Consider the following 71,610-nt stretch of genomic DNA (forward strand, 5'->3'; position numbering starts at 1 on the left):
ATATATGGCACTAAATTGGGAAAAATAAACTGTGGGAGGAGATGCGCGTCAAAGTATTGTTTATCTAGAAATAAAGTATCCCTAGAACTATAGTCTTAGGGCAACCACACTAATTATCCACTTGAGACTATTTTAAATTAGTGAAAATAGCTACTATTTTATTATATATATATGTTTTTTCCAGAAAGTTTCTGGAAAATATTAGATTTTTTTGGGGGGGAAACGAATAGCGAAAATAGCCAATCTACAAGCCCACAATGTGTCACATTGTACATCGACCATTTTCGCTAGTTTTTAAAACATTTCCAATACATTTTGCCCATACTAGTGATGCCAGGGTTAATGTGGTTAAAATTCAGATGGAGCATGGCAGTAACTGAGGCTGTGTACAGGCCACATCATGGCAACATGCAGTTTGATTCAGGCTGGAGAGACCTGTGTCACATATTTACCCCTCTCGGCCGTTTCTTGTCTCTTTCCTTTCTCAATAAATGAACGTCGTTTTTTTTTAAATACCCCAAAACAATTCAGATGATAAAACCACTTTGTTTTAATCAAAAACTATTTAAATATCATATATAGATATCTATAACATGCAAAACATCAGCAGGTATACTTGCCTTTGTGGCTTTGAAACCCTCTTTACATAGAGTAGAAAAGTCACTGTGAGCTAGAGTGTCAGTGAGGAGGATAAGATTGATAAATATGTATTTGTAAAACTGCTGGCTGGTGGTAATAGATATGCCCATGGTCAAATTGAGAACTGAAGGTGGGTTCCATCTCAAACGCCGACTGCAATGAGCCAAACAAGAAGACTTTACAATGGCCTTATTCTACGACATTAACCACTTGAACCCCATCCCACAGGGGTCTACACTTGGTCCCCTCCTTTTGTTCCTCTACACCAAATCTCTTCGCCAAAAAGAGATTTGGTGGTGAGCTTGTAGGTCAGCAGTTTTCGGTCAAAGTTGGTCTATTTTCGCTGAATGTATGCCCATTATAGCATGTCCACAATAGGAATGCTTTTTATCATTACTATTGTCATTGTGGGGTACTTTGTGGAACTCACAAAATTGCCTTTAGCTTCTTGTACTGTATGAGTAGCTAGTGGGTGACAAAAAAAACCTTGATTCTAGGGTTCATGTGGTTAACCTCATTGAACTATGGTGTGTATGGCTAGAGCAAGGCAACAACTTTGTGGTTTAACTTACTTGGGCAATTATGTGAATGTGCGCCAGGCTTGTGGTAGCAGACTTCAAACGAGGGACTCTGGATATTAGTCATTATAAGTCAAGACAAGTAACCTACGGTAAATAAGAGTAAGACCGTTAGTTATGTAAATTCAGCCAGTTTTCAAATAACAATCACACAATAAAGCTCTAATCTGGGATTTCAGCACATTTGAAACACAGCAAAAATGGCAGAGTATCTGTTGTAGTGTTGTGCTTCCATTCATCTACCCAGAAGAGTGAAAACGCCACCGATGGACCAGCTAACCGTAAAGTGCATATATCATTTACTTAAGTGATTAAATTACAATTGGACAAAAAATTTGTATCCAATGATGTAAACACTGCAATATGACTGTAGGCTTACAGTAACTGCTATGTGCACTGCTGGCGCTCCAGCGAAGGTGTGCTTGTCCAACCACAGCAAATGTGCTGGTCCATATGCCAAATTAATCCCAGATGGAGCTTAAAATAATTATTTATTTTGTATTGACTCAGCCCTGTAGCTAATTTTGTAACAAAGCCATTGTGAAGTGTTCCTGGACTGTACTATAATAGTTCAATCTGCAGGACTATGGTAGGTTCTAAGAGGTTGTTTTTTAAACTTACTGAACTACATTCACTTGCTTCTGTGGAGTCATATGGTGCCTAAACTCATGACGATGTTCTATAGCTTACTTGATGCTCTGATAAAGACCCAATATTAAGTGAACTACAAAACCTCTGGGTTCTATTAACATCCTTCTTTTGTATTAAGAGTGTGCATGTCCTAAAGCAGTCTGTAACAGGACAAGCATATTGCTTTTCCTGGTCTTATGTCCAAAAATACGCATTTCAAATGACTGCTTGAACTACAAACTGTCTTGCACCAACTTATTAGCTTTTAAAAGGTATTAATGTTTCCTCTTGGGGATGTGATCTAGTGGACACATATTCCATGTTAGTTAAATACAGCTCAGGAAAATGAGAACGCAGCACACTCTAGAGCCGTAGTGAGGCACCCTCACAGGGTTTGAAAAAAAAAAAGTATACTTGAAAAAAAAAAAAAACAAGCTTCAAAGACCGACTTGTGATCCAGCTGTAGCCCAAATGGACTTGAGGTGTTGCCATACTTAATTTTGTATTTCCATTCATCGGTACATTCACATGCAAATTCTTTATATTCTTCTCATCTGCAGAGCTTACACAGTATGTGCTTTATCACCATAGGCATCTGAGATTTATAGAGCTAATTTGACCAACACAATCACATTTGGCCAAATTGTCTTCTTCAAAGATATCCATTTAGAATATGACCATGGATGTATCAGAACCAAATTCTGTCCAGCCATTTCATGCCACATGCTACATTGTCTATGTACCTACAATAATTTACACTGTCTAAGGTCTGAATCCAGATTTTAATGGAAATGAACAGCAGCAATCTCTGGAGACCATTTCGGCTAATCTGACTCTGGTGACAGTAGTTTAGCTATTCAAACACTACATGAACAAAAAGAGGACCAAAGCTGGAGCTTTACATTACAAGTTTCACGTTTATGATAAAAATCCAAATGGAAACATTATCCGACTCATACAAAGTAGCAAGTCAGCCGATAACCAATCAAAGCTCTAAAAACATTGATAATCAAAAAACCCTTTCAACTTCGGATTAAATAAAAAGGTACAAAGAATGCATTCGTTGACACGTCGCCAAGGAAATGGTTGTTTTTTCTTTCTACAACAAATTGTGGGAAAAACACAAATCACGCAGGTACGACTTGTCAGTCATTTTGTTCCACAAAAAAAAATACACAATAAAAAATAATAATAAGAAAACAAAACACAAAATCCGTTTCTTCAAACTATCACCTTGGCTGAGTAGAAGGGGGAGGGGTGGGAAGGGAGGGTGAAAAGGGCAGGTAGAAAAAGTTCAAGTCCAGACTTTGAAGCAGAATTTGGATTCATACAAAGTGTGTGCGTTTGTGTGCGTGTGTGGGGGGCTTCCTGAATAAATGTATGTGTAAAGACAGAAGCAAGGAAAGTAAGAAGTAAAAAGTGGACGAGTTTAAAATGTGGGAGATGAGTGTGAAAGGGGAGCCCTCAGAACAGCGAGGGTGGTGATGAGCTGCAGTTCAACGAGCATGTTCTCTTGAGTGTCTCTCAGTAGATCCGTCCTCGACTCCTGCCGCCCCTGCCGCCGAAACCTCGACCCCGGCCTCCTCTGAATCCCCCGCGCTGTTCTAGAATCACATCACATCACACACACGTCAACATGGCACACAAACCAGTATAATCATATTTTTTAACCAATGAACCCATGTGCCTTTTCTGCAGCAAACATGCAAACATTCGGTTAAAATAACACGTCACAACGCAAGGGAAAAAAGGTGGGGCTAGTATAGACTCCTGTCGGACTCTGTTCAACTATATAGGGTTTAAGTGGTTAAACAGCATCGTTCTATATAAAGTTTACTAATACTCCTGTAAATGAATAATGATTAAGAAATGTCGATTTTCTGACAGCTTTGTTCTTGTCACACAATAACAATTGCCACGACCCTCTCTCACCGTCTTGGCATTCCTTCACATATAGGATTCGATCTTTAATTGTATACTGCGTGTTGTGACAGTAGTTTTGAGACCAAATTAACATTCATTCAACAGCTTCAGCCAAGAGAACTCCCCGGGTCTCCCCCCTCTCTCACCATAGGTTCCGATGGTGGCGCTGTATTTCCCGCTGGGAGGGTTGTAGATCTGTCGGGCGTCTCTCCTGGGCAGAGGAGAGATTTGCTTCTTCCCTGTTGCACCTGTCCCCATCTCCTCTGCCGACTGCCTCTTAGCTCTGAGCATAGAAGAGTCAAGGATCGAAAGGTCAACCTCAACTAACTAACTAACCAATTGACAAAAGCACATTTTTTTACTGTGTGAGTAGTGTAGAGGATATGAGATGCTTTGTGAGTGGAGGTGAAGCAGACTTACGCCACAGGCTCTGCCTTTTGCACTGGTTTCCATGACAGAGTCACTGTGCTCTTGTATGATGGAGGGTTGTGGAACAAGTCCTGGAAGGAAAATAAGTCATTATAAGGTTGTGTTTAGAGCTGATGGGAATCAATCATCAAGCATTTATAAAGGCAAGTGGTTAACAAGGTTGTCAAAGTTCCATCAAACAGAGGACTACCCACAGGATAAGTCATACAAATACTGTACATGTATACAGTATAATATATCTGAGGTAACATTAAATCAGAATATTTTGCTAATACTAACAAGAATTACAAAAAGTAAAGGAAGGAAAAGTGATAAACATGCTAAAATAATGTATGTAAAAAAAGACATGCATACTGTATATAAAAACTACACTAAATGAAAGACGTGTTTGAATTAAACCTTGGAGGGGGACCTCCAAGGTTTAATTCTACCAAGGTTTAATACAAACAAACAGAAAACCAAACTTATTGAAAACAAAATAAAAAATAAAAGACAGTACCTTGATGAGAATGTTGATGTTATTGGTGATCTTCAGTGCCACCACTTTCATCTTATTCTGAACACAAATAAAGGAGAAGTTAGCCATGATCAGATGGACAACAGAGTACAACATGGAACACTCCCTTGGGTGTCTCCATATCGATTAGAGCCCGACCAATGCCAGGTTTTGGGTCTGACACAATCCTGTTTTTGGAGAGTCCTAGAGACCACTGATTACCAATGTTTTGACTGATGTTTTTTTACCAAAAAGAAAAAGTGCAAAATCTTGAAATAAATTTGAAAAAGTTGGTTTTGATTAAAGTTTCTATTTGAACGCTTAAATTTAATTACACAATAAAACTAGTAAATACAAAATGCACACATACACCAAACTGTATTTAATTTAATTACTCAATAATAGTATGTTTTTTTAAAATACAAATGTACAGCCCACAGCGACAGATGGTTGAATTGGACATTTAGCGAAAGGTTCACAATATGTAAATTCAGTGAACATGGGCATTTGTTCCAGAAATAATAGGGTAACATGTAGAAGTCCCATCACCCAGTTCTAGTCCTACCTCATCAGTCTTGAGTGCGTCTCCAGTCTTGCCCTGCAGGGCCACTCGGAGCTGTCTGATGTAAACCTGCAGACCTCTGGCAAAGTACTGCAACCTGTTGGAGCACAGAACTGCATTAACCACTTAAGCCCTGTATAAGTCGTTGTATGATGAATAGCTAAAATAGCCAATCTACAAGTTCGCAACACATGAACTTTTATTGAGTTTGTAGAGTCACGATTTTTAAGATTTACATTTTTGAACATGTTTGGCTACAGTGACATGCCCAAAACAGGTTAAATCATAAAATGCTGTCAAATTTTAACTACTTTACAAAAAAAACAGGTAATAGAATCATAGTTTATTAAGAGAAATAATGATCATTAGTAAAATACAGACGGTCAGTGGCCTAAAGGTAACTCCGCACCAAACAGACTCGTCCAGACTATTGCAGACTACTCCAGACTGCAACAGACTGGTATTCGGTTGGCAAAAGTTGGCATTTAAGTCTGTCAGCCGACTGGCCATTCATGTGCTAATTTGACTTTTAGCCTGCCAGCGTTGCCAGGTCTGCTTATTATAAGCGACTTTGGGCTTGTTTCCCTGCAAAGCCACTTAGGGATGTTCCCAGCGTTTTTTCTTCACTGACGTGCAGTGGTGTAAGTAACTAGTACATTTACTCAAGTACTGTACTTAAGTACAATTTTGAGGTACTTTTACTTTACTGGAGTATTTCCAATTGTCTATACTTGTACTCCACAACAATTATTTGAAATGTTTAGTTACTAGTTACTTTGCAGATATAAATCATTATGAAACATACATTAACCACTTTAGCCCTATTTTATACCTATAAGCTATTTGAAAATAGCAGATCTACAAGCTCACAACGTGTTGCGATGCACGCGTTCTGAGCTTGTAGATCTGCTATTTTCAAACATTTTTGTACTTTTACTTTTGGTACTTTAAGTACATTTTTATACCAATACTTTAGTACTTTTACTCAAGTAAATGTTGAATTCTGGACTTTTACTTGTAACAGACTCAGAGTACATCTATTGCATTCAAGCCTGGAATTTCGTCATTTTAGGGGCAAGGCCACTTGGCCTTTGGTGTTGTAATTTTTTGGAGGGCACAAAGGCCCTGCCCGGTCTTCCTGCCAGGGCAGGAAGGCCATCCAAAAAAATAATAATGATTTTTAAGTCCAAAAATGATTTTTAAGTCCACGGAAATAATGCATTTAACTTGAAGGTTAAGGATCATTGTATTTTAATATATTATAAGAATAGTATAACTATCTGTGAAATATAACCCATTTATTTCACAAAATAATGTGTTGGCAAATGACCAATATTTAGTTATATAGGTCTCAATATGTCACATTCAGCCCTGGACTTCACTGACTGAAGTAGGGGTCACATTAATCACATTAGATTCACAGAATGTATTTTACCCACAAGTTATTTTCATTCAAATGAAATGTGAATGAACTTGCACTAATAATGACTTTAGTTGATTTTTCACTCTTTAAAATATAGTATTTCTTAATTATTAATAATTACAGCTTGTAGATTGGCTATTTTCACGATTTTAAATTGTTTTTAAATAATAATAAAAAAGGAACATACAAGATTTCCACCCGACAGCCATAATATAATAGCCAATATATGGTTCTGTATCAGTATATGAGTCCGTTTTTGCGGATTTCATTCTAATTGGCTACTATGCCTGCATATGAATTTCATGAGCCTGGGTAGGTCACCCTGGCTTGGAGATATGCCCTGTAGCGCACACTCCGCCAGTGGTGTAAAGTAACTAAGTACATTTACTCAAGTACTGTACTTAAGTACACTTTTGAGGATTTTTTACTTTACTGGAGTATTTCTAATTTTCAGTACTTTTACTTCTACTCCATACATCTCTGAGGAAAATATTCTACTTTTACTCCACTACAATTATTTGAAAACTTTAGTTATTAGTTACTTTGCAGATATAAATTATTACATTATAAAACATACAGTAACCACTTTAGCTCTATTTTATACCTAGGCTATTTGAAAATAGCCGATCTACAAGCTCACAACGCGTCGCGAAGCGACGCGTTGTGAGCTTGTAGATCTGCTATTTTCAAACATTTGAGTACTTTTACTTTTGGTACTTTAAGTACATTTTGATACCAATACTTTTGTACTTTCACTCAAGTACATTTTTAATTCGGGACTTTTACTTGTAACGGAGTACTTCTACATTGCAGTATTGATACTTTTACTTAAGTAAAACATTTGAGTACTTTTTCCACCACTGCGCTCCACACAGCAGCAGCAGGTGAAAGCAATTCACTTAAACGAGGGTTGTGTTGCGCACCAAAACTGCGCAAAACTAGGTCAAATCAATCAATCTCTCTCTCTCTCTCTGGGAGCAACAACGAGAAACAGTGAATGTAGGTTTTCATAGACATGGTCGCTTGTTTCTCTCACATAATCTGGCAACACCGACAGCCCTTTGTTGTCACTGCCACTGCTCTGCCAGTCGGCTAAAAAGCTGAACATGTTCGGTCGGCTCTGGGTCGGCCGAAAAGGTCCCGACGGACCCCTAACCGACTGGCCGACGGACCCCTAACCGACTGGCCGACGCTTCCCGAAGCCAAATCGGCCCAAAGTCGGGCCGATTTGGATTGGTCTGGAGCCAGCTTAATATGCATCAATTTGGAGTCCTTGTTGACATGACAATGATGTACACAGCCCTCACCTGATCTTGAAGTCTTTGAGGCCCTCGGCGTCCACCTTGTCTAGGAGGAAGTCGGGCAGTTTCTTGCCCAGCTGGTGGAAGCTAAACAGGAGACATTCTACATAACTGAACTGAAGCTTTGGCTCCTCGTCCTTGTTCTCACCGTTCTCCCCTTCTTCAGGAGGCAGAGGCATGAATTCCTATAAAGACAAATAAAGATAACGAGACAAGATGAAAATAAAGGAGGTGGAAAAAAGCTCAACGCTGGAGCCACTCAGTGGTGAATAGTTTAATTAGGAAATGCGTCACAATATGGTCGCAAAATTTTGATTTAATTTAGACTTCAAGAGTGTTGAGTGGTTATTTTGCTGAAAATGCATCCATGATCAACAAATACACATATCAGTTGTACATGGCATGCGTGCATGACGCAAACTGTGCGTGTTCCTACCAGCAATGTCTTAAACATCTGCTGCAGATTGGGTTCCAGCTTCTCCATATCTCCACAGAAGGGACTCATCTCTGCCAACAGCTTCAGCACCTGCACACATACCAACACACACACATACTGTAAGTGGTTTGATTTGTAAAAACAAACAAACACAGGAAACAAGCCCTCAGTGCTTTTTGTGTTATCCTTTTAGCATTATTGTATAACTGTACCTTTCGCAAACTGTCAATAAAGTATTAAATTAATCAAAAAACTTAGGCATAGGTTAATTGGTCAGCTACTACCGTATCAGCCCCTTATTGCTCTTATCACACCCCTCAACTTGGGCAAATAAATGCTGGTTATGTGACAATGTCTTCTATTCCTTGCTAAAAACAGAATTGTCCACTTGGGACAAAGAATAAAGCACTGACCTCCAGCTGAATGTCGAGCTCAGCTACAGGGCTGGTCAGAGAGCTGAGGTTGGGTAGGACTTGCTCACAGAAGTAAGTCAGAAATCGTGTGGAATGAACATTTTTCTGGAGAGTGGGAGAAAGAGGAAAAGAAATGCAACAAATTGTAAATGTACAAGGACATGCACGTGACAAAATTCATTTACAGTCTAAGAATTTGGCATGACGTACACACATTAAAAGTACATAATACTATAGATTAGGTACATATTATTCAAGGTGTTGGGAAATCCGCTGCTGTTTGTAAGAAAAAAGGTCAAAACAGTGACCCCAAATGTTAATTACAACATATATAGTAGGCCCCTCAGCAGTAGCAATCAGCCACAGCTGGTTCAGTAGCAGCTCCATAATGAAGGGCCATCAGTCATAGCTGCTTAACAGAAGCCGTGCTGGCCTTTCTATTTGTAGTTCACTAGGTGAACAAGCTAGCTTCCAATGCAGTGATGTGCTTTGGTTTATCAAAACTCAAAAGAAGTACATCAATGCTTTTCTATTGTGGCAGAATGTGGAAAAGTTTATACAGACGGGATCTGATTGACAGACGCAACTAAAAAGAAAAATCAACCATGATGGGAATTAAAGCTGCACTATGTAACTTTTTTTTAATTAATACAATGTAATTTTGTTCAAACTGTATGGTAGAGTATGTTAATACAATATAACTTATACGTATGGGGTTGTTGAATTATATCTCCCTGCTCTTCTATTGAGACATTTAGATCTTTTTTTATCTGAACAAAATTGACCTGATGGTCAAGATTCCATTTATCCCCTGGGCAAGCAGGCACGCTCCATTAGTTCAATGGTAAACATTTCAGCACTTGCGGGGGAAATCGGTTCAAATCCAGGGTAGAAGAGGAAAGTTACATAGTGCAGCTCTGTAATCCAAACCTTAAGGTAGGGTAAGTGATATTTTTTGGTTAAAACAAAAAAAGTTGTTAAAAAGGTTAAAGCACTATATTTTGATAGTAATCATTGCTATAGTGTGTTTGTTCAGTAACAGGAGTCGCCCTGTCTCTCCAGCTCTTTAATAAACAGAAAATACATTTTCTGGTAGGTGACAAAGTCTCAGCCAATCAGGAGAAAGTACCCATGTATCAGCTTCATTTTTATAGTGTTCCAGTTCCAATTGTGTCTGCTCATTTCTTAGTGTCATCACTTCCAATTTCACTTGTTTAATCTATATCCTGACTGAGTTCTCTATCCTGATTGGATAAAATTGGAAATGAAACTGAAACTGAACTGAAAATGCATTTTCTGTTTAATAAAGAGGTGGAGAGACAAGGAGACTCCTGTTACTGAACAAACACTCTATAGCAATGAGTACTATCAGAATATAGAGCTATTTAACGCTTATTTTAACCAAAGAAAATCACTTACCCTACCTTTAAATATTGAATGACAAAAAGTTGTTTCCACACTGTTCACCAGCTGATAGGCTTTCAGTAGACAAGCACTTCAGCTTCATGCTGATGTACCACCCACGTCACTATTTCCTACTTCTCTCCAAAATGTGCACCACATTAAAAATTGCATACGGGCAAGCAATTTATTTTTATTGTATTGAACTCCCACGTCAACTTTTTTTATGTATACATCCGATTTAGGCAGAGAAGCGTCTATAATATCTTTGGAGCTCTGTTGTGTGTCTACACTGCATTTATACACGAGGACCCAGAAGAATATTTTGACAAAATCTGTGCAGCTAAACATATTGAAACAATAGTATGTTGTACAATCAAACAATAGTTATGAGTTCTCCTCACTATTCTAATGCTTCGTCATATTACAACGTATCAGAATCAGGCTTAAAACAGTTTAGTCCAATTGCAAATCTATGCTCTGAACTAGACAATTACATGTAGTACAAATATAATACAACATGTCACTCACAGAGAACAGTGGCAGGGCCTGGCGCGTACACTGTAACAGTCTGTCCACCGTGTCGGGGTCTGCAGGGTTTAGTGCCGTCTCCAGGAAGGCCTGCTCCACTACCAGCTCTACCAGCTGCTGTCGACCGGCGACGGACTGCAGCGCTCGCAGACTACATACCACTCGCATCAACAGCACAAACTCCTCCCCGGTCACATCGTCCAGGACCTGGGGGACACACACGCACAAAGGGACACACAGATTTGTATTTTTGTAAATGAGGATCATCAATGTTTTCAAAGACGGCTGATCTAAAAGCTCAACCCATTGCTATACGTCGTACGACAAATTACATAGGTCTTAAGTCGTTGCTGTTAAATACATTTACCTACCCTCAACACTCCTAACTTTAGCCCTATCCAGAAAGTCCTACCCCTTTTTCACTCATTGTTGTGCAGGAAGGTACGAGACAAATATTAGACATTTCTCAAACTCGCCAGAGACACGAATACTCTTGAAGGATATCAACTGTACTTAACCAGGTCAGGGAGAGCAGATAGCTCAAATCCTGAGCAGTTATTCAAACCTTTGAAATACATACTGTAGATGCAATAGCACTTGTCATGAATTCTTCTTTCCCATCTGTCAAAAATAAGTGGGATTTTTGGATACTATTTGCCAAACTAACGTAAAGTAAACTAATCCAGGTATAATACTGTTTTTTTTTCTTTTCATGTGACATGTGTAATTATGGAACTATGAGCAAACAGTCAATTAGTTAGTTTTGAATTTATACACATACAATATGTATATTTCCATTGGGCTGAAACAAGGTTGCAATATTATCTCACATTTGAGTAACACAGTGATGCCACACATTAGTGGCCCAGTTGCACAGGTGAGGCTTCACCTTTTTTGTCTCAGCAAAGACAAAGTCCTCCACCTCCTTGGTCATGACTTCCTCTGGCAGGGTCTTCAGTTTGAGAGAGAGGAACTTGATGGCTCTCTCCCTGACAATGTCCTCACCCTGCAGGATCTGAGAGAACATACCTTCCAGAGTACCTAGAAAAACAACCAACATAGTGAGCCAATAAATAAAAACTATACTAATAACACTGATAACAGTCAGTCTTTTCTCTTTTGTCTGACTACACCCCATGACAATACAATCAAAGCAATTAGCACCCTTGTCATGGGGAGACGGAGGGATCGATGGAGAGATTGAATCAAATGAATACATTCTGCTCCATATCTACTAAACTGGCTAAATTGCATAGAGGTCGCAGGCTTCATACTTTTTATTATTAATGTAGACTGAAACCTAACTTTACACTAGACGGGATGAAGAGTCTGGACTAGCAGAGAACATTTCAGTTTGGTTCCACTGCATGAGAACGTTTTGGAAACTCTCACCTTTGGCGTCAACCTTGAAGATAGAGAGGAGTGCCGTGTTGACTTGGTTGAACTCTGGAACGTCATCTGGAAGCACAACGAAAACGGAAAGACAGTTGTCAGTTTAATATATAAATATAAAGCAAACCAGGAGGAGCCAAAGTAAAAAGATGGTTCCGTCTTTCAAGCACCTAAAGAGCAAGTTCTCAGAACACAACAGGAAGTGATATGGGAGACGCGTTAGTAGATATTGGTTGGTTCTTTAAAAGTTGGTCCATCAGCAGAATGTTTAGTGCAGTTTGTACTCTCTTTATCAGGGTCTCTGCCTGAAAGGTTAACAATGTAAAGCGTTCTCAGGTGTACTGTGCAGCAGTCCAAACAACAAACAAGCTGAACAGAAAACTTCCAATACCTGTCTGTAGGAGCTGGGTGAGGATGTCCGCCACCCTGAGAATGTTCTCGCCTGTTGCAAATCGAGGCAGCTCCTTGATTGCCTGTCGTCTAATCTGGATACAGATTAACAGGAAAGAGTTTTTAAAAAGGTTAAATACCCAGTATTTATTCCTGCATACATTTAACTACAAGCCAAACAAGGGCACACTGCATGGAAAAACTCAAATTTAAGACACTCCTGCACCTTGATGATTATAAATGACCCCAACAATAAGTCCTGCAGAGACACAGCTGTGTTAATTAAATGTGTATGTTTAAGATCATTCTAAAGATTATTATAAGTAATGACAACAACATGCTGTATGTATGTATGTAGCCGTAGAATACGACTCTCGTAGATGTATTTTATGATTCTGACATTTTCAATCTACGAGAGTCGTAGACACTATTCCCCATGGCCAACTGGACTTTCAGCTCCTAGACTGTCCGGGCCCCAAACATGTACCAATGCAAAGGTACAGGTGCTACCCCCAAGCCCCAAATGTTAACTAACTGTCAGGAGTTCTAGTGCAATGTAATAATCCATATTCTTATTCTTCAATAGAAGAAGTGTTTTAATGCCGTCTGTGGCCGATTCTGTCGGAAACTCACAATGTGCGGTAGTGACGAAGCGCATCCGGAAATACAAAAAAATGTAAACAGGCAGTCAACGAGGGGTGGGGAAGACAGACGGCATTAAAACTCTTCTTTATTGAAGAATATGGATTATTACATTGCACTAGAACTCCTGACAGTTAGTTAACATTTGGGGCTTGAGGGTAAGCACCTTTATTTTTGCATTTGTACATGTTTGGAGCCCGGACAGGCTAGGAGCTGAAAGTCCAGTTGGCCATGGGGAATAGTGTCTACGACTCTCGTAGATTGAAAACGTCAGAATCATAAAATACATCTACAAGTCGTATTCTACGGCTAGTATGCATGCACATACATACGTACGTATGTATGTATGTATGTGTGTGTGTGTGTGTGTATATGTATATATATATATATATATATATATATATATATATATATATATATACACACACACACACACACACACACACACACACACACACACACACACACACACACACACACACACACACACACACACACACACACACACACACACACACACACACACACACACACACACACACACACACACACACACACACACACACACACACACACACACCTCTTGAAAAACACACCATAAAGTGATATTAAAAACACAAGAGGCACACAGACTTCATTAATCATCAAGGCAAGATTATTTTATTAAGTTAAGTAAATCTGGGGGCTTAAAACTTACGGACACATCTTCGTCTTCACAGAGGTCAAGCTGAGCGTTTATGGCGGCATCTGCCAGCTCAGGGAAGCTGCTGAAGAATTTGGGGATGAACTGAGCTGCCAGACGCTTCTCCTTGGGGCCTCCCTTCACACCATCCAGGATGACCTGGTATGCATCTTTGTGCTTCAAAAAATAAACAGAGCAAGGATTATGATCACTTCTTTGATGACATTTTGATTTAATTGATAAAGAATGGATAAAAGCTATGCCTTCTTATTAATACAGTATATTATGCATGCTGCCATGCCCTGGTCTATGCAATGTGCCATTACAATAGACACTTTCCTTTAGGGTTGCAAATAAGTAACAACACTTTTCTTAATTATTTCATCGGATGGATTTTTTTCCCTTCCTATTTGATCAATCTATTCAATTCATTCAGAGCATAAAATTGCAGTAAATCAAGATAACAATGCAATGCTTATCACCAGTTATCAGAACCCTGAATGTTTATCCAGAAGTCAAAAACATTACCACGTGGAATAAGTCAGGCATGGTTTGATCCTAGACTGAGCTGTTAAAAACAAGCAGTAGAAATGAAGAGAACACAAAAAAGGTCTAATCAGAAACAAGATATTGATGTTTCCGTAAATATCCCGTGTTTGATTGTCTTTACTACACATTAAATTCAAAGCATAACTCATCCAAGGAGACTAAGGAGTACAACAGTAGTCGACTCTGGCACATAATCATTATATCGTACACCATTTCCACTTTTGTCCGGCATTTAACGCCAAATTGTGTATCCCCTTATGGTTTAATTCTATTTTCACTCGGACCCACCGGCTTAACGTTACAGATGGAAGAACGTGTGTTTGTGACGCCATTAGCTTGAAGGATAAGGGAAAGACGTCACAAAGAAAGAATCGCGTATAGCTAAGCATTTTACACGAAGTCACACTACTAGTGCGCATCGTTAGTATCGTCCCATCAAACTGCAGGCTGGTAGTTTCAAGGGGTTCCGACATTAATTTAATGTGCCGTACTTTCAGCGGAAAGGGGTAAAAGAAATGTTTGTAGTACCACGCAACCACTACCAAGTAGTAGCCTACACTAACGACGCGGTTTTGCGGCCCAGGCCATGATGTGTATGAAGCACTTATGTGTATCATGTATTAAAGCTTCAATGCTTATTGTCCTTCATGTTTAGATTTTACTTTTATTCATTAATCTAACCGTGGTAGCCCCCTGGCAGGGATCAATATAAGTATTCTAAATTCGAAGTGTTCTAAATTCGGCTATAAGACGCTTTGTTATGACCTCATCGACGCATCCTTTGTCGTTTTACTCTAAACAGTTAGCTTAGCTTGTCCCGAGACGACTCATGAACGGATGGGAATGCAATACAAACACAACCGAGGGGGCTCCGCTAGTCGGTTCATATCATTCTCGTTCGCTCAAAACAAAAGCCAGCTGGCTCGGCGAGCGGCCTGGTGGCTGCAGTGTGTTATTCACCTGGCTGAGGTTGTCCTTAGCAGCGTCGGCCAGAACTCCGTAGTTACGGTACAGATCCTCCACAGTGACCGCCATCTGCGTGCCGTGCCTGGCCTCAGTGTCCAGATCACAAGAACCCGCCGCTCGACGAATACCGCAGGTTATATCTCTTCTCCGCTCGCCTTCTTCTCGGTTTCGGGTGATTGTAAGGCAAACAGTGCTATAATAACCCGCGATGTGCTCCTTAGAGCGGGGAAGGACGAGGAAATGTCCAGAAGGCTGTGAATGAAACCCCGCAGTCAGTCAATCCGCTCCGTTCAGCAACGTTTCGTTTCGTTTGTAAGACGAGCTGCCGCTGCTGCTACGGAAGGAAAGTACTCGAATGACTACTATGGCGCATGCGCACGCTTCATGAACCGCGCCAGTGGCGTTTGTTATAAGACTACAATAGGACGCACAGTGATGACGTTTGAGGCACCACTCCATCCATAGCTTTAACTCTGTTTTTGTAATATGTTATATACATAATTACATTTTGATTAATGAATCAAAACAAAATTGGTACTATAGTGGGTATGAGTCTTATTGTTGCATATGGAAATATATGCAGGCTGTGTGTGTATATATGTTTATTATGTAGTATCATGTACTATTATACTTAATGTATTGTATAATACGAATATATGAGAAGAGTATGTATATGTATACTTGATGGTACTAAGTATCTACCTAGTAATGAAGTGTAGTGTAGTTTGGTGTAGTCTTTTGTGGCAAAACTTTTATATTGTTACGTGATGCTACGCCAGACTAGTTTGATACTGTGTTGTTAACGAAAATTAGTGACATTTTAATTTTCGTTTTTTATGTTTTCTTTCGTTTTTTTGTTTGTTCTTTTCTTACTTGGATTAGTAAACGTATTTATCAATTGTTTTTCAGTTTTTAAATCAAAATGACAAAACTATGTTCATTGATCCATTTTGATATTTGATTTTGTATTTAAATGGGGTAGGCAAAATAAGCTTTAGCTTCAGCCTACACCTTTTCGGACCATTTTAAGGTGAAATACTAATGTAACTGTACTATACTTGTTTGTCTAAAAAGGACCGAAATAAACTAACTTACAAAAATCTATTCTAGTAAGTGATAAAAAAAAAATCTATTACAATGTTGTTTTGATCGTTGACATATAAGAAAAACTGTATCCAAAAAACCTGCTTCTTCGATTATTCAATGAACCTACATAAGCAAGAAAGATTAAATCTGCACTATGTAACTTTCCTTTTCTAATCCGGGTTAGGGATTTGAACCTGGTTTCCTGCGCAAGTGCTGATTCTTTTTTTTTAAACCATTGAGCAAATAGAGCCTGCCTGCTTGCTCAGGGGATAAATTTAATCTTGACCATCAGGTCAAAATTCGTGTCGGATCCTGTGTCTAGGTCATGACCTTTGACACGATTTAAATGTCTCAATAGAAGAGCGGGGAGACAAAATACAACCACCCCAATTGTATAAGTTATATTGTATTAACATACTCTACCATACAGATTGGACAAAATAAATGTGTATTCATGAAAAAAAAAGTTACATGGTCCCGCTTTAAGCCAGTTTAGGTTCTAAATGTCGATTTTAATATATCTTCGGTTAATTGCCCAGCCCTATGACAAAGTATAATATAGGGTTTAAGTGGTTAAAGTTAGATTTGTGTCGAATCATTCTATTGCTTAACAATAATGCTGTTAAAACATAAACCATATATGTAAAAAAGATGTTTTTCAGTATTAGCCTACTACTACTATTGACAGATTTGAATACAGAACCCACCAACATCTTTCCTTTCCTGCTCATTATGTTGTGTTATTTCTATTCTTCTGTTATTTTATGTGAACAAGATTTATCTAAGAGTGAATGAGGAATGTTAGAATGATGTTCTTTGCATGTTTATAACCTCTTTCAGTTAAAGCCTCTTTTTCATCTGTACCTCTAGGCTCTAAGCCGTTATTAATCTAAAAGCACCTTTTTCTCAAATCAATCCCATTTTTAGGTGCAGCATATTACCAACACAGGAACGAGACGCAATCACTTAAAACATGCGGGGAACATACCGGTAATTTATTAGAGTAACTTATAGTCTAGAACACATTTACATTCGACTCACGGCCTGTATCACATACCTTACTTCCACATATCACATTTTAGCACCTGTCTTGCTTGCACACTGACAGCAAGAGTTACCAAAATATATCGTTATGTGGTTGGAGCCGTCATTAAAAACTATGAAGATCGATTCCCTTATTCAATTAAATATCCCTTGCGTGAAACAATGAAACTCGAAGGAAGACAAAATCACAGGAATCGGATTCCAGCTCCAAACTGGACCCCGTCAGATATTCTGTAAAGATAAGAGGGAAACATGATTCCATTTAAATCCAAAGGAAGAGAGAAAAGTAAACTATTCAGTGATCATAAATTACCAACGTACAACTGCGTCTCATTGGGAGAGACCCATGTACTCACTGATGCTAGGTTCACCCAAAATGAAAGGGTAAAAAAAAAACACTCCATGAAATAAATGAAAGGAACTCATGTCAAATTTGGCAATTGTTGTTTTCTTTTACAGTACGTGTTTCTTGTTTCATGTACAGAATGAAGTCTGTGGTGTATATGTGATGTATGCTGCTCCACCAGGGAGAATTTGTCCGGCATTTTTGTTTGTTTGTTTGTTTGGAGAAAACATTTGTAGAGTATTTTACCTAACTAAGTTATGTGAAATTCCCCTTTAAGAAGCATCAGACCATGCTTGAACTTCAAGTTCACTTTTATTCTGGAAATGTCTGCATTTCTGGATGTATTCCATCAGATGGAGCCACAGAGCACTGATTCAACCCACTTCAGTCTGGGCACAGTTCAGACTTTTCAGTTTACTTACCATTTACACTAGCAAAAATGATTACATTAATAATATCAATGATAATAATAATAATAATAATAATAATGATAATAATAATAATAATAACAATAATAACTAGACGCGTCGCAATTCAGGGCAATTGCAGAGTGTGGTTGCGCCGACGCTAGTCGCGGGTCGCTGCCGCCGGGACTCGAGGAATACGCTGGGAGGAATACCGTCGGAGGCTGTGCCAATTACATTGTCACGTAACTCCTGAGATAACTTGCGTTTCATTTTGAGAGGATTGATCCCCCCAAAATAAGGTTTTTGCATCAAAAGGTTACATTTTGAGCATTTGTGGCGCCCCCTATGGATCAAAGTGGAATTTTTTTAGGGGATTTGTTGAGTAAACCACCCTCGACATGTGATTCAAATTTGGGATTGACTGGACGTTTCGTTCGTGATTTGTAGCATTTTTGGTAAAACGGGCCCCTCCCGCTAACTTTGGAAGCCATTTACGGACGAACGGTAAGGACTATCAAAATGCTGTTTGGATATGTTTATCGCATGCGCCCAGAGATCATGTGTACCGATTTTTGTTAAATTTGGACAAAATATATGGGAGGAGGAGCTAAAAGTGTGTTTTGAAGAAAATTCAAAATGGCGGAAAATCTACCCTGACGCAAATGGGCGTGGCCTATATGGGGAGATGCGTCGTGACCCAAGGAATCCAGGGGAAAATTTTGATTTTACGACCTACGGTTCAAGAGTTATAGGCCAAAACGTAAAGGGGGCTGTTATAGCGCCACCATGTGGCCGATTAGTGTAATTATTTTTTCAATAATTTCGGACTTAATTATGAACCTCCCCTCCAAATCTGGTAACTCTAGCTCTTACGGTTTCAGAGAAAAAAATACTTGAATTTGTGTTTTTTCACTTTTTCATTAAAGCGGATGGGGACATTTAATGCACTAATAAATCAATATCAATTAAACTATTTAACCAATCTCTTAGCAAAATACAGGCGCACGATTCCAGGTCAAGACGGTCATTTTGAGATATGGCACTACATTGGGGAATAAAAACTGTGGGAGGAGAGACGATCTAAACTATTGTTTATATACAATAATAATAATAAAGCTGGAGGATTACTATAGTCTGGTTGCCCTGTTAGGGCAACCACACTAATAATAATAATAATAAAGGCAAATAAATTGTTTTGAAAAGTATAGTTAAGCATCCTGTATTTTTGTCTTCTAAACCAGCAGTAACCTTTAGGTATGAACACAATGTGACTAATAGCATCGAACACTAGCTGTCCGTACCTGTCTCCACTCTGGACTCCCATAGGAATGCAGTAGTTCAGTTCTAGGCGGGCGATGTTCCCCAGACGCAGCACGATGCCTGCTCCATATGACCAGCGGATACACTCTGCCAACTTCTGCAGGTGAGCTCGTGGGCCCTCTCCTGGAGGAAGGTAACGACAAGTGCACACACAAAATAAATTGATCAATAACTGGGCGGTAGTGGCTCAGGGGTAGAGTGGTCGGTAGAGCGGCCGGATGGAAGCCGTGAGGTTTCCAGTTCGATCCCGGGCTCCCCCAGAAGAGTTAGTGTCGAAGTGTCCTTGAGCAAGACGCTGAACCCCTAATTGCTCCCGATGAGCAGGTTGGTGGCAGCATGGTTTCCTCCGCCATCGGTGTGTGAATGTGTGTGTGAATGTAATGCACAATCTATGTAAAGCACTTTGGATAAAAGCGCTATATAAATGCACCATTTACCATTTATAACTGATAACCTAATAAAAGAAGTGAACACGTTAACTATAGTAAAGCTAAGGTAGGTATACCATACATCCTACTGCCAACTAAAACTTTAACCACTGCTGACTACACTGCACTACAACACCCAGGTAGGCTATTTTACCCTACCTTATAATGAACACTAATTTTACTTCCTGAGCTTTGTCTACCTGTAGTCTACCACCTACTGGTCTAATATATGTTTTGCAATGTAATGCTACACTCATGTGAGTAATGTGTGCTCTTTTAGTGGGTATTCAAATGTCGTTGATGTCGAGTGATTCTGATACCCACCGTAGTTGAGGTTGCACAGATTCCCGGCGTTGAGGAAGAAGTGTGTTCTGAAGAGGTCACCAAAGCCCCCCCGTCCTGGTCTGAATGGAAGAGGTGTGTAGAGGTGTAGACCCCCAGCCCAGTAGGCCTCTCCTCCCAGGTAGTCACCTGCCAGACCAGTAATACCAGCACAGAACACCACAGGTCAGTAGGCCTATAGTGGTCCTGTGTACAGTAGGTCAATGGTATAACGGCACCAACGCTTGACAGGGATAGAGCTTTCACTCCCTGTACTTCAATGGATAGATAGCAGAAGCCACAGACCCCTATTTGATTCCATCTTTATTTCAGGGACCAAAATCTACAATGTAAAATTATCAGCAAGGTGTGTACTTGTAGATCTGCTATTTGTACTTTTATTTGACAATTAAAACATTTTGAAAATGTAAAAAAAAATGTGCCAAAATAAGGACACCAGGGTTCATGTGGTTAAACTATTCAATCACTATCTATGTGAAGAAGACCTCTGTGTAGAAGAGTGCTGACTGCTGACCAAAGTGCTGACCAACAAAGCTCTGTTGCAGGAAACAGAGCTTAGGTTTATATGGGTTGGAATAGTCACTGTTTTCATCATTGCCAGATACATTGGCAGGAGGGTTTGGGCGTGTGTAATATATAAAGCTCAAGCCAAAGAAATGTCTCACCATCGCTCTGTGGACCCATACTGTACATACTGAACCCTCTGATGCTGGTTGGACCCCCAAGATAGAACCTAGCACAGAGACACACACACACACACACACACACACACACACACACACACACACACACACACACACACACACACACACACACACACACACACACACACACACACACACACACACACACACACACACACACACACACACACACACACACATGTCATGTAAGCATCACCATGATGCTGACTGGTTATGACATTTTTTGAGAGCTTCATGTCCTGGAGATCACCTAGCATCATGTAAATATTTCTAATATGAACTATTTATAACTCCATCAAATGTGAATAATGTCTTTGTTTCATATTATAAAATGAAAAGTTATGTTTTTGTTCGCTGATTAAATAATTTCAAGATGTCTTCTTGGGTTCACATGACATTTAAAATTGATGAGCATTGTACTTTATTGCCTCGTTTTATCACCATTATGGTATAAAATAATTGCATAGATTAATTGAATAACAAAAAAAAACAACAGATGAATGTTTTATGATAATGATGTAACCTTTTAAATCATAACCAATGAGCATAATAGAAACAACTATGAAAATAGGGCCCAAGTGAAAGGACACTTTTAAATATTCCATTTACAGTAAGTAATACAGAGCGGTTGGACGGTATTCAGTATCATTATGTACCTGTCTGCTATGCTCGTTGGCTTTTCACCGATTGGCAACAGCACCCCTCCCCACATAGAGGCAGACAAGACCTGAGAGATGAAGGAAAAAGCTTTTTCAAAAATCAGCAGCAGAAACAGTAGAAATCTGTAGGAGATACTGTCTCAGAGGGAGACTGTAGGACAGCTGTCAGGGAGACAGGGAGTGGGACAGATGAGAGGGTAACAATGTTGGAGATGCAGTCTGAGAGGGAGACTGTCTCTCCTACACTTTCTCCCTCTCTCCTTTAGAACTGTCTGTCTAGACAAACTCAGAGGGAGACTGTGTAGGAGAGACAAACAGACAGACAGACAGTAGGACAGCTGAGAGGGAGACAGTATAGCAGAGACAATTGGAAATCTTGGAAGGAAATAATGTAGGAGAGACAGGGGAGACAATGTAAGAGACACAGACAGTAGGAAAGCTGAGAGGGAGACAGACAAAATTATTAACTTTTGTCAACAGACAAACAAACCCTGATGAAGACCTTCTAAGTTGAAACGCATTGGTCATACTCATTTGCCTTGCTCTAAATACATTCATATATTTTTTTCACTTGAGACGGAGTGCCTTGGAATTATTTTCTTTGCAAGTCTGCATTTCACACCTTTTTTGGCAAGCAGTACCTCTTTGGAAATCCTCTTTTGTTTAAAAGTGTTAACTTGTTTGACAAACATTTTCAAATGAAGTGTTAATTCATATTGTCAGTTTTTTTTCCAGTTGGTTACAGAAACACTGGTTTCAAGTACTCACTCAACCATATTTTATATTTCTTATTCTTTGCTTCTGTTTATTATTGTGCAAACTAGACTAAAATAAACCGCAAGATAGACAATCAAAGTTATTCTTTCTTGATCATTTAATTATGTATAATGTATTGAATTTAAAGACCAGCTGAAATGAAACACCACTGATGTGATTGGCTGAGGAAGAACCTAGCCCGTTTCACAAGGAAATACATCTTGATATGGTTGCGAAGCCATTTCAGCTGGTCTTTAATCTGTTTGAATTGGACTGAAATGGACTGAACTGAATAATTAACATAATACAACTAAATAGAACAAAACTGAACATATTATAACTTTACATTATTATGGAGTATCTCACCGAGTCCCAGAACAAACTTTTGTTGAGTTGGATCTCAAAGTCCTCCTTCACGAAACTGGCATCGCCCCCGGTGTAACCAGCCAACTCCTACACAACACAACACACAATATAACACAACATAAGCATGACACAATACAATATCACTAAACATCAATAAACACAACCAAACAATAAACTATGATTTAGCTATATGTTACGGAGTTGGAATCAATCAAATCCTAACGATACCCATCCCTACTATTGGTACGGTTCTTCCTTGTGTCAGTGAACACAAATAGTATTATGGCTAGTAAACTAACCTGATGGATCTTTATCAGGCCCCCGTTCCTGGGAAGAATGGAGGAGTTTCTGGTGTCAATAACCATAGCATGCTAGGAGAGAAGATAATTAGAAAAGTCAATACATATATAGTTGTGTTTCATATTGACACAAAATTATATTTCAACACATAATTGATCTATTTCTACTTGTTAGTCGTTTTTTAACAACAACCACAATGTTGGTATAGTATATTCACTAATGGAAACTAACAAACTCCTCATTGTGCTGCTACTGATACAAAGTATGTTAATATGTTTTCACCCCTTCCTATTAAACTAAACCAAATGCACCTAGAGGTGTGCATAGTTAAGCCTCGTAGCTTAATGCCTCTGGTAGTGTTTCAGCCCAACTTTGTTTGGCATTTTCAGCACACTCTGGTGGACACATGGCTGAGAGTGACTAACACGTGGCGTGATTTAGTATTTCCTAGGATAGCAGGAGTGCTCAATTTGGTTCCCTCAAAGTCCCATGTTGGTTCACTCGACATCCTGCTGTGCAAGTTTCAGCAACAAATTAATTACTTTCTAAATCACTTTAAAATAAGGCAGGCGGACCCACAGCAAGGTTCGCGAGACAATATCTTTAGAATACAGTAGTACAGTACCGAGAGTGAGGACTTGAGAGAGTGACCACTCTCCTCCCGGACAGCGAAGGATGCTGTACGAGCCAGACAGCCCAGTTCTCTCCACACACCCTCCCACTTCAACGTCTGACTGGTTTTCCACAGTGGGAACTGGTGGGACAGAAATAAAAATAAACATACCGTAGTTAATGTAAGAGAAAAGGAGAGAAGAGGAGACTAATGCATTTTGGGGGAACTAACCACTGTAATGTGATTACTTAAATTAACATACCGGTGGTCTAGCATGTTTAGCCCATTGAATTTGACTCACAATATAATTGACATTACTGACGACCATTTTCCAAAGCATTCTATGGTTTGTTTGATTTTCAAGGAAGCCATTGGATTCAGTTTGTGTCATACACTATTCAAATCAATTTGCAGGGAATTCAAATGTGCTTGAGACAGGTAATGAAATCATAAAAATGAATGCATGGTTATGTTTTGTTATTAAAGTTATGGTATCATTGCATTTTAAAATGCATACTCATTTGAAAAGTTTATCCAAAAATATTCCCTGAGAAACACAACATTCAATCATCCATGAGTTACTCATTTATGTTTGGCCAAGATTGACTCAAGTTTTAACGTTTTAATAACTTTTGAAAAAATTTAAACGAATGCCAAGTATAATAAAAAATAACGTTGAAGTTAACGCATGATATATGGCAGAAGCTGTGAATAGACTGTATTGATTATAGACCTTTAAGTGGTCGTTTAATAAGTTACTTCATTATTGTGAAAAAGAGGCAAGAGGAAAACAGCAGATTAAACAAAAGGTGAATAAGATAACCGGTATCAGGGATGGATGAAAGTATTTACAGTCATTTCTGTGGAGACACCTCGATCTGTCTCTCTCAGGGAACTCCATGGAAACTGGCCTGTGACTTTGTACAAGTTGATTGAGAAGCTGTTGCAGCGGAACAGAAAATACAATGTTACCAGAGAAAAGCGTTTCCTTGATATCACTGCTGTCAGAATAAGCTTAACTTGAATGACTTTTGGTGAACGACCCTTACTCTACACATGAATTAACATGTTTTCTGAATGGGCTTAATAACTCAACCATCATAATTAAAAACAATGCAAACCTTCAAGTAAGTTATTTCTCTGCAAGAGGACCTATAACTAAGTATAAGTTGTGGTGGAGTAGTCATGCCTTACTTGCGCTCGAAGCGTCCAGGTTGGGGTTTGAAGAAAGACAGACCATAAGACGTCTCTTTGGTGCCATAAGAGAACTGGAAGGTGAGTTTCTCTGCACGTCCAAACATGTTGGGGAGCTTCAACCCTAGTACCTGTAAATGTGAAAGGAAATACTTTTCTCAATATTTGTTTATTTCAATAAAGATTCTAGAGAAAAAAACACTGTCCACTCCAGCATTAGGCTGAAAATATCAGTCACCAGAACCAGGGACATGTGTTTTAAATGAGTCTAACATGGTTAGGCTTATATAGGGAGGGAGGGGGCGTGTCTGATCTAATGCAACTTAAAAACTGTCAGAGCAGATGTTAAAATGACCCCAGAGGTGTTTTAAAGTGAAAGAAGGCATAGGAGAAGAACTATAAGTACCAGAGAAATAAAATACAACATAGGGTGGTCTTTCCATAGCATCACCTGCTGTTGAGAATCATTTAAGGCATGGGTTCCCAAACTTTTCAGCCCGCGACCCCAAAATAAGGCGGCCATTGACTCGCGACCCCACCTAAACCTGGAGGTAATTTATGCACATAAACTTGCACGTTCGGTGCACATTTGAAATGTATTAAAATGGTAAAATGTACTATTTGTAATCATTTTAGGTTGTATTTCATCCATTCTGTTGAATTTAAAATAAAATAAAATAATTTTTTTTTTTTTTATGACCCAAAATAATCTTGCGACCCCAAGTGGGGTCGCGACCCCAACTTTGGGAACCCCTGATTTAAGGAATAATGTAGCTGACACTGACACGTAGGCTGCCTATTTGTCTGAATTTTAAAGTATTTTCAGCAATGGTATGATAATTTTTTGGTTGGTAGATCTTTTTGAGCTGGTCATTTTTTTTTATTTTTATTTTTTTTTAATCTAAAATTTTTATCCCGCGATTTTTGTAACCCATTTTTTTCACCCGGTGCCAATTTCCTAAGTGATCCTGGGCACTACTAGCCTGGTAAACCCTCCCTCCGGAAATCTCATTTCTATTTGATTCCAGGAGTGAGTCTGGCCTGATAGCCCATTGTGGGGGTTTCTAGTGAAATTACCAGCTAACCGAGCCTATCAGCGTCGTCGCACATCGTTCTGTGATTGACAGCGACAGTTGGCCAATCAGGTGGCGAGTTCGAGTGAGCCCAAAACACAAACGGCAGCCATCTTTTTCTTGTCCGCTATATTCTCCGCTATTTTTTTACTTCAAAAAGCTCTCTAACTTCTATTTTGAGGCACGGAATTTACTTATAAGATATCGTTTGGATAGAATTTACTTGTTTAACTTCATATATGTGGTCAATTAATCATGACAAAGCCTATTTAAAAATAAAAATTTAGAGAACCGGTAGGGGTGGGCAGTGACACCCATGTATCCGAATAAGGCAACCCATTTTGGGCATGAACGTCTCAAAAGTCCCGTTGCGCAGTGGTGGAAAAAGTACTCAAATTCTTTACTTAAGTAAAAGTACCAATACTGCAATATAAAGATACTCTGTTACAAGTAAAAGTCCAGAATTAAAAATGTACTTGAGTAAAAGTACAGAAGTATTGGCATCAAAATGTACTTAAAGTACCAAAAGTAAAAGTACTAAAATGTTTGAAAATAGCAGATCTACAAGCTCACAACGCGTCGCGATGCGACGCGTTGTGAGCTTGTAGATCGGCTATTTTCAAATAGCCTAGGTATAAAATAGGGCTAAAGTGGTTAATGTATGTTTCATAATGTAATAATTTATATCTGAAAAGTAACTAGTAACTAAAGTTTTCCAATAATTGTAGTGGAGTAAAAGTACAATATTTGCCTCTGAGATGTAGTGGAGTAGAAGTAAAAGTATAGACAATTGGAGTTACTCCAGTAAAGTACAATTACCTCAAAATTGTACTTAAGTACAGTACTTAAGTAAATGTACTTAGTTACTTTCCACCACTGCCGTTGCGTCACATTAGACTGGTGAACTGCTGATTGGCTGAAGGGGAAAAATTATCATTGGCTGAAGGGGTTGTCAGTCAACTGTATTACTCCCGCCCAACTCCAGCCCGCAGCCAATATTGCAGAATGGGCGATCAGGCCAGACTCACTCCTGGAATCAAATAGAAATGAGATTTCCGGAGGGAGGGTTTACCAGGCTAGGGCACTACACCAGCCCTACACCAGTATTACACCTGTCACCCCACAGTAGGGAGGCCAGGGCCGAGCTCATGCTTCCTTCAGGCATGAGAGCCAACTGACCTTCTTGTCACCTGACAGGGGGGAGTTTCCCTGGTTGGACGTAGCGCGTGGAAGGAACACGTTATTCCAACCAGTTCCCTTCCCCTCCATCAGGCGCCCCGGCTGTCATGGGGGAGGCGGTATAGTGACCAGGATTACTACATGTTTTTGTGAGGGTATTAACTACCCTAGGAGACACGGGGAGAACATGCAAACTCCACACAGAGTAGGCCCTTTCGCCAACCCCACCTAGGGTATGGGCGCTGATGACGCGGAGGAGAAGACACGCCCCCAGTGCCCACTTGAGCTGGTCATTTTAAAAGTAGTTCTCAAGTCAAAAAAAGTGTGGGCACCCTTGGGCTACAGGCTACATTTTATATTTTGAATTTGCCCTTTAAGTTTATTTGGCCTGGCCTGACACCCCATAGTTGTGATTGAGGTAGCATTCCATCATGTATCTTACATAGAAAACTCTTTGCCACAACTAAATTAACAGGAGCAGACCAGTCTTCCATCACTAACTTCAGAACAAACTGAGGCGTATCTGATATGTATAGCAGTACTGATGACCATGCTTCCTTCATATGTGATAGGTGAGGTCTGTATAGCAGGTGTTGTGGTACTGACCATGCTTCCTTCATTGTTTCCAACCATGGTGTTGTAGCTGCCGGTCATCCGTCTCAACTCTGTCACCTCAAACGTGACATCTAGACCGTTGGGAAGAGCGTCCGTACCTACAGGGGCAAAACCAAGCTTATTTCTGGATCTCTAAATGCAACAAATGGATTATTTTTATTATAAAAAATACTGTATAAACAAAAATGTAATACTTTTTAAATTGTGTTTTTATGTGAACATATAGTCTCATGTAGCCAGATGATCAGAGATCTCTGCCTACTGATACGTCTGGGGAAATGTAAATTCAATGAATGGGCTTAGACGCTGGAGAAAATCAGTGGTAACAAACCTACATCCACTGCTCCAATCTTGATACCATCATAATATGAAGGACCCTAAAGTCTTTCTATTGGATCTGTGATGCTGTTATTTTTTAAATCTCTGAATAGTTTCAACACAGTTTTAGCCCATTCAGTAGCCCATGTGCAGATCTCTGATCGTCTGGTGATGTTAATTTGTTAATTTTTTCGTGTTGATTTGTTGATACATATATTTCTTAATTATCCAAAACCACGGCTATCGATTATTCGATTGATCAAAAAATTAATTGATAGTTGCAACCCTAAAAATGTATAGGAATTAAAAATCACATATTACATCAAAGAGATATCTGACGGGGTACTATGTTCCGATGTAAACCATGACGTATGTGACAGTACCTTGTGAGGTGTCGATGACAACTTCTACTTTTCTGAAGATGCCGAGACGTAGCAACTTCTGTCTGGCTTCATGGGATGTCTTCATGACCTAATAACACATGAGAGAACCACATAGTAGGACTGCTGATGGGAACACACTTCAGTACAACAATAACAATCTGTTGCAGTTTGACAGAAAAAGCGGTGAACTTTTCAAGAATTAAGAAAGATTCCCCTGTTTTAGTGAAAATGTACTGAAAACCAAATTTCCCATTTTAACAAATAATGTCTTGAGTTTGAGGACTAAGAAATGCAAGCAATTAAACATGAGCATATCTGACAGCAACTTCTTCAACGAATACTCACGTCAATTAGGTTTTTTGCTCGGAAGACTCCAGCGATTTCATAGGTTAACAGGTCATCCTTGGTTCTCGATAGGCCGTCTATATGTACACGCTGAACCACAACCTGAAAAAAGATTAGGCAGCAACAAATGAGCAGAGTTGTGTTTCTACATGTCTGTTCAATGCACTGTTCAATGCACTTCCAAAACTGAGGAGTGTTGTCTACTGCCATTGTTTGTTCTTTAAAAGAATACAAATAATTATTATTATTTATGACATAGATATGTGATTTCATATGATAAATGATAAGAAAATAATATGGACCCATGCTAAATTATTTTAAATAATAACTGGATGCAGAACAAGGCAAATCCTTACATTCTTGTTTTCCAGAACCTCTTGCTTTGACTCCTGTTCCATCTCTGGTGCCTCGATGTCATCGGCTTGAACACCCAGCTCAGGCCCTCGCATGGGCAGAGGGTCTAGGCTCTGTAACACAGGTCAACATCAACAGATAAAAGGTTATATTTCAATACTTAAGTTACCATGCTACAATGTAAAATTTCCCATAAAATTCTTCATATTACAGAAGTGTGAGGAAGACCTCTCAGCTTCCACTTTCTGCAGACTGACGATCTGGCTACCAAGGTAACCTATTCAGCATGGTTTGGGTTCACCACAGTATCAGACACTGGATGCATTATCTGCTGCAATCTTCCTTTTCCCACTAGCTAGCTAACTCAGAGCCTAAAATCTATTCTGTATCATTGGTCATGAAGAACAGGTTTATTATCATATATGCTGTGCCTATAGCTTATTATACCTTAAGCTTATTTGTGTTTGATTTATTCTTTCATCATGAACCATTAATTTAAATTAATATTTTACTTTTTCATTAATCATATATTTTCCCCTTCTCAGTAGCATAGTCCTACTCAGTCATGTATGCTTTCTGTTGGTATGAAATGCATAACAAACAATCCCTAAATTCACAGCCTTCAAAACAGTTGTATAGCTTTCACAAGTACCACCCATAGACCCTTAATCTGTTAAATATTTGCACGGTAAACACGCCCTATGCTTCTGTATACATATGACAAGACATAGTAAATACAACCTGTGCACATCACCCCCAAATATCCTTTCCCCCTATTTGACTACTTGTATATATGATGTTTTGCATATTATTGTGCATTATTGTTTGTCTTTGAATTGAATACACAGGACCTTAATGGAAATAAGCCCTAGTTGGGCTTTTTGGGGTCATCTTTAGCATCCTTTTGTATTATTAAATCTGTACCACTGTACTTTTTTGCAAACTGTTAATAAAGTATTCAATCAATCAATCAATTTCACCTCTGAATATTCTCGATTTTTTAAGACCCTACTTAATAAGACCACATAGTAGTCATTATAGAATATTAACAAAATATTATTTATAATAGTCATAATCCCAATATCCCATTATTACAGTTAGCAAATTAAAAAAGTATCAAAAATGAATATATCACAAAAAAAAAGAAAGAAAGAAAAAGAAACAGCCAGTTTAGGTGCACTGAGTCTTAGTGGTTATGAATCAAATATGTCAGTAGGCTACTGCACTTTATATTGTATATCAAGTGTATAAAAGCACGTAAGTAATTCTTATTTTATTTTTATAAAAATATGACTCCGTTTTGGGGATTATGACTGGTCCATGCTTGTCATAGGGCCTGTGTGGGGGTTTGACAGCAGTAACATTAGCCTTGTACAGTGCACACATACTGTATATAGGTCATGCGTTCATTCATGTAATAAATGTGACGTAGATGTCCTTACCCTGGCATGAACGGTACCCATTCTTAGGACTAGAGCACGATCGCCCTGCGAAATATAGCAGATATGTTTGGTTTATTGGAGAAGTTAAATCATATGTACTAGAAGTCCGTCGGACGAGGGTAGTTTATATTTGCAGGCGGGTGCCGCCATGACACTTCTTAACCACGCCCCTTTTTCCTATTTGTGTTTCCTTTTTTTTCTTTTTTTTCTTCTCCTCCTTCTTCATCTGTTTCTTCTTCTTGAGCCACGTCAGCCACCTACTGTCCCGGAGTGCATATGCAAGGCGTTACATCACTTGTGCAGTGGTGTAAAGTAAACAAGTACATGTACTCAAGTACTGTACTTATAAGTACAAATCTGAGGAATCTTTACTTTACTGGAGTATTTCCAATTTTCAATACTTTTACTTCTACTCAACTACATCTCAGAGGCAAATATTGTACTTTTTACTCCACTACAATTATTTGAAAACTTTAGTTACTGGTTACTTTGTAGATACGTGATTATTACTACAGAACATACATTAACCACTTCAGCCCTATTTAAACTTTGGCTATTTATCCAATCTACAAGCCCTCAACGCGTCGCATCTTGTAGATCTGCTATTTTCAAGAGATTTTTATACATTTTAGACATAGGATAACTTGTCAAACGGGATATTCTGCATAATGAATACTTTTACTTTTGGTACTTTAAATATATTTTGATGCCAATACATTTATACTTTTACTCAAGTAAATTTTGATTACCGGACTTTCACTTGTAACAGAGTATTTCTACATTGCAGTATTTACTTTTACTTAAGTAAAAAATATGAGTACTTTTTCCACCACTGAGTGTCTGTATGGAATCGCCCCAAGGAACCCTGGTTCGCACTGAACCACTGCATTACCTCAAACTAACTAGGTTACCAGCCTGCATGCCTAACATGTCTAATCCTGATGAAGAAGAACTGATCTTACTGATCATATCTCCATCCCTTAAGTATTTAACTCTGCAATGTATTATAATTTACTATACTTGCAGAGCTGAATATAATCCTGTATGTCCAAATCATATCATAATCCATAAAATACCTCTTCCTCTCTTCTGCACACCCTTTTAAGGCCATAAGGTTCTACTGTACTATGGTGTCTGTTGGGTTCATGATAGGAAAAGTTAGAAAAGTATTTTCTATAACTATAAGTACATATAGACAAATCACACAGTTGAACTGTCAAAGTCAAAGACAGCAAAAAAAAAAGACATGTATATTACAAATTACATTCAATAACTTTGCTAACTGTATTTCATTGTACTTTTTATTTATTGTCTATGCAAATCTTTTTGCAAATACTAGGGTTGTGAGGTGCCTCTCACAATGCCTGTTGGGAATTAGATTCATGTGGGGGTATAATGTGTAAAACAAAGAAATTAGACATTAACATTTGTTTGTAAATAGTGATAATATAAATTTATTTTTTTATAACATATTACAAACACAAAACAGGACATTTAAGATTGTAAATAAGTGGCTGAACTTCTCTGTAGGCCTTTTCTCCTGCAAGAAAAGAGACACAGAACATGACATTCCTCCACCTACTGTACCATGCATTCATGGTGCAGTAGGTGTACCCAACCGCACCCACAAACCAAATGGACCGATGAGGGTCTATTTGGTTCATTTGTCCCCTTGCATTTTATTGTAAGAATAATTACAGTCAAATTAAATTACATTTATAGTATCCTTCTAAATCATTTTACACAGTAAGCTTCTAGAAGTTTTCAAATTATTATGACTATTACAGTATCTTTTACATACTTCTTATACAAACTTCACAATTAATAACAGTTTGGTTTATTTATTTAATGGACACTATTTCTTAATGGATATTTAACTGCTTGGAATGAAGTGAAGTGATGAAGAAAACAGACAGCAGTGCGTACGTACGCCTCTCTTTTGAATGTCTCTCGGGATATCCTGTCTTCATCTGCACCTTCAGGACACTTATTAATGTTTATATCTGCTATCCCCAGTGTGGTTAACGCTGCAGCAGAGGAAATTACATAGTTAGTGTTAGAATTGTCCCATTGTGTCTTCATACTGTTTTTTAATTCGCTATTAACAGATTGTAAAATAAACACTAAACATGTAGTGAGTGAATAATACAGCCTCAGACTAGTCATTGTTTGTGAAATGAAATGTGATGAACAGTTGAACACAAGCATGCATTTCTAATTCTTTGGAACAAGCATTACAAATTTCAATCCTAATAAGACTCTATAGTTATATGGGCCATTCATAAATTACTACTTTTATGTTTGGTACTGCATTATATTTTGATGTCAATAACTTTTACTTTTAAATTATATATTTTTTAGGAATAACGGATTTGTACTTGCACTTGTTACAAGTGCAAATCTGTTACAAGTTGTAACAGAGTATCTATCTACATTGTTATTGCTGAAATGTGAGTACTTCTTCCACGATTGTGCCATTATCATACTCCTCAAAGTGACAATCCTTCCTCTGCTTACCTTCCTTGTATTGAACATATGTTATGTATTTTTGCTTTGTAGGGTCCAAGATGCCAAATACAGAGTCCAGGTTGGACTCATCAAAGAGACAGGGTGCATCCACAGATTTCTGTTTAGATGCTTCCATCTGTTCCAACTGGTTAATGAGAAACTCTGTGGGATTCTCTGCAAAGACAATGGTGATAAAGAGTTACACTTTCTCTCTCTCTCTCTCTCTCTCGCTCTCTCTCTCTCTCTCTCTCTCTCTCTCTCTCTCTCTCTCTCTCTCTCTCTCTCTCTCTCTCTCTCTCTCTCTCTCTCTCTCTCTCTCTCTCTCTCTCTCTCTCTCTCTCTCTCTCTCTCTCTCTCTCTCACACACACACACACACACACACACACACACACACACACACACACACACACACACACACACACACACACACACACACACACACACACACACACACACACACATGAATCTCTCAAGACAGATTCAGCTAATTCAAACGATTGTATTTTAAAAACGTGACGTTTTTTCCATGATGTTTGACTCTCTAACAAACAGAGAATGATAATAATTTGCAAAATAGAAAAACTGAAACGCTAACCTCACCTGGTCTATAAAAGAACAGCATACTCGTTAAATTGTCCATTAGTTCAACAATTTTGTGTTTTTCAAGATACCCAGCAGCTTCTTTTTCTCTTGGCGTTGCCATGTTTGAAATGTAGTTTATAGTGGTTGCTAGGATACACGTCGTATGCTGTAGGACTTCCGGCTCAGAAATTCAAAATAAGAGTCATAAAAACTTTTATAAATTAGATGGATTTTCTCTAGCGTCTGCCCTATCTTACTAGGCAGATGTTGGTAAAAGCCCATTTAAGTATAACTAAGCTATTGAGAGATGTTTACTTAATATTCATTCATATTATAGGTTATTCAATGATAGACTAATATAGACTGTAGCTAGCTACATAAATTCACTGTAATATTATCTCACTGCAGAAGACATGTTGACACTGGCACTGTATCATATTCACTGTTAACAGACTGTACATACTGTATATCATGTATATTCATTAATGTATTCATTGGTGATAGATATTCATATATACGCTATTGAAATAGACCTACTGTACATGTTTAATCATTCGTTCAGAAAACCACTACAGAATGATGTCTACTGTCAGAGTCTATTTTATAATTTTATTGAAATGTATTCTTATCTTAGCTTGTTTCTTGACTTGTTCTAGTCTTACCTGTACCTCTCCCGTTTTTCACTCTTACTGCTGTTGCTGCCGTGACACCTAAGTTTCCCCCAGGATCAATGAAAGTGTGTCTTATTTTATAGCCAAATATGTATGGGACAGTGCAAAATCATATATTTGGGCCATGGTAGCCAAAATAAGTCAATTAGTGAAAGCACCTAGTCTGCTGCAATATATACCCTTCTATAAATTTAGCAGTACTTCTACTAACTATTACCCACCATTTTTTGGTGTTCTATCCACACGGGTTTTCCAAGCAGTTCCCACTGTAGCCACAGTGTGGGTCCCCAATCTATTCCAGTATAACCTACCGTATACAATTATCACTAGCGTACCTCAAAACCTACTGTCTGTTATCTGTCATTCTTGAATCTGTGTTCTGCCTGAAAAGTAAGTTAATTTGATCCCAAACCAGTTGGGTTTCTACCACCTCCTGAACCCATGTCAGCCACAATAAGCCAGTTCAAATTTACCTGTCAACTGCTTCACGGGACAGGTAAAACAGGGCTGGTTGTTTTAACAGGTGATGTTTGGAGGGGTGAAATAATTTGTGAGAGGAAATTAAGACAATACAAACATGCTTATCAATATATTATTTACTTGCTCTGTGCAAACTGTACCTACTTGAATACTCTCATTTTCAGCACAGATTACAAGACACATTCATTAATAAGCCATGATAAGAATGGCTTATTTAAACCATGTTGTTTTAATGAGTCAAAGAATCCTCTTGAAGCAGCTTCATAATTCTTCAGCTCCCGTGTTGAAGTGCTTATCTTGAACAGGTACACACAAATATCAGTTGCACAACCATGTGCCAGGGCACCCCACTAAGAACACCCACAGCAAAAAGTACACAGTTGAAGCCATGAAGAACACACTATTGAAAGAGTACAACATGCTCCCCAAAAACAGTCCGATATCTGGATGCTTTGGCTGTCAAACAGCTCTTGCCAGACATCTGACATTGAGCATTAACATGTATTCCCCTTGATTCAGTGACCAACACTGAGGTGACATAAAGTTTTACTTTGACCTCTTTATTGATAACAAATGTATGTAAAACTAGAGGGTCGGGGCGCTGCGCGCCCATCCCCCCTATCCGCTGCGCGGTGCTTTGTGTTTGTTAGTCTCTATAATATATAAAGCCATAATAGGAGATGTTCCCAATGGAGCTATGACCAAATATGGAGTGTGTTGTCTGACCTCACTTCCTGTCCAGGGGGGGTTTGTATATATAGATAGGGGTGGCTTCAGTGGGGGACAGGAAGTGCTGACTTTTCTCAATTGTATATATAGATACATACACTGTCACACACTTATCAAGAGGACAAAATGCACGAAAGCCAGCGTCTTATTTCCATGTCCTTTCATATGCATGTGCAAATTATGTGGTGATGCTTGATGCGCATGTCAGTCCAAGCACCCATAGATGCGAGAAAATGTCCTTGTGGGAAAAGTGTGGGTGTGCCTTCCACACTGGTGGGCAGTACAAAGCAATTAGTTCTATCAGTCCAGTTTCTGTTCGGCTTTGAGCTTCTCCATTGCTGCGGCAGCCTCTTCTCTGGCTTTATATCCCAGCAGCTCTGTCTTCAACTCTCCTGGCTTTGGTGGGATCTCTGGGATACTCTAATGGACAGAAGGCAAAAGACGGGCAGATCAGTAATACAGTATGCATAGTGGGAAGTTTGCATGCGTTCATGGATTAAGTTCAAATTCCTGACATCAAATCAGTTTGCTGTGTGTATAGAACATCACATTTTCAGCCAGGTGCTGACAAATTTAACATTATGTGTCAACAAACACCTGATAATTATTATGTATTTTGTATCATTCCAGAGCTATGGAATCTGTCATATGCTTTAGCAAATAAAAAGAATAGTGGATTTCCAGAACGAGAGGCAGATCCAGTGCCGGTGCCCAATCTCAAACCAGTCCGTGCATTTCCACCAAATAACTACAACTGGTTCTCGGGTAGAAGAATTGGGCCGAACCGAACCGTACACTGTACTGCCCCTCGTCACTTTGCTCTCACGCCAGTTATCACAACCTCCACCCAATATCAGTGGAAATGAAAGGAAAGCAATGAATGTTAGCACTCACCAGATCAGGTAGGTAGTACTGATGGACAACCTGTGCTCCTGCAAACATGGACAGGACAGTAGCCCCAAGCATCCTCAGGTAGCGAGGCCAAGACACACCGGCTGGCATCTTCAGAGGAGTAACAGGTTCCTCTCAGCCTAAAAGAGAAGTTATCAACAAACAGATATTTTATCCAAAGCCCATCAAAGTTCTAGTAAGCATTTGCCTCTCTGCTCCACCCAGTGAGTCAGACTCTGATCTGGGATTAGGCTAATTATTCACAACTTTATCTTCCATATAATTTAGAAGTATTGGAAGAACAGAGGAGGTAGCGTGTAAGCAAACTGTACAGACTTTTTGAAAAAGTAGTGTGCCTTCCAAGTGAAGGAAAATTATTAGAAAATGCTATGGTGAATGTACTGTAGGCCAGATACCGAGTGAAAAATAGTTCTAAACTGTCTAGCTTAGCTGTCTGATTCGCTTCACGCAGGATCCGCCGCAGAACATTACCTTGAACTTAAGTAAGACAGGGGTGAGTAAGAAGTGAATTAAATTATTCCAGATCGAGGCACTCAATCGTCAGTATATATGCAGTAAAATATATGGTCTGGAGATCCTCTATAATGCTGAAGAAATATCCACGTCACCGCTTCAGTTGTAGACACTAGTTGCCCAAAACTCTGTAACGTTGTCTTACATCTTCTCATGAGAGATGGCAACGTCATGACCACGTCATTCAGCTGATGTCACCACTTCCCCACTTGTCTGTATATGGAGCTTTACGTGGTCCCTCCCTATGTCCATACATGGTGTTAACGCTTGCTCTACCCTGACAGATCATGTATGTATAGAGTTCCTGCGCTAACAGTTCTCTACAAGTCAAGACAAACCCTCTTCAACACTAAGGTTCCCAACCAGTCCCAACTCAAAATTCACATAATCATCAGTCATTAAAGTGACCATCCAAAAATGGTTCATGTTTTTCCTTGACAAAAGTAATTGGAAGAAAACATGTAATTAAATATGTGCAATTTCTTACTGCAATTCTGCTATCATGAAACATGCATGCCAGCCCATACCAGACCCGTACCTGCTAACTGAAGTTTATGCATAGTAGACATACATACAGTAGATATATTGTGTCCGTTCTGTCAGTAATGTTGTGAATGTTAGTTATCCCATCACGTACATGGCATGTTAAAAGTGGAGATATTTTACTATAATACACCTTTCTGCCAGTAGAACTCAGAATCAGAAACAGTGCACAGTGCTGGTCAAGGTCAACCTGCTGCAGCAGAATATGAGTGCTGCACAAGTCAAATAACAGAAAGAAAGCTAACGAAAAAGCAAGCATTTAACAGTTACGTTAGTTAGCTGATTAAACCTGCTTCATCAACACATCTGTCTGGGAACCCACCTGCTTGTCTATTCAAATGCTAGTAATCAGAATGAGTCTTGCTTCAGTTCTGGTGATATAACTGCTCCTCTCTGAGGCAGAGAATAGTTGTCACTTGTCATATAATGTCCACCAAGAAGCTGGAGTGACTACGTAGTCGTACCACTATGCTTCTGTTGCTTCATACTTAATAAACCATAAACCACCAGAGGTATAAACCTAACCATCACATTGTAATTGCATAAACATACACGCATGTAAACAGTACAGAGGGTAGTACAAATCCCATACCTCGGAGGGTGGGCACTGAGGCCGGGCTGTGATTGGCACGCTGCCTGGTTGCCAGGGTATCCACTGGGCTAAAAACATGGCTAAAACCCGGTGGTTACCCGGGACAACCAATCCGCAAATCGCAGCACGACAAACGAGGCCGTCTCTTCAGGCTATGGGAAACTCAACCGGACCACGCTCTTCTTCTATACCAGCAGCCAGGTACGTATTTCCATGTACAAGTCATTTGTCTCCACCCAGCGGGCACTGTCTGTAAAAGCAACAATAATAAACTGGTGTTGAAGACTCATTGGATAATTATAATATTTAAAATAAGGAAAATAAGGACTATAGTTCTGGTGAATTTGTGTTAGGCACACATTTCCGTTTTACCAATGAGCAGTGGCTCTCACAGTGGGGTCCAGCCATGGGTCCAGCCTTGCCGCAAGCAACTCTTAGATCCTATTTATTGCCTTGTTGGTGAGTTTGAGTCGTTTAATACAATCAGATAGGACTTTTCTGACTTTGGATGTAATGGGCTGTCAAGCCAGGGTTGGTATTGCAACTCTAGATTCCAGATATTAAAAATAGGATCTAAGACTCTTGCGGCTATAGGTCCAGCCAGGGACCCTCAGGGGTTCCTTGAGGGGTTATCAAATGGACCCTTACAGATTTTACTGATCCATTTGGTTCCATTTGTACACTCACAGAGGGTCCTTGAAATAAAAAATAAAAAGTTTGAGAACCACTGCCTTTAGTTACTGTTGAGTCATGTAGTAGCCTACTCCAGCCAGCGGGTGGCAATAGTTAAACTATTCCTGCAAAAAAAAGCATCTAGAGCAGACGATCCGTAACGTAGACGTTTAAATGTCTTTGTTTTGGGGTGCCTTCATTTAGTCATCATTTAACAACAAAACCATGGTCAATTACAGGTACGTTTCAGCACGACAACACTAACCATCTGCACGTTACAGCAGTGTCACGTCGATGTTTGTGTAAAATAATGGGATTGTGAAATGGTTGTGTCTAGTAAAAACCAGCGTCTTTGTGCTTGGTTTGGTTGATTTTCAGATAATAGGCAGCTTCTCGATTCCTTGTCGTCCTTCTTAATCAAAGCCTTTGACGATTAAAGGCTTTTGACTCAGTGTCACAGCAACATGCATCTCAGTTTATTGGTGTAGAATCCACGGTAAAGATGGAGGAGAAGCAGTACACGTCTCTGACGGTTCCTTCTACGGATTATCTCCAACAGTGGTGAGTGAGTTGGATCTGTGATGTTGGAGGAGGCTTCCATGGAAACCTTCTTGTGTGTGCATGATGCATCATCCTCATGCATGACACAAAACAATGCCATTGCAACAACTATCATGCTTATTATCAGCATTGATGCATGTGGTTTTTTATTTTTATTTGGACGTTTAAACGTGATGTTTTGTTGCTCATTGCTGCATGCACAGGGAAAGTCAATAGTGGGAAATCAATGACAAAATAAAGAGAGAATACATCAGTAGTGGAAAAAGTGCTTAAGGAAAAGTATCAATACTGCATTGTAGAAATACTCTGTTACAAAACAAAGTAAAAGTCCAGGATTCAAAATACTTTGTAAAAGTACAAAAGTATTACTGGTATCAAAATGTACTTAAAGTACCAAAAGTAGACGGTACTCATTATGCAGAATGTCCCACTTCACAAGTATATGTATATATATTTTTTAAATAGCAGATCTTCAAGCTCATAATGCGATGCGAGGCATTGTGAGCTTGTAGATCGGCTATTTTAAAAAGGCCAAAATGTATATAGGGCTGAAGTGGTTAATGTTACGTTTTGTAATAATAATCCAAATCTACAAAGTAACTAGTAACTAAAGTTTTCAATTGTAGTGGAGTAAAAGTACAATATTTGAGTTGAAATGGAGTAGAAGTAAAAGTACTGAAAACTGGAAATACTGGAAATACCTCAAAATTGTACTTAAGTACAGTACTTGAGTAAATGTACTTAGTTACTTTACACCACTGCATACAAGTTGGATATGCTACAAAATGCAATATACCCTACTGTACGTATCCAAAATGCATTAAGTCGTCTTCAATTTGTGCGTCGTTGTGTCGTTATTTTGTTATTGTTACTGTACAGATTAATAAGACATTTAAGAGGGAAATAATTGCTTAGAGGGCTGATGTTCAAGATCATGTGTGTTCAGAACAGCGGATAAGTCCATCTACAAACCTGTGAATCAGTGAAAAGCAAATATAAGAGCTCAGTTACGCTTACACGTTGACAAAACAAACAGGTGTACGACATTGAATGATATATATGTGTATCACACACACACACACACACACACACACACACACACACACACACACACACACACACACACACACACACACACACACACACACACACACACACACACACACACACACAGAAGAGAAGTCTGTATATATACACACACACACACACACACACACACACACACACACACACACACACACACACACACACACACACACACACACACATAAACACACCATATATATAAGATTGGATATTATCCCCCTCATTTGTGAATTATCTTCTCCCACTTCATTATTGAGCAACAGCAATGTCTTATTCCTCTGCCTCCCAGCCTTCCCGACTACTATTCCAATTTTGTTGTTTATATTCACTGTCATTCTCGACTTCGCCCCATTTTTCTCTCTATTCTCATTCTCATTCCTTATCCCCCCCTTATCTCTCTTCTCCTCTTTGCTTTCTTTCCTGCCTCTTTATCTTTCTCTCCATCTTATTTTTCTGTCCCCCCTGTCCCTGCTCTTTCTCTCTTGCCCCCCACACACACACACTCCTTTCCTTCCCGTTAACTTTTTCCAACCCTCTCTTGTGGTTTTTGTCTTATCCAGGTATCAGAACAGTCATCAGACAGAGGGCCATAGAGTTCTTCAGTACCACAACCAGGGTCCGTATTCCGCCGAGGCTTTCGGAACTGAACCACAGTTGACAGAGCTGGAACCGGCTCTCCACCACCATGACTTCTCTTCGCATCAGAGCTACACCTCGGCCCTCCACCACACCCTGGACTACCACACCTTTGAGGAGGACCAGCAGCACCACCCCCACTATGGTCCCACAGGAGCCCAACAGTCCTCCTATGGGCAGCCTCCGCCCGTGGAACCCTCTCAACAGGCTTCTTATGGGCAGCCTCTGCCCGCGGAGCCTTCTCAAGGTACTGAAGCAGGTGTACTGAAGCATTTAGATGGATTACTTTTAAATATGGCATTCAAAAGTGTGTCCTCCTAGGCTCGAATCAACGGAACCAACTAAGTATACTTTAAGTTCTTATTTATCATTATCACAATGAAAACAATTTTTTCAAGGTTTAAAGAAATGTCATTATTATTATTACTTCAATATGAATGTTATACTATCATTAAAATTGTAGAGTTTAGCAAATTATTTGAGGGCCCACGTGCAATACTCTCGTGGCCCACAGGTTGGGAATTGCTGTCATAAGAGACTTTACCTATTGTCTCCCCCCTTCTGTCTCTCTTCCAGCTGTGACGCCAGGCAAGAAGAAGAGAGGAAGACCTCCGAAGCGAAAAGCTGGAGAGGAGGGAGAGGAGGAGAGGAGCGCTCAGGATGAAGAACAGGAGCTGGCTGCAGCGGCGAGGAAGGCCAAGAGAACTCTGAACCGCTTCAACGGCATGTCCGTGGATGAAGTTATGTCCAAAACCCTGCCAGACATTATAACCTACAATCTTGACATTTTGATTGTGAGTTATTTAATGAGGATCATTCAATGGTGTACTTGTGGCATTTCCATGCCGAATCACATGAGCGTGAATCAGCACCATTTTGTGAGGAAGTTCCATTTGTGCACACGGGTGTTTCAGTGTTAATTGATTCTAGGGGTGCAACGGTTGATTATGTATACAAAATAATAATAATAGTTTTTTTTGGGGGGGAGGGAAGTAAATTTCACTTTTTTTTCTTTCAAAATTAAAAAGAAAATGGAGCAAATAGCCGATCTACAAGCTCACAACACGTTGCAATGCGTTGCATTGTGGGCTTTACTATTTTCGCACACTGAAAATCTATTAGAATGTATTTGCATCGATTCATAAACTAAACAAAGAAAATACACTTCTCGGTCAAAAAAGGAATCGATATAACTATAGTATAGTTGCAGCCCTAATAAAACACTTAGTAACAGTTTTATATTTCTTCCTAGATTGGTATCAACCCAGGACTGATGTCAGCCTTCAAAGGACGCCACTACCCCAATCCAGGAAACCATTTCTGTATGTTACTGTTCACAGTCCTCCTTTATTACACCTTTGGAATTATTTTGAAAGTATTCCTGCATTTTTTTAATTATTATTATTATATTGATATTATATTGGGGGGAGGGGGGTGTCTGTTATTAATTAAGAGTCTTGCTCAGGGGCACTTGGACACGTGGGCTGTCCGTCTTCTGATTACTAGATGGCCTCTCTATCAACTAAAAGCTACGGCCACCCCAAACAGTTACTATGGTAGTTACATATGGTCGTGTCCTGAGCGTGATCATTTCAATATGAATACATCCTATCAAAGAATCCCTCTCCATTTCAGTGATGCTCTCCAAAGTTATGACCATCTTTTCTTTATAAGAACTCTTAATAAAATAATTTTAAAAAATGAAGTCAGATTTTAGAATGCACAAAAAAATTGGAGTGGAGGTACTTCTGTTTCTGAAGCCTACTGGCAGCGTGTTTGGCACTTGATGATGTCACAAATCATAGCATCCGTACAACTAAGGAACTCTACATAGCTTGGTGTACAACCAGGAAATGCCCAAATGTATTAGTTTAACTTGTGAAGAGTGTGAAAGTTGTATCGTAGTTATTCATCTATACATATGTATCATTATTTTATAACAATTAGACCCGGAAGAGCCATTATTGGACTATATGTCTTGTTTTTCTGAACAAAAGTATTTTATCTCTTTCGTTTGTGTTAATTCATCCATTTTGTACACTCTCAAAGTCAAATTAACAATGAGGATTACACTGCGTGTGACCCCAGGGAAGTGTCTGTTCCTGGCTGGGTTCACAGATGAGCAGCTGAACTTCATGCACGACCAGAGCCTTCCAGAGAAGTATGGCATCGGCTTCACCAACATGGTGGAGAGGACCACACCAGGGAGCAAGGACCTGTCCAGGTGAATACTTATGACTCTTCTCGGCTAAGAAGGTGCCATCAGTGTACAAATGGAACCAAATAGATCTTTGAGGGTCTCTTGAGTTAATTGAACACTGAAGATTTGACTGTTTCTGTTTCCTGACATTTTATGTAGGGTATCATGAGATAAAACCCTTATTACACTTGAGTGGAATATTCCTCAGACAAAATAGGAGAAATGGGAAAATTGTGAGGAGGGCATATTGCTAGCTGCGTCTCTTATTTTTTCCTTAATGTCTATTCTAGTAAAGAGATTCGTGAAGGTGGTCGGCAGTTATTGCAGAAACTGCAGAAATACAAGCCTCTCATAGCAGCTTTTAATGGAAAAGGTAAGAAGAATGTAATACACATTTCTAATACAGATATCTTCCTTTCATAGATCTTTATTTTATTGGTTTTATTTTATGTGTCAACATGATTTAAAAAAAAGCTTTCTTTAGGATGTGTCTGAATAATCTCATAAAGGATGGGCTGTGTTAGGTGCCGGAACTCGACTAAATGTCGGCCCCGGTCGGGCCGACTTTTTATATATTTTTCATAAAATATAATTAATTGATTTAACCATATAATATCCCCAGAAAACAAGGCCAAGTAACAGCATGAGGGCTACTGTTTCCACATCAAATAATGCATAAATAATCAAGAATGTAGCAATAGAAGAACGCTAGCATTATTTATGAACGATTCTGACAAAAACAGGAGGGCAGTGTAGAAACGTCTCTATCTCTCTCTCTCCCTCCCTCTCTCGTCAATTTCGTGGCAGTGACACAGTCAGTCAGTCACAGACAGACACGCGACCTGCATATGAAACCATGGCATGTTCACGAGCAACGTGGTTTATCGAGCGAACCGTATTAAACACTACTCGGTCACTCTCACTTTTGTCAGGCACAAAGTCACAGAACACAGACAGACACGCACTGTCCAGCTCGCTTAACAACACAGACAGGCTACTAGACAGAGATGCGTGCCATCTGCGTAACGTTATTGTTTATTTAATGACATCACACTTGGAAAGGAGAGAGAGAACACACGTTTACCTGACCGTCAATCATGGCGTTTTTTTCCACTCTCTCCCTCTCTCTCTCTCTCTTGGGGTCCATAAGGGTATTTCCACATGTCCTCTCATCAAGTCGTAAACATTGACAACTACTTTGACATGAGGGGGAGGCGGGGTCTTTGCGTTATTTGCGGAGACAGATCACCCGGCTCACGGACGCAAGTTGCGCGTCCATTTTTCTAACGGCGAATAATAGCGTGTTTACATTTTATTTCATCCACAGTCCTTTTCCATTGCAAGAAGGGACATTGAGGGAACATGTGAAAGTTTAATTAATGATACGGCTAAAATAAAAACGTATTGTATTGTATGTGCATTTGAGGTGACAGAGCACCTTCTAGATTTCCTGGAGCCCAGCAGGCAGGTACCGGACCTCGGCTCCGGCCAGCTCCGGCACAAATTAAGCCCTGCCTTTAACCACTTGAACCCAAGCTATTTTTGGTGAAACTTTCCTTCTACAATTTGGTGTAGAAGGAAAAACGCGGTCCAAATACTGCTGTAACTCATACTGCAAATACTGCTGTAACTCATACTGCAAATACTGCTGTAACTCAGGTGCGTTTTACTATAAACTAGACTCTAGTTTAAACTAGTCTTTAGTTTTTTAACCCTCTAGTTACTAGAGGGTTTAAGTGGTTAAGTCATTGTGTGGTTAATGTATACATTTTTTGCAGGCATCTATGAAATCTTCTGTAAAGAGATCTTCGGTGTAAAGGCAACCAACCTTGAATTTGGCGTACAACCGTACAAAATCCCAGAGACCGAAACGGTAAGGATGCAGCCAGATCGGTATCACCGTGGTCATCGAGATGCCTGTCTGTCTGTTGACATGCCTGTCTTTCTAACATGTGGCTGTCTGTGCAGCTGTGCTACTTGATGCCGTCATCCAGCCCACGCTGTGCCCAGTTTCCACGTGCTCAGGACAAAGTGCATTTCTACATTAAGCTGAAGGAACTACGGGACAAAGTTAAGGACGAGTCCGACTCGTCGCCCACCCATGATGTGGAGGAGACCAAGTACTCCTTCGACCTTCAGCTAGCAAAAGGTAAACTGACCAAATAGGTCCTTTTGTTGCATTGCGGGTCAGAGATCTCCCCCTACTGAAACGTCTTTTGGAAATCTAAACAGGGCTGTCACGATCATGACATTTTACTTGACGATGAGTTGTCATACAAATAATTGCGATTAACGATTTAACTGTGTTTTTTGCTGTGAACATTGGAACGTAAAAATCACATTTCTGTTTGTCTTTTAGGCTTTGTAAAGAAAAATTGCACAGGGAAGATTTGACAAACTAGAGGTTCGGCTGCTACACGGCCCTCACATCTAGAGTTCAGGCCGCTGTAAATGTAGGATGGAAACGATTTATGACGATTATGCAAAATAGTTGAGATCATCTCAAATAATTGCGATTATGTAATAATTGTGACCTAAATCTAAATTCAATGTATGGACTAGAACAGTCTAGAGAACTTCCCCTGACAAACCCACGTCCACTACTGTGAAAACAAATCACATCACAATAAATCTCTGGATTGTTTCCACACAGTTTTAGCCCCTGCAGTGAATTTAGAAGTCCCAAGACATCTTGGCAGGCATAGATGTCCGATCATCTGGCTACGCGAGACTTGCTTGAGGGTGCTTATTATTGCACATATAGAGAGCCTGTGGTGTACAAAAAGAAAGCAAGAGCCAGATAGTTATTCATTACATATTTGAGAACAGATACTCATTCATTATATTAATATTACGGTTTCACTTTCTGCGGTTTCACAAACAACTGTTTGTGTCCAAAAAACTGTTTTTTGGACACCGAAAACACAACATGGGAAGGTGATTCTCAAGGCAGTTAATTGTGAACATAGTGCGACTGTAGTTTGTGCTGTTATGTATACACTTGATATGAACTCAATTACTTTGAACATATTTTTCTTATTCCCTCCTTTTCTTATTTTTCTTTTCTTTTTTCACATTTGTTTATTTACTTTGTTCTGCAGAGGATGCTAAGAGAATGGCAATCAAGGAGGAGCAGGTAGACCCGGAATATGAGAACTGTGGCGGAGCACATTCAGACGAACGGAAGACCACCGACTTCTGCAGCATCCCCTCCAACAAACAGACAGGTAACAAATACTACAAATACTACATTTGATTGATTGAATACTTTATTAGTCAAACATTTTAAACAGCACGGAGGTACAGTAAAACATTTAGGCTAAAAGGGTAACACAAAAATGGCATACACAGTAAAATCCAGTGTTCATTTAAAGGGGCACTCGACATCATTCAGCCACTAGATGTTGCACTTTTACAAAACATCTGTTGTGTAAGGTTGGTTATTTTCCCATCAGCTGTATACGGCAGCAAAGACCTGCAATCATGTATTGCAGCATTGTAATGCATTGGCTGCCTTACTTAATAATATAATTAGGGTAAAATGTACCTTACCCAACAAAAACTGATGGATAATAGAGTACTGAAGTCTGATGTAAAAAAAACATGCCCCCTGGGTCATGCAGATTATTTTTTTTGCAGATCCCTGATGAAGGTCAGTGCAACCAAAACGTTGTATTTGCATTAAAAAACGTTTTTGCTGTAAGTGAAGACCGTGTGCAGGATCTCCCTTTTTTCATGTCTAGAAACTGTTACATTTCAGGAAATGGGGAAAGAATAACCTGTCATCCAATTGATCCAATGTAGTTATTATTTAGGCACAAGCCCTTGTTAATACCTTTCATTGGTTCAATATGTATTAGACCCACAGACACACTTATCCACTTTCACTTTCAAAAATATTCAAAAGCAGTGAAAATAGCCAATCTGCAAGCTCACAACACATCGTGATGCGATGTGTTGTGAGCCTGTAGATCTGCTTTTTTTGCTACTTTTGTACAACGCTCTTTTTACAATGAAGCAGCAGGGTATTAATTGATGGGGAAAAAAACATAAACAGTTGAAATATGAAGATGCAAGGTTTCAGCCCAAAAGCAACGATATATCATCTCTGTCCTGGTGTGTTGCAGGGGTGGATAGTAAAGAGCAGGTAGCAGGTCACATGACATATGACCAATGGATGTCACAGATACCAGATATCAACTGTAACAGCAGCAACGTTCTTCACACTCAGCTGGGAACACAAACATTTGAAGACACCACATGAGAAGAAGCAGAAGGAATGACCTCCTAAAGCCTGATTTTATACTTGGTTACGCGCTGGTGTTGTGCACCGGAAACGGGCAATGTAAAAGCTCACAACTCTTCATTGTGAGCTTGTAGATCGTCAATTTTTGGCACGCAATGTGGGGCACAACCAAGTATAAATCGGGCAGTAAGCATCATTATGGATGCTGTGAATGCTATGGATATTACAAAATGCCCCGTTGTTACAGGGCTGCCATTTACAAACTCTGTGATACTGATAAACATATTTTTTCACTGTTATTTCTTACAACTATTTATTGCATTTCATAAATCATGTGTTTCCATTGACTTATTTTAATATGTTTGAACAATGGGATTTTTTTGTGGTCAATTGCTTGTATAAGTTTTAAGGTTTCTGTAATAAACGATTTGTACAAGGTTCACCCACCGGAACCTTAAAACGTCTTAAAATAAATTTAAAAATCAGCACAAAACAAAATGTTATGTTTATTTAAAAATGTTGAATGGCATTTCTACAAGAATAATCAACAGTAGGCTACGTAATTACATTTGCCACTAATAGGTCAATGTAAAAGTAATGAGAAATGTCTGGAAGATGAAAGATGTGATGGGTTTACAAATGCAGCAGTGTGTCAAAATACATTCAAACTAGGTCATATAGGGAGTGAAGGCCTATTAAGTCAGATCTGAGACATGCTGTTTCTTATGGCTTGTTTTTACTTTGACTATGTCATTTAGTTGATATAAATTAAGGCTTTACCAGAAAGGTTAGGAGATTCTCAATTAGCTTCAGATTGATGGATCAGAGACGGGGAAAAAGGAGAACATCCATCTGCAATTTCGGAAGGCAGAGAGAAAATGGAAGAACTGAAAAATACAAAGGAAAGAGAAGATGGATATAATGTTTCTTGTTGTAATGACCAATGAAACGGCTACTGTGTCACTGTCAGCCATACTATTTTTACAGTGAAGACAACACCACAGCCCATCTCCTAGTTAAAGGAGATTAGACGGTGAACATCCTAAGAGCCAAAGAAATTAGCCCATAAACAGAGGGATGTGGCAATTTCCCAAATAACCCATAATTGCCATGTCACACATAATGTTCATATGGCTGGTATCAGGCCCCATTCAAAGATGATAATTAAGTATAATTTGCACATATAATAGCAGAAGCTGATAGAAGCTTGATGTGTAGCAAGGTTTGCTTATTTTTCTTTCATCTGTGTTAGCTAAAAAAAAAAGAAGAGAAAAAAATCATTACAGCATTAGACACACCACAACTAATACATTTTTGGCTATATTTAATTCTGATTCTGAGCACCAAACAAATGATACAAGTATTCAAGATAATCCAGATGACGTACACCGTCTTTTTAAACGCAGTTGTAGGCCTTTATCCGATATACACGCCTAGTATGGTAGTACACAACAAAAAAGTTAAATGAACTTGTAACCACCAGAGGGCACTGTTCTACAAGATCAGCTCTGTTCCAACCTGCCACATCACCAGTTACTCAAACTGAACCCCCGGCTGGGATGGGACAGACGAGGCTGCGGCATTTACAGTAGTATGTATGAGGCTCGTTGGTCTAGGGGTATGATTCTCGCTTAGGGTGCGAGAGGTCCCGGGTTCAAATCCCGGACGAGCCCAATTTTTTGTTCTATTAGGGCCACAGGAGCATAATATAAATCTGTGATTGTGTCTACTGTAGATGTCTCCCACCATTTTTGAAATATAGACAACACATTGCTCACAGCCAGAACAATGCGTAGTTTGCCAAGCATTAATTACATTAATTAATTAAATATTTCTAGAGTAAATATATTAAATGTACCAAGATGTATATCCATATTTTAAGATTACAATACAAATCATAAAATGTACAACAGTTTCTGATGGGTTGGAGTTGACAGTGAAAGGGGTCTTCAGTCTTCAGAAAGTTGCTTGAGGCCCACAGAATGTTTGCAATATGTATTTTTTCCATTTCTTCTTATACCAATAATAGCCTTGTAATAATAGTTATAATCATATAATTAATTATCTCATTATTATATAATAATTAAATTAGATAACATTAAAAACGTGGGCTCCCCATGGCACATATGGGGATGGTGGTGGTTGGGATTCTACCCTCTGTAATCACTCTGCACTCTCATGGAGAAATTACATCCATTTCAAAAATATTTATGTGGAAAATTTGCCAATTAAAATCTTCTGCAAACTTTTATCAAGTCCATGAGATAGATTTTTTTTCCCTAAAATCTAATGCATATGGTGAGCTGGTCAACACACACTAATATTGTGGGTTAAACACACTACAACTTGTCTTGAATCGCTTGATTTGAACTTGTACAGAAAGACTTAAAAACAGCCCTTGGTGCTATTTCTACTACTAAGCTACTACTTTTACTTACTTATATACAACTAAACAGTTGCTTTCTTGAACTACTATTAAAAAGCCTCATTTAGATAACATTTATTGTCGAGTGTGAAGTCGATCGGTTCAGAGGTTCTGGGCTGAAGGGGTACTGTTGAAACCCCATTTTCAATCAGCACAATGGTTGGTTATGGTTATGTGTCCATGGAGAGCTCTCTTATCTATAATAGCCAATGTGAAAAGAACAGGCCAAACTATAACTAGCTACAGCCAGGTTCCTTTCCTGAGTCTGTGATAAAATACATACTCTGCTTCATGTCACTTAGGAAAGGCACAGGCACAAAAACCTTATAAATAAAATGAAGAGAACGAAATAGTAGCCTACACATGACATAACGGGGAATGAAAACCAAATATGTAGAAACTACTGCCCAACCCAAATCTTTGCTTAGTCTGTCACTTCCTTTGTTATTACTGCCATAGGCTTTTCAAGGTGATCTTAATACTGTAGATATTTGATTTTTGTGGAAGCCAGATTCTGTTCATTTCAGCGTGAAAATAACTTGCAGAGACTTGAAACTTGCTTGAGCTGGATAATCCAATACGCTAATATAATTGTGCTATCATTTTGTCAGGTATGTAGTTGCTTTTTAATGCATTTTAAAGTGAAGTTTGATTTGAAAAGTCTATAGACCCTGAAGAAAAGACTGGTTTACAACTGAAATCCAAACATTCATGACTTAACAGTGCCCAGTCCATTTCTGGAAAACCGCTCACCTGAACGTCTTCACACAACAGACAATTCCTTGGGTCCTCAACAATACACCTACAGTACCAGTTAAATGATTTGATGAGTGGTTCACACAGCAATGTTTAGCTACTGTAACATTGACTCACTTATTCAGGTAAGTTTGGTAAAGCCATTAGCAGGAAATGGTCTATGTAAATTATGTTTGATATATGACCGAAGATGTGGTATGGTCCTTTAATGATTTGAAACAAACCATTCTATCTGACAAAAAAAGTATACAGAGCCGGGTTGAGAAGAGGACTTTATATCATATCAATCATTTAGAATCTGTAAGGCGTTGTGTGTTTGTGCGTTCGTGTTCTCACAAAAGTAATACAATTGCCTCCAAACTTGGCACAAATATACCGTAAGTCATGGGTTGGGATATTGAACAGCAGCAGCAGGTTATAATTTGGATGGTCTTTGAGGCTCATTTCGACACATATGGATGAGTTTATTGACAAACAGCTCATCATGACCATCTACAGTTGGGACAGACATGCAGCTGTACACTTTGTGCTTCCACCACAACAGTCATGATGAGCCACCCACCCAAAACCCCATAGATACTGTTAGATTACACTGGAAGGTGATGGGGACAGCTAGGAGGAGGGCTGGCAGTGTCAGGGGGTACAGGCCGGGGCCGGGGCCTTTGCAGGTAGGAAGGGGCCAAATGCCCAAAGGGCAAATTAAGGAGACATAAACCATAAATGGAGAAATGAAGATGAATGATAGCTAACTTTGCCTCAACAAATCCAAACACATACTAAATTATATTGATCTGGTTCTGAACATGTGAACATAAATAGACAGACAGACATGAGAGTAGTAGAGGGGCTGCGGTGTGTCTGCGTGCGTGCGTGCGTGCGTGCGTGCGTGCGTGCGTGCGTGCGTGCGTGCATGCGTGCGTGCATGCATGCGCGCGCGTGTGCATGTTTGTTGTTTCTTTGTGTGTGTTTGTGTGTGGTATGAGTCACCTGATGAGTGTTGTTGATTATTATCCAGAGAGAGCTAAATTACTGGTCGTGATTCAGGCGGATAAGTCTCGGACAGAATGCTACTAATGATCAAAGGGTAGTGGATTATACAGTAGGAGAGAGCCACTCAACACAATACATGGGAGGATGATTCTGTAAATCCGCAGAGCTTTATTCACGAGAGAATACCTTTGGGTGGTCTCACAGTGAGCTTTACCATCCGGTGGGCATCTTTGCTTTATTATCTATACTTGTGTTGTATCAGTGTATTAAAATATAGATATTTTAGGCTAGATGTACAATGTGAAATTATAGGCCCAATTGGTTCTATTTGTACATTAACACTGAGGACATTGTGTACATGCAATGTGTTGTATCCTATTTGGCTCACAAAAAAAGATACATCTCTCTCTCTTTCTCTGTCTTATCTAATCACAGCAGGGACAGAGGGCTGACTGGAATCAGGTATCATAAAATACGACAACCCATTTTGCACTTTGAAGGAATAAGGAGAGAGCCAAGGCATCATCAGGCAGTTGACCATTACACGTTCTCTTCCCAAATAACCCATAATTGCCTGTTCACGGCATAATGTATTTGGATGGCTGGCATGGAGCTCCATTTGAAGGTGACCTAAATGACGAGTTATTAAGTGTAATTTGCACATATTAAGAGCAGAAACGGCCATTGGGTTTATGTTCAGTCGTGTGCTGTTTTTTAACATACCAACCGCAGGTTAGCACTGTGATTAAAATATAAAGATCAGTAAAATGATTTAACATTTCTTTTGTTTTATTATAATTCACATGTTAGCTAAGCAGTGACACTCAGCGACATTCAAATATTCAGGTAAACAGTCATCACTAACAGTCAGCACCTTCAAAATCACCTCACCCCTGCCATTTTGTAAAATCACTGATGTCTCACATTCACTGTAACATACAGTATATATACAAACAATATATACCTGTGTGTGTGTGTGTGTGTGTGTGTGTGTGTGTGTGTGTGTGTGTGTGTGTGTGTGTGTGTGTGTGCGTGTGTACACAGTATATACAGGTACTGTATATAACTTAGGAAAAGACCACACCTTCAACGGTTAAAGGTTATTTATTGATAAGATGTCGGTTACAATACAATGTACATGTTATTGTAAATGGGAAAATAAAAACAAATTTATTGAAAAGTATCATGAGAGACTAGTCATTTTTGGCAATGGTTCTCAACCTGTGGTTAGGGACCCACATGATTTTGGGGGGGAAATAGAAATGAGCATTACTGCATCAAAAGTAATCAACAAACTTTACTATAAAAACTGGTCAAACATTGGCCAAATTGTCAAATAATATTAGGATGAGGCGAAAGAAAATTGCCGAGCTACAAGCTCACAATGCCTTGCAGTTGCAACGCGAGGCGTTGTGAGCTTGTAGATCTGCTATTTTCAGAATATTTATCTTAGGAACCGAGTCAAACAAAATGAAATGACTCAACTCCTACAATTCCAAGTGCTTATCAGGGTGGGGGGCCACCAGTTCAAATATGATTTTTTTTGGGGGGGGTCACGGCCTGAAAAGGTTGAGAACCACTGATTTATGGCATGAACGGCCAAGGATACCGATTGGTATGGAGGTTCCGAGGAGGGCATGGACCCTTGTACGTTTGGCTTTGAGGACCATGGCGTGAGACCCCACCTGGAACCAGAAGGATAGGAGAGAGAAAACAAAAGGGGGGAGGGAGGGTTGCGACATACAGTGAATGCACACTGACATTTTGACAAAGCAGGGTCCAAATATCACACTGATTGGTGTAAGGAGGAGCTGTCATCAGCTTGATTGAAGACAGGTGAATGATTGGCATAGAGGCGGAGTTGTTGACTGCTTGATTGGCAGGAGATGGCACAAGGAATCAAGTTGTTGTTGTTTTTTTCAGAGGAGAGACAGGAAATAAAGGCAAATAAAAGATGACATACTACACAGTTGTCTAACTTGAACTGGCCAGGGGACATTGTAATGATGTGGTTGAACACACACTGAACAGGTCAGCCACCAGTAAGCCTTGCCATCCAGATGGGGGCTGTCCATACTTAAGCTAAATAACAAGCCACCAGATGAACCAAAGAACTTCCGTCCAATATCACTCTGCTTCAAAGGGTGATTCTATCGGGAGCGTATCTATGTTCCCCGGGTTCTATGTTCCCTGCTTACTAACCCTAACCCTAAACCTAACACTAACTCTAACCCTAAGGTAAGCAGGGAACATAGAACCTGCGGTACATAGAACCCGGGGAACATAGGATGAATAAACAATATCATGGCCAAAATCTGTCCTCATCGACCTCAGGGCGTAAGATACAATTTGACACAGAGGCATCAAGCTCCTAAAGATTTTAGTGGATGTCAAACTTGTAAAATGTATCATGATGCTTATACAAGATCATACCGTTGTAATGAAGACCTAATGGCCAACGCAGTAAGAGAAGAAGACTCTATTCAAGGCTCTATTTTGTCCCACTGTTACTATAATACACCTGTGTTGATGACTCAGCCACTTCAATTGCTGATAAAGCTTTCAATGTTATTCAGAATACCCTTGAAAAGAACTCATCACTGAGCCAGTACTTCCACAATTAGCACCTATAAAGCTGAGCCTTCCTAACACGGTATGCTCTGTATTCCATCTTTCAAACTGATGTCAATACCACGCTGAGTATCAAACTTGTCAAGTACAGTATGTCCCAAGTATATCTTGATGTCATACTTAGCCGAAGCCTCACCTTCAACTCACATATCAAACAAGTTGCTGCCAAGAGGGCTGCCAATGTAAACCCTACACACCTCCACTTTTGCCGTTGTACTCCACTGCTGTGTATGCTGCACCTGCAAGGATTCACAGCAGCCACACAGCCACTATTGCTATTGTGCTCAACACCTTCATGAGGCTAATCAGTGGAGCCCTACCATCAACTCCTGTTGTGTCCCTCTGGCATCCCACCTGCAGAGCTCATTTCCTGATATTGAAGCTGGCCTGTAAGTGTACAGACCACAAGCCCTGATCTAGCCTACCGCCTGTTGACTACACTGAGTTGACCAGAAGACAGCAGACACTTCTCTACTGAAGCTAGGAGACTCTTAATCACGATCTCTCCACACCATGAATGGATCCTCGATTCCTGGAACAAGCAATAGCACATTTCAAAATCAGAATGCCTGGTTCAACCTCAACAGACCTCACTCTGGAGTTGATAAGACCCAACTCTATCTACATATGATTGGAGTCTGCCACTTATCTATGTGAATGTGGGAAATCACAGAATACATCGAGCAGATCATTCCCAATCTTCAATGAAATGGAATTTCTTACAATGGCCAGTCCCTATGTGGCCTCACCATCAAACAACAGATGAAACTCATGGTGACATTCGTCATTCTACAGAAATAGAATATACAGCATGTATAGCTTCGTGTGTGTGTGTGTGTGTGTGTGTGTGTGTGTGTGTGTGTGTGTGTGTGTGTGTGTGTGTGTGTGTGTGTGTGTGTGTGTGTGTGTGTGTGTGTGTGTGTGTGTGTGTGCGTGCGTGTGCGTGCGTGTGTGTGTGTGTGTGTGTGTGTTTTCAAGTGTGTGTGTGTGTGTGTGTGTGTGTGTGTGTATCTTCATATACATGAATGTTTGTGTCATTCTGTGTTCTGAGCTGATCCCAGCCTGTCTAAATGCTAATGACTGTGTGAGTCACTACTAGTACTATAACATTTCCAGAAATCTACGACTCAAGGCTTTGGTTCAGCAGGGAGGCCAAGGGGCTATAATGGACACAGAGCAGCACAGACCTCCACTGCATTACACTGCAAAAAGTAACAAGCTCAGTAATTTGTTTGCTCATGTACATTTTTTATTATCTTATATTCAGGTGTTGGGAGTACCATTTTGTCTACTACATCATCGCTTATTATGCAGCGGTATTATCAAACACAATACTAGGAGGGCATTGGATGTTGCAAATTGAAATCCCATTTATTTAAGCCTGTCAGGCTTTGAAGAAGGAAATACAGAAGATGCCGAAAGCAGGAGTTGATGCACAAAATGAATGCCATTATCTTTAGCTTTGTTTACCTGTCAAAATGGCCGCTTTAAAAAGTTAATGTAACATACATTAACTTGCTTAATATCTGTGAAATGAATTACCAGTGATATAACATTGTAAAATAACCAAACATGTGGTTGAACACAGGATAAATTCACATGTAGAGTTAGACATTTTTTGCAGGGGACCATGTCCTTCTGAAGCCTTATATTCCATCCCAGTATCTGTCTACATTTTCCTGGACCCTTTAATGGATCTATTCCCTTTCTTCTCAGCAAGCTCCTCTTTCATCTGAAGGAGTGCTGTTTTTACCAGACCCCCTACCAGACAATCAGTGCTCAGTGCTGATGTGCTTCTTTTGAAGCTGAGTAGAGAAGAGGAAATGGCGACGGAAGTAAATAAAATCTTTATCCTTGATGCTCATCTCCTTGCCCTAGACCCAAACCAATGGGTGATTTGATCACATTTTCTGGTAAAAAAAAAATCCCTGCTATCCAACCGTAGAGGTTGTGCTCCTTCTAACACCCCTGGTAGTACAGTAGATTTTCAGGTATCTTGCTTGGGAGCAGTGGCATAGCCAGGAATTAATTAGTAGCTAGGCCTCGCACAATGTGGGCGGGCACGGCAAACGTTTTCCATGAATTAATTAATTAATACTTATTTTTGCCTATCTGAACATGATTTAGCAGCACAATGAATTTGTATTGGTTGAGTAGATAATAGACAGGTTGTCCAATCAGTAAGAAATTTACACCCACTGCCCAATTTAGCAGCTTAACACTGTGAATTTGAATGCAGATGTGTTATGTTATGTTATTTTAGTTGAAAATGGCTTAATAAGATATTTAAAAATAAAAATATACTGTTAACAAAATGGCTTAATATGATATTTAAAAAAACAAAAACAAATGGGTGGGCCCAGGCCTACCTATGCCCACCCGTAGCTACGCCCCTGCTTGGGACCTAAGCTGAATCGGACAGACAAGTGTCATGGCAATCCACCCATTATATTTAAGTGGAAATGTTGGACTAAGGTTGGCGCTAGCCAAAAGGCAAAGTGGTCATCAAAATAGCGTTCGGCGAACGGTAGAGAGAATGAAGGTGTACAGCAAATTCTGTGGCAATACAGATGGTAGTTCACTCTCCTATCTAACATCAGGGTCTTGAGCTCTACAGTGTTGTTAGCTAAGCTGTCGCAGTGCATCTACCTGGGTGGTTCGCTTCTTGCCTTTCCTGGCTTTGCCCTGGGTTGGCTCCCATAAATGTGACTTAATGGGACTAAAGTGGTGAATGGACCTAAAGTGACATAGCCATACAATGGCACTTCTTTTTGGCATGTTAAGCTTCATTCAGATACAACAGTGAACAGAGAGGGAGGAAAGGTGGGAAATGGAGAGGGATGACAGGCAGTAAAATGCTGTGTGTCGGATTCAAACCAGGATTGGCTGTGGACTTGAGCCTTTTTTACAGTATGTTTTATGTGCTAGTAGCCTACTCAGTGAAACCACGGCGGTGAATCATTCCTAAGGCAATTCTTCCTTTTACTAGTTTTCAGTCAGTGGATACGGCTGAATCGACCAATATTGAAAATGGGCAATACAATTGGACTGACATAATCACTGTTGTTATAGCTACAATCCTTACGTTTTGTGTCCTCACCCGACAGAGAGGTAATGGCGCCTGTAACACCCAGGATTCAAACCCTGGTGTCCCGCATGTGAAACCAAATACTGCTCCATCAAGAGGGAATTCATTCTGGCCAGCATGCATGGGTTTATGAGCTTCAGGCAGCGGGCCTCTCAACCAGTAGGTGTCCTATCAACACCAGAGTCTAAATTTCTCAATGGAAGAGAAAGGAGACCACCTCCAATCACTGCAGATGGCTATATATTTCATTAACATACTCTACCATAACCAGCTCAATGGTTGGGAGGTCAGGTTTAAATCCCTGGTTTGGTCATACCAAAGAGTAAAGACTATACAAATCCAATACCCATTGCTTCCCTGCTTGGCACTCAGCATCAAGGGTTGGATTGGGGGTAAATCCCTGTGACATATAGTGTTATGTCAGGGGGTGTACAGGATGGCTCCTGACCTACAGTATGGTCCACATGGCTTGGAAACCGTTGGTTCCAAAGGCTTCTTACTTACCATGCAGATTGGTTAAAATATCAGGAGAGGGCTAATAACGGATGTATTTATTGGGTGTCGCATGAATGGAAGAAATAATAATAAAGTAATGATAATAATGATTTAATTTCATAATTATCATCAGTTTATTTAATTCATTGATTAGTCCTATTTGACGCTGCTGGGGAAATTCAGTTTGCAGCTTTGCCCATGCAGCTGATTGCTGCCCAAGTGGTCAGACTTGAGTGCATGGGGGGAGCAGCTAGGGGTTAAGTGTCTTGCTTGACAAATTACCGGGGGTCGAACCTGGGATCTTCTGTTTCCCAGGTGGTCTCTCAACTCATTCAGCTATGGCTGCCCATAGCTGAACATTAAAGAAAATGGGAACATTTCCATGTGAGGTGATATTTCGTAACCCCATGGTTATTTTTTTTAAATATCTGGATATATAACAACTTTCTCAGACAAGCACTTGATCTCATCATCTCAACCTCCGTTGATGACACGTCCTGGACTCCTTGTGTGTGTTACTGCCCGATTTGAAATCCTCATTGTGTGCTTGTAGATCTGCTATTTTCGGCATGTGTCATATGGAGCATAAATTAGGCGTAACTGTATGTGGGTGTCTTCACATTGTGTCATGATAGCAGGGCTTTGTTCCCTAGATATGAAGAGCTAAATTAAATGATGTAACCACGCAATGATAAATGTGTTGAACGTCTGTTGAACCCTAACATCATTTGATCAATTTGTACTTTGTAATTTGTACAGTACTGTCATACTGTGATCAGCAGACAGGACCGCTTCTACAGTACGTACAAATCACCTGGTAGATTGAAAATACCACATTACCTGTGTCTACACTACACGACTATTCAAAAGGCTTGATCCCGAAGGGGAAATTCAGTTTTCAGCTTCGCCCAGCTGATTGCTGCCCAAGTGGTCAGGCTTGAGCGCAGGGGGGTAGCAGTCTGTGTCTTGCTCAGGGACACCTCGACACACATGCCCGGGGCCCAGGTAATTATTGATGATCTTCATAAAGCCTTCATACTTGCAGGGACCTCTCTTTAGAACAGCCACCAGTTACAGTTGTGTGTCCAAATCTGTGTTAACCACTTAAGCCCTACTTTGTTGTACGACAAATAGCCCCAAAAAATAATCTTCAAGCTCACAATGCATTGTAATGTTGTGACGCGTTGTGAGCTTGTAGATTTGATATTTTTGCTATTTGTGATATGGGATTTGTTTTTAAGGTTCTAACAATTTTTGACAATTTATTTTAAAATCTTCAAGTAGAATGACATTGACACGCCCAAAACAATGATTCCAGATTGAACGTGTTTAATGTTATGGATCATCTGGAAGCACACAAAACTTTATTGTCTCCGCCAGGCCGAAAGGCATGGCGAGAGAGTATGTTTTACCCCCTGTCCGTCCGTTTGTGTGTCCGTGTGTCCGTCCGTCCATCTGTCTGTGAACAGCTAATCTCAGGCACCGTTGGCCCGGTCGCTGTGAAACTGTGCACGCACACTCCCTGGATGCCAATTCAGAACCTCTGCCCCAAATTTTTCACATGGGCCTGTTATAGCGCCACCAGGAGGCCGATTTGTGCAAAACCCTTTTACTCCTACAGATTTTATCCAAACGTCATGCAAATCGGTACACAGTATCTCTATAGTCATGTGATCAACACGGATCTGTCCGATTGTCCATATTCCATCCTCATTGGCTAAGGTTGGCTTCCAAAATTTGCAGGATTGGTCCGTTTTGAACAAAATGCCTCAAATCATGAACGCAGCTTGCGCTTTCCGTGCAATTTCACACGCAAATTCCCATTAGGCCGAGGAAGAAATGCCAGCCTTTTCACATTGGCCTGTTATAGCGCCACCAGCAGGTCTAATTTAGCAAAACACATTTTTGGAACAAAATGCCTCAAATCATGAATGCAAGGTCCGATTGCCGTGAAAGGCCTAAGAATAAATGGCACCCTTTTCACATTGGCCTATTATAGCGCCACCAGGAGGCCACAATAACCTACCTAACCTGGCGGAGACCTGTGCTCCGAGGAGCACTTTTTCTAGTTATTTCTAAACTTTATTTCAAGACATAGATCAATAATGTACTGTGTGGATGAATTGTTCATCACAGTCATCGTAACCCAATCCAAATCTCCACAGCGGGCTGTATTGACAGCAGTTAGACGGGACTGAGGCAAAGCAGACCAGGAAGGTCAAGTTTAGAGCACTAACATAATACACAGGCAGGTTCTAACTTAATATGGCATGACAAAATATACTGTAAATATAGAAAATCATTTTCAATTCTTTTCTTCTGTATGTGCATCCCAAACATCCACATCCTAATGGAGATCCAGTGGAAGATATTACCATAAATTCACCAGTAGCTATGTAACCCAGTGTTTCCCAAACAATGGTTCGTGGACCCAATTTTATGGGTCCAAATATGGATTGTTTCCTGCCATCTTTATTTACTATTTCAAAAGATAAAAGACTTTTAGGAAATAGTGAAAATAGCAGATCTACAAGCTCACATCACAATGCCTTGTGAGCTTGTAGATCGGCTATTTTCACTATTCACTATTTTCATATGATTCATTTATAATGTACTTTTGTAAGTTTGGGTCCCGGGGAGACACCAAATGTATCTTAGGGTCTCGAGCTGAAAGAGTTTGGGGACCTCTGATGTAACCAAATCATAAGCTTTGATAGACTTACTGTTGATTTAGGCTAAATTACTACTGTAGCAACATTTGGTGCCTGAATTGCCATAATGGAAGCAATGACAGTGGCTTTGGCTTGAGCACTCAGTGCTTTGGCTTGAGCACTGAGCACTATACCTACAACTATAACTATAACAAATATAGTTTTAAAAATCGTTCCAAGTCAAGCAGATGGCAGAGTCTACACCACAACTATCACAAACACAATGGTGAACGATACAGTAGTTATCGTTATAGTTATAGTGCTCAGTGTGAATGGCCCTTTAGACAATCATTTAATTCACAACCCTAACCTTCTTAATAACTAGCTGCTGAGACTGAAGGGGGGAGAAGGCCAACTTTGTTTTGGACTTACTGTAGCAGCACCTGCTCACACACACCTGCTGACCATCCACCTGCTGCTGACGCATGCTGACAAACAGAATGGTAGCTGCATGGAAAACACTGGGGGTTAGTTAGGGCCAAAATGACACGTCTGTTTTGGAGTTTGTTCCAAACAGATAATGTGTAGTACAAGTCATTTGCTTTTTTGTTTGTTTTAAAAGTAGACAATTCAATGTTGGACACCAGTGGTGGACAAAGTACTCAACCTCAATACTTGAGTCAAAGTATGGATACTCCTGTTCAAATATTACTCAACTAGCCTACAAGTGAATGTTGCTCTGTCAAAAAAAGTACTTTAAAAAAAACTAGTTTGGCTCAATACATTTTTAAAGATTCTCATCTCATCTTTGTTTGATATGAATGTCTTATTTTTAACATTTAGAATATTTTCTAAACATTAGTGTAAATAGCACATCTATAAGCTCACAACACGTCCCATCATGACGCGTTGTGAGCTTGTAGATCTGTTATTTTCACTTTATGAAATAGGGCTTACTGTAAGTGGCCAATTTGTACTAATAATGTACTTTTTTCCTTTCTAGAAATGTAGTGGAGTCAAAAGTACAATATTTGTCTTTGTAATGTGGTGGAGTTAAAGTCATAATCATCCAGAAATACAAATACAAAGAAAATACACATACTAAAAATATTATTTAAGTACAGTAGGCCTACTCAAATAAATGTACTGTACTTCATTACTGTCCACCACTGTTGGACAAATGGAGACTCAAGTTTGTTAGCACAAACTATGAACACATTTCCTAAAAATAGAGCTTTTATAACCTGGCCTGGACCCCATGGCAAGAGATAAAAAGAAATCCCATTTCACAATGGGGGAGATTTTCAGGAGATGAAAAACTCAACCCTCAGAGCTTGCAACATCCTCCTGGAGGAAAATACATATACGTATATATATGTAGTATACAGTATTTTATTATCATCATCATTATATTTACATATTTTTTTTATTGAAATAGGATTTCAAGAAACATACAAGGATACAAACATAAAAGGAAAGCAGAAAAAGACAAGACAAGATAATTGTACTTAAAGGTTGAACTCATCACTAAGCAAGGAAAGTATTAAGGAAATTAATCACTAAAATACTGCTAAACTAAAATATTCAATATACATGGATACATTATTTTCCATTTCCCTTCACACAGTCGAAATCAACACTTGCGTCGTGTGGGCCGTTGGCTAAAACCAGTCCACATTTACATCAATCTAATGAAGAACATCACTGTCCTCAGTGATGTAATATAATGTAATAAGATAGAATAAAACTATTGATACCTGAGGCTAAACTGCTTATTGGTGATCTTCACAGAGCCTTCAGACTTGCAGGACCTCTCTTCAGAATCAGTTCATTAAAATAATTAAAAATGAATGAATGTGCTGGAGGTTAGCATTAGTACTGATAGTAGTCAATTATTGAGTACACCTAAGTCACTGGTTCTCAGGCCCAGGGGTCCTTGAGGGGGCTCCAGTGGCCCCCAGCTAAATGGTTAATAGTTAGGAACCAAATAGACCATTACAGGTCTGTAACTCTGAAAATAATGGACTCAAATGGGTCCATTTGGTTCCATTTTACAGTGTAGATTGGGGTTCCAGAGATACAAATTGGACAAAGAAAATATCAAACTGGGAGTCCTTGACATTAAAAAGGTTGAAAATCACACGTAGCCTATTGTTACAGCCATCATACACCTGTGTTTGATTTGCTTTGTGTGCACTTATACTATCGAAGAGGGCACAGGTGCATGTACAATAGATGAGCTCACAGGAGCAGAATGTAGGCCTTGTTTGACCATACAAACTGGATAAATAACACCACCATGTTGTCATTTCAGTGAATATTCCCTGTATTGGATGTGGACGTGAAAATGGGTTACATCAAATGTGAGGAAACATGCCGTCTGTCAAATAAACCTTAACTGGTATGCTATTGGAGGCTTGTGTTTATTTAATGTGCATGTTCAGAACAGCAGAGCCCCAGTGGCTTTATGAGTCGCAGTAGTCAATACAAAACAAAAAAGTCAAAATGTTGCTTTGAAGAATCATTTGGATTACTCAGTGGATGGTTTCATGACTGTGATTTACTTCGATACTTACATAGGAAACAACCTGTGGATGTTGGTTTGGATTGTATCAGACAGGCAGACCACTGATACAATCTCACAACGCTTCGCATCGTGACATGTTGTGAGCTTGCAGATCGGCTATTTTCAATGGAGACCCATATCAGATCAAACAGCAGAGGCAGAGAAGACTAGAGGAGAGAAAGACACACAGAAATACAGGTTGTCACATAGTACAAGGCCTAGACAGGGAGGTCGTCACAGTGAGCAAGGAAGGAGGCCACTTTTTCAATGTCCCACTGAACTTTCTGTTCCTACCCTGTGCTAAAACGTCCCATGGTTCTGGTAATGAGTCCGGTGGCTCCCGGGGAGAGTTTCTCGTTAGACGTGGTAATGATGATGACTGTCCACGCTGGGTGTCCGAAATAACAATGGTAGGAGAACATAGTATGTGCATGAAATGACAGGAGGCATGGCAACATGACCCCTAAGAGGAGGAGGAGGGCGAGGAAAGGCAGGACTAAGTGGTTTCTCTCTGAGTTGTACACTTTAGGAGTGACATTTCTCTCTCGTCTTCGGTGGTGGTATTCCTGTCATGTGCACCGTGTTCCCCAGTCAGCCAGGGATGTTTTGGTAATGTTTGTGATAATCTACTGACTGGAAGTCACAGTTACACAGGATGCATGGTCCCATGTGGTATTATGAAAGGAAAGTCAATTAATTCATTTTTTTATTTATTAAAAATGTCATTGCAATTATGTTGAAGGTTAAAATAGACCAAATGCAAAGGTGGTGCCATGCTTTGCAAACCTTGGTTTACACATACATACATACATATGTGATACATACTGTATCAAGTGCATTGGTAAGTCAACAAATACTGCTGTCTTTGATTCTGAAAACGGGGTGGTCAAACAACAGAAATAGTCAAATGACAGTATGACATATGTGTTTTTCCTTTTTCTTTTCATGTCATGTCATAGCGCATGGGTTCTGTACAAAACTATGCCAACCTATATGTCTCTGAAGAGACTGGCTAATAATGGACCAACTTGTGGCAGGAATCAGTGAATAACTAGTGGATGCCCACTCACTTGTTCATCTTTACTGTCTACAACTATATTATAAGTAAGTAAAGAGCAGTTGGTTCCCAAGCCATGTGGTCCACAGGTCAGGAGCTTATCTCCTATTTCTGTTGTGCGAGGCGGCTTGATGTACCAGTACACCCTAGACAGGACGCTAGTATGTTGAGACTTACCCTCGATCAAATTTTGCTAAAATAGAAGATTTACAAGCTCACAGCGTATTGCGACAAGCTTATCGATCAGCTATTTTGACAATGAGATTTGGTGTAGAGGGAAAAAGGAGGGGTCAAGTATATAGACCCATGGGGGACCCCAGTCAACCAAGTATTAGTATAGGGTTAAGACGTTAAGTAGTTAAGAAGCTGATGACCAAACAGTTGTCTGCATTTTCCTCCCTCTGGCATGATCAAACTAAGTTTTATGTGACATTCAAGCAACTAATCATTTGATTTGGCAGTTGCCAGCGATTGGTAATTTGGAGTGTAGAATTTTGCGCTTTTTCAAAATGTGCTTCAGGACCAAAAAGTGTACATGAATACATTCTGCTGGAGTAGATGATAATTGTATCAAGATGTTCAATCAAGATCACTGCTTTGCAACATGGTTTCCTCAGGGAGAAATTTCATGCAATTGTTTAATTTCACTATTTTATTCACTACCAGTGCATGAGAGAATATGTAACTGATTGTTTTTTTTGTTTCTTTTTTTCCCTTTTTTTTCACATTGGCTTCATTCTGTGCTCATATCTCCTCCTTATACACTAGCCTGTGGTAGGTGCTGTATTAAATCAGATTTTTACACCAGTACCTATTTATGCATATCTGTTTCAGGCATTCCAGATAGAAATGTTTGGGAAACTGACCCAGAAGATACAGTACAGGTGCCTTTATGAATATTGTTTTAGGCTTGGTGTCATGGTGAAAGATTAAGCTGAGAAACATAAATATTGTAAACCGCACCTCTGTACAATTTGCTGTTTTGATCACTGAAATTACTTGTCCATGCATTGGTAGGAAAACAGGAGTAGAATTGCAAGGGTAAAAAGCCTTTAGGTGAGATTAGATGCAATCTGGAGCTGTCCATGGTACTGAGATTTACATAAAAGGATTGTAAGCACCTACTGTACACAGGAAGCCAGATCCTCATCATTGTGTTGTGGTTTTCATAATGTGTCATCATTAACGTATGCTAGTAAAGTACATGAATATGTTTTATAGGCCTACTGTAGAATATTTGCATACTTACAAACAAACTTTCCAACAGTAGTGGACAGTAACTAAGCACATGTCCTCAAGTACTGAATTTACGAACAATTTTGAGGTACTTTACTGGAGTAGTTCTAATTTTCCTAGGCGATTGATTGATTGATTGATTGAATACTTTGTTAACAGTTTGCAAAGAGTACAGAGAAGTAGGCTACAGTTCAATATAAGGTCTGTTAAGAGGATTTTAAACCCAAGAAAGCACTATATGGCTTAATTGTTTCCATTGGGGTCCTTTGTACTCAATTCATCAAAAAAAAAGTTACATACCAGATTATGAAAGAAACTCCATGGTTCAGAAGGCGACAAACGATGATGATGACGATATCATTACATTTCACTTTGTTCCTATTCGTGATCTTCCCATCGCGTCCCAAGGAGGGGGAGTTGGTGACGTCTTTGAGCAGAGCGTCCCTTTTCTCCTCAAGGGGCTTATAAAAAGGCGAGTGAAAGTCTCGTTATTGTCTCATTTTAAGAAACTGAACCTTTCGTAAAAGAAGATTCAGCACGAAACTTCAAGCGGACCAACGCGCAACTTGGAAAGAATATCCAAGCCTCTTTTCTCAGAGAACAGCACAAGTCACACCAGCCGTAAGGTGAGATGGAGATCATAGTGCGACTGTTCATTGTTCAGACACTGGTCGTTTTTACTTGTGTGCATAATTATCAATGTGACGTTTTCCTTCTTTATTTTAGATGCAGAGATACTTTGGAGCCTTTTGCGTGTCGCTTATCTTTTGCGCAACTCTTTCTGAGACCATTGGATTCATTGCAGTAAGTTCATTTATGTTGTGGAATTTGTATTTAGCTATAGGCTACTTTTTTTTAATATATATATATAAAAACCACGTGTATATAGAGGCTATATATGGTTTATCAAATATATCACAAATGTTTTGCATGCCTACTTGAAATGTGTCTGACTCCAGTCCAATGTGTTTCCAATTCGAGAAGCTAACGTGTGTCAGTCACAAAATAGACATGTTAATTTAGGCTGTCTTATGCATATTAATTTCACAGAGTTAACAGAGTTTATCCATATTACACTGTGCAGGCTTCTGCATTAATTAAGTTCTTAAAAGACAAGACTTATTGGAATAAGTAATGGGAAGATGGGAAGAGGACTATGAAAGTGGGTATATGCATAGTGCATACACTATAAAATCCACACATAAAGGGTTGGCCTATTTGGTATCACCCTCCTCCACACACTTTGAGTCAAATTAACACTGAGTTTTTTTGTTGTTGTTGCTGTGTATGTGTTTAGCCTACATTTGTGTATGAGTGTTGCTGCACCCTCACAAATCTGTTTGTCCACAATGGCAGGCTAAAGAGAAGCGAGGCTGGACTCTGAACAGCGCAGGCTACCTCTTAGGTCCTCGTAAGTAAATAATAGCCTACTCAACACAAAACATCCTACATCATTTTCATCACATATGGGGTGCTTGGGGCAAAATGTCTTATCTTAAGAGTTTCTGTTCACACAGCTTTGCATGCAACAACATATCTGTGCCTGAATGACATTAAATTGCACCACACAAATTATGCATCATTAAAAATTGACACAGCAAACCCACTGTAAATGTATGTTATTTTTTCACAGATGGTGTTGCTTTCAAGTGAATGACCTGTTGAATTGCATTGTTCAAGTGACACCATCTGTGACAATATACATTAAGCTTAAAGCTGCAATCCACTTAATTTGAATGCATACAACATTATTTTAATCAATCTGTAAGGTAGCCTATGTTAATACAGTATAACTAGCACATCTGCAGTGGATGGAGGTTGTCTCCCTAGGGAAGACAACCTCCAAATGAAGGGACTTCATTTGTACTGTGTGGGACAACTACTAGTAGTAGTACTGCCTGAAGCTCATATGGGAAATATCTCCCTGATCAAGCAAGGTTTCCGTCTTGACTGAGCTGTAAAAGTTTGGTCTCCCATGCGTTGTCGGCCGTATGTCAAATCCATACAATCCATGCAACAGAGGAGAACATATCAACACGATACTACAAGTTTGGCTTCCTTAATTCCTCTGTAAATCTGATTCAGTTTGATAAAACCTTCAGATTGCTTTGTTGTTTGAGAGACAAATTAGTGATACCTAGTGTGTGCACTGTGTGCGTGTGCGTGTGTGCGTGTGCGTGTGTGTGTGTGTGTGTGTGTGTGTGTGTGTGTGTGTGCGTGCGTGCGTGCGTGTGTGTGTGTGTGTGTGTGTGTGTGTGTGTGTGTGTGTGTGTGTGTGTGTGTGTGTATGTGTGTGTGTGTGTGTGTGTGTGTGTATGTGTGTGTGTGTGTGTGTGTGTGTGTGTGTGTGTGTGTGTGTGCGCGTGCGTGCGTGTGTGCGTGCGTGTGTGTGTGCGTGCGCGTGCGTGCGTGCGTACACGTACGTACGTACATATATGAGTATGCGTGTGTGTGTCCACACAGGTACTGAGTGTCTGCGTGATGGTCTGAGTGTGTGTGAGTGTGTGTGCGCATGCATGTGTGTGAGGTGCAGAGTGTCTGTGTATGATCATCATTTGATCATTTGTGTGTGTGTGTGTGGGATCATTTGTGTGAGTATGTGTGTGTGTGTGTGTGTGTGTGTGTGTGTGTGTGTGTGTGTGTGTGTATGTATGTGTGTGTGTGTGTGTGTGTGTGTGTGTGTGTGTGTGTGTGTGTGTGTGTGTGTGTGTGTGTGTGTGTGTGTGTGTGTGTGTGTGTGTGTGTGTGTATGTGAGAAGCCCGGGTAAAGGTTGCTCCTGCCTCATCCTGTGTTGCAGGTCGTATTGATCACCTAATTCAGATAAAGGATTCTCCCAGTACCAGAGACACAGGAGAGCTGGGCCCTCAATGTAAGATAGAAACATGTACGGCCGCTGCAGGGCCTTGGTGGATGGACAGGAATTGCTCTGTGCAAACATCCTGCCACTTGTCTTGTTTTCTGCCCTTAAGTATTTTCAGGGGAGCAGCTGCTCCGTTGGCCCATTCTCTATCATTACCCAGCTGCTGCTGTTTGTGTTCATAAGTTAAAATGTTATTTTGTTTTGTTATTGTTGTTCCGTTCCCAAAATAACTTCATGTCACAGGTTTTGTGTTTATGTGCTGGTGAGCTGTTATAATGCATTGCAGGGATTGTTAAATGTTACAAAATGGGCTCTATATTTTCAGGAAAAAAGTAGTTTACCATACCTAAATTAACCACAGTAACCATGGCATCCTTATTTTGGGCCATGTCATTATAGGCAATTATATTTTTTGAATAGCTTAATAACAGATCAAGAATAAAATATCAGATCTACAAATAGCTTGTAGATATCTTATTTTCACTATTTGTCATAGTATATAGGCCTTAATTATTAGTAGATGATGACAATGCAATAATAATAGTATAATAATAACAATAAGTCAATGAGAATAATAATTATGATGCTTTTTTATTTGAGCAAAACCTTTTGAAACTAGAAATGTAGTCAGATGCTACAGTGCCCAGGCCCATCATAGGCCTCCGTTGGTCAGGGTTGACCATGGTTTGCACATTCTACGGGTCTGCTAAAAAGAAACGCAGAGAATGAAGAAAATATTTTTTTCTTCTTCATTTTTAACTCTGACAATCACCCACTCTGCTGTAACAGTTAAACGTTTTACAAAAAAGAAAGCCAGCAAGATAAAGAATATGAATGGTAGAATATGTTCAATTGAAGTGTCAGGCCAGAAAAGGAGCCATAGTGGGCGCGTTCGAAAATGACGCACCGGAGCACACTTGCCTATTAGTTTGTATTGGCCAGTGCGCTCAGTGCTGTATTTTCGAACGCACCCAGTGACAAACAGAAAGACAGACTGTGTTGCTGCCTTCTGAACATACTAGTGGTAATAAGTGTTATTATATGTTTAGGGTTAAAAAGCCCTGATGGGTCATAAGTAAGGTCACAACTGAAGCACTACTTCAGCTAATTGGCATGGCCTCATGATGAGTTAATGTCACAAGAAATTAGAAACTGCTATGAAGGGGATATCTGTTCGGACTGACAGACAGACAGACAAGACACTGTAAGCTACATTGACAGTGATACAATGACGTTAATGTTCTTAACCTGTTGCCATTCTGTAGGAGTTGATTTGGTTTTCCATGAAGGAGGTAATTGGCCAATGGCCAGTAAAGTGCTCATGACAAATTAAAAATAGCTCTTATAGTACTAGTACTGTACTTTTTCTTTTTAAAAAGCACTCCTCCAGTGAATTCAGCACCCAATTACAATTATTTTATTGAGAGTACTCATAGCTCAAAAGGTTATGCTTGATTATTTCAACTAATCAGAATCGACACCTCAAACACACCCTTTTTTGTAGAATCATGAGTAATACTAATAACCAATGTCCATGCCTATAAAATCAGAATCAGTATACTGTACAGCAACTAATGATATGGCTAAGTATATACTATACAGTATACTTTCGCATGCTTGTTTTGGTATCATGATTTTCGTTTCTCTAAGCTTGTTCTGTAAACAACTTGTTTTTGTGAATCTGTTTCTGTCATAGTGGTTTTACTTTATTTCTCATTTCATTCATATTGTTTTATGCAATTCCATGAGCTAAGCCCTGCAGCTGGTCCGTAGAAGTTTGGAAATTGACACGAACAACAGAAAAATGAAGTGACAATCTGAATTAGCTGACTGAGCTTAGAAAGATGTCATTTTGGTCTTCTTATGAGCTATAGGCTGACATGTGTGCGTGTGCGTGCGTGTGCGTGTGCGTGTGCGTGCGTGTGCGTGTGCGTGCATGCATTTGTATGTAAATGTTTCTCACATGTGACGCTCCTTGAGTGAAGTGGGATGCTTTTTAATTGTAGGAAATAAGTGCAAATGTGTGTTCAACTTAATACTATATGTACTCACTTATATGTACTTAATATTAGGTTACTTAAAATAAACAAACTATTTGTGTTCTTCTTTTAGCTTATTTAAATGCTTTCATACATTTTTCAATTTCTGATTTAAATATTAAATCGGTTTGTAGCATTTTATTTATTTCATAACTTTATTTTATTCTTATTGCCTGACTAGAACAAAATAAATTCTCTAATTTTGGAAGATCTATACAACCCTTTTCATTTAAGACCGGGTTAATTCTGTCAAATTAAGAAATTGATTTTGCAGAATATAATAATAATTAGTTGTCTCATCTACAATCTGAATAATTGTATGATCTCTTACTAACCTTGATTGTTCAGATGGCATTGAAGGACACAGGACACTAGGGGACAAGGCTGGTCTGGCTGGCAAGAGAGACATGGATGAAGACTACAGAACAGGTCACACACACACACACACACACACACACACACACACACACACACACACACACACACACACACACACACACATTCAGACTTTTTACATAATCATCGCATCGACATGCGTTGTGAGCTTGTATTGACTATTTTTACTACTTTTGCTGTCATACAATGAAGTATGAAATAGGCTTAGGCACTTTAAATTTGAGATGTTTCTTTCGTTCTCAAACATTTTCATCTCAAGGACCCCCAAATTGATATGCATTTGGCCGTGGACACCCATTTGAAATGATTTTGTGTCTGGGATATTTGAAGGGATTTTGTGCCAGGGACGTGTTACGTCCCAAAACGTTGTATGCTGGTAGATCAGCTATTTTCATATAACTGAAAGACCAAATAGGGCTTAAGTGTTTTAACTATTTCTCATTTTTCCGGGGACCCCGCTTTGTGAACCAGGGTATAGATGTTCTGGTACTGGCAGTATCAAGACACTTCGTGTGTTTCACTGTACATACTGTTGTTGGTAGACTGAAGTTCTACTGTGCTCTTCTTCCACAGGGGCCCAGAGGATAGCAGATGAGGATGTTATTCATACAGTCATTGACTTCCTGTCCTACCTCAAACTTAAAGGCGAGTCAGTCCCAACTCTTCACATGTGTCTGGGTGGGGAGATCCAAGCCTCTGCTTTTGGTATCCCCCCTGGCCATTCACTTGTATTCAATTAAAATATATTTTTTATGTAATCTTTCACTGTATATTTTTCACAATAACCATTCCAGATAAATGAGTTGTTGTTGTCTAACAACTTCTCTAAG

The 71,610-nt window shown here is 39.5% G+C and overlaps 6 protein-coding genes across 8 annotated transcripts in view; 2 read left to right on the top strand and 4 right to left on the bottom strand.

Moving 5' to 3' along the window:
- Positions 1–2,744: 2,744 nt before the first annotated feature.
- Positions 2,745–15,749, bottom strand: api5 (apoptosis inhibitor 5). The gene is made up of 14 exons (XM_080437799.1): positions 15,378–15,749; positions 13,884–14,045; positions 12,546–12,639; positions 12,155–12,220; positions 11,652–11,803; positions 10,763–10,969; positions 8,831–8,935; positions 8,418–8,507; positions 7,988–8,166; positions 5,261–5,354; positions 4,699–4,755; positions 4,191–4,270; positions 3,917–4,053; positions 2,745–3,451 (listed from the first exon to the last, which is right to left on the bottom strand). The coding sequence occupies exons 1-14, from the start codon at positions 15,450–15,452 to the stop codon at positions 3,372–3,374; spliced, it is 1,578 nt and encodes a 525-aa protein (XP_080293925.1). The 5' UTR covers positions 15,453–15,749; the 3' UTR covers positions 2,745–3,371.
- Positions 15,750–17,431: 1,682 nt separating this feature from the next.
- samm50 (SAMM50 sorting and assembly machinery component) lies at positions 17,432–30,814 on the bottom strand. Of its 2 annotated transcripts, none has more exons than XM_080437798.1 (15): positions 30,658–30,814; positions 29,218–29,328; positions 28,862–28,963; positions 28,517–28,604; positions 27,807–27,913; positions 24,949–25,079; positions 24,607–24,694; positions 23,767–23,895; positions 23,141–23,212; positions 22,842–22,928; positions 21,717–21,787; positions 21,022–21,089; positions 20,339–20,485; positions 19,568–19,709; positions 17,432–17,744 (listed from the first exon to the last, which is right to left on the bottom strand). In XM_080437798.1, exons 1-15 carry the CDS (start codon positions 30,676–30,678, stop codon positions 17,699–17,701), a joined length of 1,410 nt encoding a protein of 469 aa, XP_080293924.1. In that variant the 5' UTR covers positions 30,679–30,814; the 3' UTR covers positions 17,432–17,698. The 2 variants fall into 2 exon arrangements, with proteins under 2 accessions (XP_080293924.1, XP_080293923.1); XM_080437797.1 differs by having other exon boundaries at positions 20,339–20,492; positions 21,020–21,089.
- On the bottom strand, positions 30,782–33,869 carry efcab10 (EF-hand calcium binding domain 10; the record flags this gene model as incomplete). The annotated part of the gene is made up of 4 exons (XM_080438144.1): positions 30,782–30,914; positions 32,588–32,684; positions 33,175–33,339; positions 33,767–33,869. 4 exons carry the CDS (start codon positions 33,867–33,869, stop codon positions 30,782–30,784), a joined length of 498 nt encoding a protein of 165 aa, XP_080294270.1.
- Positions 33,870–34,999: 1,130 nt separating this feature from the next.
- uqcc6 (ubiquinol-cytochrome c reductase complex assembly factor 6) lies at positions 35,000–38,156 on the bottom strand. Its single transcript, XM_080437708.1, has 3 exons — positions 37,919–38,156; positions 36,523–36,659; positions 35,000–36,048 (listed from the first exon to the last, which is right to left on the bottom strand). Exons 2-3 carry the CDS (start codon positions 36,628–36,630, stop codon positions 35,929–35,931), a joined length of 228 nt encoding a protein of 75 aa, XP_080293834.1. The 5' UTR covers positions 36,631–36,659; positions 37,919–38,156; the 3' UTR covers positions 35,000–35,928.
- An 828-nt stretch (positions 38,157–38,984) lies between these two features.
- tdg.2 (thymine DNA glycosylase, tandem duplicate 2) lies at positions 38,985–48,069 on the top strand. Of its 2 annotated transcripts, XM_080438384.1 has the most exons (11): positions 38,985–39,099; positions 39,239–39,421; positions 41,068–41,390; positions 41,720–41,937; positions 42,396–42,465; positions 43,232–43,367; positions 43,634–43,716; positions 45,122–45,216; positions 45,312–45,492; positions 46,445–46,570; positions 47,471–48,069. In XM_080438384.1, the coding sequence occupies exons 2-11, from the start codon at positions 39,363–39,365 to the stop codon at positions 47,605–47,607; spliced, it is 1,428 nt and encodes a 475-aa protein (XP_080294510.1). In that variant the 5' UTR covers positions 38,985–39,099; positions 39,239–39,362; the 3' UTR covers positions 47,608–48,069. The 2 variants fall into 2 exon arrangements, with proteins under 2 accessions (XP_080294510.1, XP_080294511.1); XM_080438385.1 differs by lacking the exon at positions 39,239–39,421 and having other exon boundaries at positions 39,010–39,099.
- Positions 48,070–65,994: 17,925 nt separating this feature from the next.
- Positions 65,995–71,610, top strand: part of gal (galanin/GMAP prepropeptide) — a 7,209-nt gene continuing 1,593 nt past the window's right edge. The window contains exons 1-6 of the mRNA XM_080437192.1: positions 65,995–66,110; positions 66,211–66,288; positions 66,841–66,895; positions 68,283–68,354; positions 70,733–70,813; positions 71,354–71,425. Of these exons, the coding sequence (XP_080293318.1) occupies positions 66,211–66,288; positions 66,841–66,895; positions 68,283–68,354; positions 70,733–70,813; positions 71,354–71,425 (358 nt within the window). The 5' untranslated portion in view covers positions 65,995–66,110. The remainder of the gene's footprint in view (positions 66,111–66,210; positions 66,289–66,840; positions 66,896–68,282; positions 68,355–70,732; positions 70,814–71,353; positions 71,426–71,610) is intronic.

Source organism: Gymnoscopelus braueri (genome assembly GCF_963280865.1).
Source record: "Gymnoscopelus braueri genome assembly, chromosome: 9".
Classification (NCBI taxonomy): Eukaryota; Metazoa; Chordata; class Actinopteri; order Myctophiformes; family Myctophidae; genus Gymnoscopelus; species Gymnoscopelus braueri.

Coding starts and splice junctions, on each gene's coding strand:
- api5 (XM_080437799.1), bottom strand. CDS start 15,452: ATGGCGGTCACTGTGGAGGATCTGTACCGTAACTACGGAGTTCTGGCC. Junction 4,271..4,698: donor ACATCAACATTCTCATCAAG/GTACTGTCTTTT, acceptor TTTTCCTTCCAG/GACTTGTTCCACAACCCTCC. Junction 3,452..3,916: donor CGCCACCATCGGAACCTATG/GTGAGAGAGGGG, acceptor ATGTGATTCTAG/AACAGCGCGGGGGATTCAGA.
- samm50 (XM_080437797.1), bottom strand. CDS start 30,678: ATGGGTACCGTTCATGCCAGG. Junction 23,213..23,766: donor CTCTCAAGTCCTCACTCTCG/GTACTGTACTAC, acceptor CTTCTCTCCTAG/CATGCTATGGTTATTGACAC. Junction 21,090..21,716: donor CCAACGAGCATAGCAGACAG/GTACATAATGAT, acceptor TCTCTGTGCTAG/GTTCTATCTTGGGGGTCCAA.
- uqcc6 (XM_080437708.1), bottom strand. CDS start 36,630: ATGCCAGCCGGTGTGTCTTGGCCTCGCTACCTGAGGATGCTTGGGGCT. Junction 36,049..36,522: donor AGTACTACCTACCTGATCTG/GTGAGTGCTAAC, acceptor TCTGTCCATTAG/AGTATCCCAGAGATCCCACC.
- tdg.2 (XM_080438384.1), top strand. CDS start 39,363: ATGGAGGAGAAGCAGTACACGTCTCTGACGGTTCCTTCTACGGATTAT. Junction 42,466..43,231: donor CAATCCAGGAAACCATTTCT/GTATGTTACTGT, acceptor GTGTGACCCCAG/GGAAGTGTCTGTTCCTGGCT. Junction 43,717..45,121: donor AGCAGCTTTTAATGGAAAAG/GTAAGAAGAATG, acceptor CATTTTTTGCAG/GCATCTATGAAATCTTCTGT.